The sequence below is a fragment of the Herpailurus yagouaroundi genome, unplaced genomic scaffold (genome assembly GCF_014898765.1).
Source record: "Herpailurus yagouaroundi ecotype Mexico unplaced genomic scaffold, PumYag 162, whole genome shotgun sequence".
Classification (NCBI taxonomy): Eukaryota; Metazoa; Chordata; class Mammalia; order Carnivora; family Felidae; genus Herpailurus; species Herpailurus yagouaroundi.
The window spans coordinates 60,450,844-60,522,932 of NW_024412403.1; the positions used below are offsets into that span (position 1 = coordinate 60,450,844).

The 72,089-nt window shown below is 42.0% G+C and overlaps 1 long non-coding RNA gene across 1 annotated transcript; it reads right to left on the reverse strand.

Moving 5' to 3' along the window:
- Positions 1-14,670: 14,670 nt before the first annotated feature.
- Positions 14,671-43,350, reverse strand: LOC121036242 (uncharacterized). Its single transcript, XR_005793287.1, has 3 exons — positions 42,623-43,350; positions 29,209-31,455; positions 14,671-14,903 (listed from the first exon to the last, which is right to left on the reverse strand). It is a non-coding gene; the product is annotated as an uncharacterized LOC121036242 (long non-coding RNA).
- Positions 43,351-72,089: the final 28,739 nt, after the last annotated feature.

A 72,089-nucleotide genomic window follows, 5' to 3' on the forward strand; every position in this document is an offset into this window, starting at 1 on the left:
GTGGATTCTCTTCCCTTTTATCAGCAGGGCATAGATGTAGTTAGTGGCACCAATGCCTGGACCATGCCGAGACACCATAGGTGAACCATGTGAATTCTTAATCTGTATTTCTTCCATCATTTAAGAATGTTCCTTAGCCTCTCTTGGCATCTGTGTTCTCGTTCCTTAATGTGAGTAGTATTTGATGATGTCTAGGGCTCTTTCCAAAGCTATAATTCTCCAACTGTGAATACTTATCATTAGCAATTGCCCCTGATGGCATCTAAATGCCAAGATGCTGGAAATGGGCTATTCTTTGTACCTTTTCATCTCAGTGACCAGAGAACCTAATGAATAACCAAGGAACCACACTCAATGTTGTCTTCTTTCATACGAACCACCTCTCCCAGTCTCCTCCCACCCTCACATGAGACAATGCCCAGAAATAAGAGATAGGGTACTCAGTATACTTTTGCAAAGCCCAAGAGTGTGATAGGTTAAGTTCTGTTCCATCCTGAAACTGTTATCTTCCCTGTTCTGATGAGGGATATATCTTCATCTTCATCAAGGTGAAGTCAATTCACAGAAATGACATCACTCCAACAGGGAGAAGCCAAAGGTCTCTCCTCAGCCATTTCTTGAATAAGGCTGGAGAAGTGTGAGATGAAGTTGGGAGTTGCTCTGAGAGCTTTTATGGCTAAATGCTCACTCCCCACTTATTTTTCTCTCCACTGGATGAGCTTCTGCAGACGTGCTGGCTTACAGCCACTGTCTGAAAGGGTCATTAGTGCATGTCCATCTATAGCAGCCTCACAGGGATTCACTTCTGACAGCTCCCTAAGGAAGACCAGCCCTTCTTGGGCCTCACAGATGACAGTTTGGCAGTAGGTTTCCACCAGCAGTCTCCACATTGACACCTATCCGCTTCTTCCCATGTCACATCCGTGTCAGGTTTCCCAATCTTAGAGACCTTGGAGAGACTATATTTTTGGTTGAGTTCCAGCTCCCTCTTATCAAGAGATGAAGGACACCACTTACTGCAGAGGGAAGTTCCGGGGACCAAGTATCTCAGGTCCTAGGCTCAAGTCCTCAGAGCTGGTATCTCTTCTGTGTGTCCTCTTTTGCCCAAACAGCTCCACTTTGAACACCCAGTATACCCATGTATCCCTGTGCTTTAAAGGGCAAGGTAGGAATTGTTTACTGAGGGCTGCTCAACTAGGCATTCACGCATGTGCCGTCTCATGTAATTTGAACATCTTGTTCTCCTAAACAAAGGACACTCAACTGGCTGTTTTGCCCTTGCCTTTTGCATGAGCTGTCCCGTGGGCCCCTTTGCAAGCAGCAGGATTCAATCTTCTCCCCTGGATAGCCAAGTTGGGAGATTTATTTTGCTATGCTATGGCCCAAGTTTGCTTATTGGGAAGAGCTGCTTAGCCATTTGCCTCAGCTCTGCTGGGACCTGAATGGGAAATCTAGTATCAGCCCACATGGAATATTGCTTTGGCTTAGCTGCAGGATTATGGTTCAGAGTTCCAACACTCTTGTCTTCACTTACTCCACAGGGTCACTGCTGGGACACAAGGGGCCCTGCACCACTCAGGCTGGTAGGGGAATACTCTGGTCTGGGGCTTACTGCTTCTCCTTTAAACGGTAAGTGATAACATGGTTAGCAGAAAAAGCAGTGCTATTGTTGATCACACCAACTGACATAAATGAATATTATAACCAGCCTCACAGCAGTCCATCCCAGGGTTTTTTTTTTTTTTTCTTAACCAGAAGAGTTTTAAGAAAAAAACAATTTATGATGTTTAGAGATCTTTTTTTTAGATGCAAAAAATGGCATATGAGAGATTGTGGACTTAATTCATGAAAAAAACAAAACAAAACATACTAGGCCTTTGGCACCAGAAGGCTATAGATTCAAATCCCATCAGGCTGATTTGGGGGAGTTGCCTAACTGCTCTAAGGTTCAGTCTCCTCATCTGTAAAAATGAAGATTACCATGACTACCTTGCAGCTTTATCTGGAAGATTAAATGAGACATGGCATGTGTAGCACCTGGCTGGCACAGGAGAAGTAGAAAGGCAAGAAAAGGATATGTGGAGACATGTAGGGATGAAGTGGAAACATGAAATATTGGGAGAAACAAGAAACTTAGATTTGGGGAGGGCGTAGAGCTAGAGTGGAAAGCCTTACCCTGGGAGCAGGAAGTAGTGAGAGAAAGAAGAGTGTGAAAGATGGACTCTTGATGGTAGGCTGTGATTTTTCAAGGTCCCAGGGAAGGCTGGAGCCTCTAAAGCAGTTGTCTTGAGCTATAGCAAGAAGCTTGCTCTCTGGAGCTAAAGGATGGTACAAGGTTCAGCCAGAAAAGTTGTGAACCAGCCTGGGGATACTGTTTATTGGGTATCAGGATGTCTCAAGCATCAAGTGAGTTTTCCCACTAAGAACACCAGACTATCACTCACCTGCATACGTGTCCATCCCATGATTTAATTTCACTTGAAGCCAAGTAACTAAATTCCCCCCAAGAGAACTGAGAAATTACAACAGCCGTTACGTGGTGCCTGCTTACTCAGAGTGCCAGGCTCCGGGCTGGGGCATCTTACCTCTGTCACTTCCTTAAATGTTCACAATGCTGTGAGGGCAGTATTATTTTCCATATACTAAAATGGGGACACTGAGGCCCAGAGGGGATAAATGATTGCCCAAGTTCACAGAGCTAGTAAGTGGTGGAACTGGAATTCACTTCCAAGTCTGACTGAATGCAAGAGCCACTACAATATCTTACTTCCTGCTGGTAACGAAAATTGTCAGTCATAGCTTTTGTATGAGAAATCCTTAATCCCTTGGATATATTTTTTAAGTTTATTTATTTATTTTGAGAGAGACAGTGTGAGTACCAGCAGGGGAGGGGCAGAGAGAGTGAGAGAGAGAGACTTCCAAGCAGGCTCTATGCCATCAGCACAGAGCCCTATGCAGGGCTCAAACTTATAAACCATGAGATCATGACCTGAGGAGAAACCAAGAGTCAGAAGCTTAACTGACTGAGCCACCAGGAGCCCCACCCCTCAGATATTTTTATGGGAGGCGACAGCAATGGAGCTTTTGTGGGAAGGACCTTGGGTCCCCTTTGCTGCAGTCCCTCCTTTAGCCATGTCCCAGACTCATGCCAACACCCCCTAGGTAGGGCAGGCCCAGAGCCAGGAACCCGCAACCCTGTGAAATGTGAAATCTGTGAAAATGTTTTAATGTATTTTAAAACCACAAGAAAAAAATGAACATAATGTATACTAATGGGGTTATAAAGGGTAACTTGTGATAATTTCATATGGAAGAAGGGGCACATGTAGGCAAAAGTACCTGGGGCCCATGAAAATTACATGTGGCCCTGCCGGCTTTCTTAAATAATCTGGAAAGCTTAGGGTGTATAATTGCGATCCTTGCATAGCATCGCCTCCTGTCTCATTCATTTGGAGAGTTATATCATTCTAGAAATCCTTAAGTAGGAAACATATGCTTCTCTTGGCAGGCTGTTCTCTTTGGCTGACATAAAAGTTGATACAAATATGTCCTAATACTCTGATATACAAATGTGAACAGATACTTAAACTCCAGATACACAAGCTATATCCAAGAACTGTGTACCCCTACTTGTCCCTGGGTGTAAATTCACAACCACCAGGGCAGCCCTAGGAACTTCACAGTACACATATTCACCAACACACACACACACACACACGCACGCACGCACGCGCGCGCGCACACACACACACACACACACACACACACACACACTTCAACAATAAGACAAATAGACAAAGAGCCAAGAAGATCTAATTACCATCCCATGAACAGCTAAAAAGAGGAAAATCCCAGATTTGGAGCCAATCTGCGGTAGGTAAATAAAGGGGCAAGAAGGGGTGGGAAGAAGGATAAAGCTGTGCAAATTGAGTCAATGCATTGGTTTTTTTTTTTTTTTTTCAAGGTCCAAGACCAGAGTGCTCATTAATGATGGCTCTCAGGGCTTCCTCAATTAAGCATCCCCTGCTCTTTGAGGGGTTCCAGATCTACACAACCCAGCAATAACATCAGATTTGAGAACGAAGTCGGGGGTTGAGAGGAGGGGAGCAGGTCAAAGCTTTGTGAGTGGCTCCATGGTTAAATGCAAGTTCAGCTGAAAAGCCTTAGAAGAAGCTATCTCATTAATTGGACCCTTTCACCTCTGTCCTTTCCATTCTGCCCAGTTATCCCTCCACAGAATGTACCCAGGCAGAACAGTTGAAAGAAAAGGGATTATCTGCCCTATTCTCCAAAGCCAAGTTATTTTTGGTTAATTGGGGGTAAAAATGTGAGGCAACCCCTGGGCAAAGATACCTTCAAGTCCTGCCTGTTTGGAATCAAATCCCAAACCCATACTAATAAGAAGATGTGTACTCGTAAGGGGACCTGGGGCCTCAGTGTGTTTTCCTGTAATATTTATTTAACTACAGTGTTGGGAGATTCAGGTCCACTGATTCTTTCCATGAAGATATAATGCCACCTATTGAAATAATAATAATAGAAGTAATTGACAACAATGATCTCCTTTAATCCTCAGGGCTCAATGAACTAGGTATTGTTAATACAAAGAAGGAATTTTACAGACAAGGAGACTGGACCTTAGAGATGTTACATAATATACCCAAGTTCTTATGAGTAGTACATTGCTCAGATGCAGTGTTAAGTCAGATCTGTTACTGTGGTGTAATTTACATTATGGTTTCTTCCTCATTGTTATTCATCACTTAGGGTTTTTGTTTTTGTTTTTGTTTTGCTTCCAAATTTTAACTACTGGAAATAATTTGACAATGTACGTTTTGTGCATAAAGCTTTTCTCTTTTTTAAAAAAATTTTAATGTTTTATTTATTTTAGAGAAAGAGAGACGAGCAGACAGAGTGTGAGCAGGTGAAGGGCAGAGAGAGGGAAACGTAGAATCCGAAGCAGGCTCCAAGCTCTGAGCTGTCAGCATAGAGCCCAGCGCGGGGTCGAACTCACTGACGGTGAGATCATGACCGAAGCCAAAGTGGGACGCTCAACCGACTGAGCTACCCAGACACCTATCTCTTATTTTTGATTATGTTCCTAAAATAAATTCACAAGTAAGATGTCTGCATCAAATGGTTTAAATATTTTTTGTTCTCACTCTGTATTACCAAATTACATTTTTAAAAGTTTTGCTAATTTACGCAGAGACGTCACCATACAAATGCCCTACTTTTCTCAGATTCTTTCCAACAGAGTGAATTTGCTGATGAGATTTGGCTGCACTCTGGCTACTATTCCATGTTCAGTGTTAAATATTTTCTGGAATTTCATTTCACTGGCTAGAAGCATGGCAGGCTGTGCGTGTGCTGGGTTATAAGGAGCCTCACGAAGGTCCATTATGTCTTACCCCTTTCCCACCTATTGGCCAATATCTATAATTCTACCACTAAGGATGCATCCTTTTGGCTTAAGTCTTAGAGTTTTTCTAAATGACCTTGAAAGGTGTTACTTTTAAATGGCTATCAGCTATTTTTATTCTGTTGTGAAGATGAGGAACCACATTATTTTGAGGAGGAGAAGGAGAGGGAGGCAGGAGACAGTGATTGGAGTTGGGGATGGGAAGGGTGGGGAGGGACTACAAGCCAAGAAGAAAGAAGATGCATGTCCTTTCCCTCCCCATCCGTTTTTCTTCTTCAGTGCTGGTGCCTGGGGATGTAATTTTCATTGATTCATTCATTCATACTACAAAATGATTTTTTCGAGCGCTTACTATGATGTAGACAGCATTATTGGCGCTGGAGAGGGGTACATCACTGAACAAAACAGTCACAGGAGACAGTCAAACAAATAAATGTGTAACATGATATCAGAAAGTAATAAATGCTATGAAGTGTTGTCTCTAATGAGGAGATTTGTCAGGAGCCAGAGTCTTTTCTTGGGCTGGGAATAGTTGATGTATAGTCCCAAGGGTTTGGGGCATGTGTGTGAGACTGAGGGAGATGGCAGGAAAATAAAAATCACAGGTAAATCACTAGCAAACAAGGCAGCTTTCTGACTCTTACTAGGAAGTACTCTGAACCCCTTTCTTTCTCCTAATAAAGATTCATGATCTTAGTAACCAGTTCCTTCACCTGGCTGTTGGCTGGGGAAAGATGTGGGGTTACTGTTCCACAGTGAGAGCCGCAGAGCCCTCTCAGAAGTGTCTGTGGTGGGAAGAGTAGATGGCCCCGGAAGTTAAGGCTCACCTGACCTGCTGCTGCTAGGCTTGGGCCAGGCCCTAACTGCTCCACACTGGGCCTCAGTTAAGCAAAATTAGGGGGTTTGATGCTAGGAAGAAGGTCTCTGTGGTCCCTTCCAATCCCAGCCCTCTTTTTCCACCTTACCTTGCATTTCTGCCAGTGAGCCCTCCAAGTACACAGCAGGATTAATCCATCAGCCTAGCCAGGCTGGGAGAGGAAGTATCAATGATATTGCACTCCAGTGAGCACTGAAGAGGCTCCATTCATGGGCCGACAAAACCTGGGAGAAGCCTCCGACTTAATCAGCCAAGGAGGCTCCAGCAGTAGGAACAAAAGAAATCAAAGCTTTACTTGGCAACCGAGACATAGCTTCTGCAATCTTCCTGATACCTGAGCCCCCTGGCTCCAGCAAGGCACGCAGGCCTACACACACACACACACACACACACACACACACACACACACCCCAAATAGACTGAGGGGTTACAGGGTTCCAGAAGGAAGGGGAGAACAAAGAAGCAAAACACCTGAGGAATTAGGTGATAGCTGCTATGATTGAACAAGAGCCTCATTTTAATACTACGTTTTAGACCGTGCTCTAGGAATGCTAAGAGTTTAAATTAAAAAAAAAATTAAGATTCTTTTTACACATAATAATCAAGGAACACTTCAATGAGGTTTAAATGAAACTCTTGCATGGACTTCCGTGTGAAACCTTTTAGGGTTCTGGAGTTAAGCTTCTACCATATTATAGCAGTTGTGATGCTTTGTACCATACCTTTCCATAGAGTATCTAGCTAGGCTTTTTTTTTTTTTTTTTTTTTTTTTTTTAATATTCTGTCATCCTTCTAGTAAAGTAGGTTGAGATTATGCACAGCCCCATTTTATAAGTGGGAAAACTGAGGTTGTGTTTCTTATGGCTGCTATTATGTCTATGGTATGCTGCTGTAATCACCTGGGCCACCTTCATCAACAGGCGTGATCATTGTCCCTGAGCTGACGGCGGTACAAATGAGCAGACTGTCCTTGCCCTTCAGAAGGTAAGTGCCAGTGCCAGAATGAGGACGGGCAGTCAGGATACCACACACGCAGCAACCAGTAACTCCCCTGGAAATAGAGGCGTGATGCTACTCCCCTCCACACTAGTCTCAATGCCACACTCAGCATTGTCAGACGCTGAAAGTATCTGGGAGATCATCTGATTAGGATGACTCACAGAATTAATTAATTACTTGTTTTTGTTTTGTTTTGTATGCACATGCTTGTTTGTTTTTGGACCTTCTGCTGCCCTGTACTATCATAAATTGCATCTTTCTGAAGGCAAGTCTGAGGAAGTTTGCATACATGAGTATGTATTAGTAGTGAATGGGCATTGTCTTTGAAAGCTTGCTGACACTGTCAGCAGTGTTTTGTGGGTCTTCAACAAAGATGTTTACTAAATAGCTTTAGGGCAAATATTTTTGGCTGAAAAGTCTAACATTCAAATGAACAGAAGAAGTTTGCAAGCAAAGAATACAGTTTATTATGTTCAGTTATTCTCCATAAGGAAAGGGTAAGAGACGTGGGGTTAAAAATCACTCTTGAGGGGCGCCTGGGTGGCGCAGTCGGTTAAGCGTCCGACTTCAGCCAGGTCACGATCTCGCGGTCCGTGAGTTCGAGCCCCGCGTCGGGCTCTGGGCTGATGGCTCAGAGCCTGGAGCCTGTTTCCAGTTCTGTGTCTCCCTCTCTCTCTGCCCCTCCCCCGTTCATGCTCTGTCTCTCTCTGTCCCAAAAATAAATAAATGTTGAAAAAAAAATTTTTAAAAAAAAATCACTCTTGAGTGGCCACGACCAGTGGATGATGGGCATGGTTTCTTCTTTAAAATATGATAGCTGTGGCCACAACAGGGTAGGAAAAACTATGGAAAAGGTGTATCTTTCTCTTGGGTTCAGCTACTTTTCTGCTGTGTGCGTCTCTCCCTGCTAGTGATTTGTTCTTACCTATGAATTAGGGGGCCCTTGTCATTACATCAGGATGTTCTTGTATAGCTCTACCCTTTGATATTTCCCCTAAGCAGTGTCCCTGACTTAGGACCAAACCCATTTCCCTGCCTTCATCATTATTTTCCAGCTCAAGGTCCTGATTTTCTAGTCCAGATATGACTTCCTGATAATTGGATAATTTCAGGTATTGTCTCCAGAACAGAGAACTTTGGGGGTCAAAGAGCCTTCACACAGCAGTCCTCTCAAACTCCTCATGAAGGGTCTGATCATGAATTGAGTCTGGCATCTTAAGACCTCCATTCTCCACATCACAGAGGGGACCAGAGCTCTTGGTTGTGAGCAAAGCAGAGGAAGCTGCTGCAGTTGTAAAGTATTCTGAAGGTTTTTTTGTGGAGAAAGACCTTCTGGCAGCCCTGTTGTTTCCTAATAGTTCCCCTTCCACTCTCAGTGGTGTGCGTGCAATTATCCAGAAACCTCCAGGCCCCTTCTTCAACACACGTCTGGCCTTCCTGCTCAATGCTTTTCCCAAGTGAAAACGCAGCCTCTGCAGACCGGCCAGTCCCTCAAGCTGATTCCCCCCCGTTTCCAAAGTTACTTCCTGCCTTGGTGGCATCTTTCATGAGAAGGGGCTGGAGGTGTTTTGCACCACTGGCACGCAGTGGGCACAGTATATATGGGGGCAGAGTTGAACAGATTGCCAAGAAAGGGATGGCATCCTTCTGCTGAAAAACTCCTCTAGAGCTTGGCCTGCATCTGGGATGGCATTCTTCAGAGGGTGGTCTAAGGCTCACAGTGGGCTATGAGGACCTGCCTTGTGAATCCTTGAAAGGATTAAAATGTCTGTGTGGAGGAGGGATCTTCTTACAATAGAAGATGGAGTAAATGAGCCATAGTGCCTTTGGCCAATTAAAAAACTTTGAGAGCACTGGAGAAAAGTATAGTCTTGCCAGGAAGTAAGATAAGAGTGCTGGTGGTTCACTTTGGCCTGCTCAGGACACTGTCTCAGAATGGAGGGAGGGAGTGGAGTTTCAGAAATTCCTCTCTGGTGAAAAAGCTTTGGTGCTCTCTCATCATTCAGGGTCCCAGATAACTTCTGTCCGGGAGAGTACCTGAGTGGGTGTACCAGTGTTTGCCTTTGCAAACCCCCCTTTTCTTTACTCTTATAGCTGATAGCTTCCTCCATCCACCCCACTGCCAGACAGACATATTCAGAAGCATTCTTCAAACAGTGTGCTTCCACTGGTTGGGTTCTCTGCACTGTCCCTCCTGCTTCCCTGAGATTTCTCCTAGTTCATCTTCACTGGACATTATGTATTCATTCCCAAGCCTTTGACTCACACATTTAAAATGATTTCCTGGCATACTTCCACAGGTGGCTAATCACATCCACTGTGTATGGATTTTGGTAATTTAACTCTTATAGTGAACTGTATTTCCAAAGTCTTAGAATACATCTCATTGTGGCCTCTAGGCCCTACTGTGTCTCCTAAGCCTGTGATTGCTTGGTAGGAGCAAACTGTCCCCAAATCATAGCTTGTAGGTGGCAGAGATAGACAATGAATTGGTGTATCCTGTTTATTATCCCTCCTCTGAATTCAGGAGCAGCCTTCAGCTCTTCAGTGAAGCCAGCTCTAGACATCCTTCCCACACTGCACATAGAGAGCTGGAATGATATTTGGCTGAGTCCCCTAACAGCAACTTCGTGAACAGCAGAGGAAGCAAGCAAGAGATAAAAGGCAGCAGCTGCCAACGAATGCTCACACAAACTGAAAAGTTAGCAACCCATGCCCCAGAATAGGGCAGAGGCAGCATGTCTCCTCTCTCTGAGTCAAGCTATTAGTTGTAGCTTTCAGAACAGTCCCAGGTCCTGAAGAATCACTTGCTCAGCAAACACCTGCTGGTAGCCTTCAAAGTGCCAGGCAGGCAGTATGGGCATAGGATGAGTAAAGGATGCGTGAGACACAGTGCATGCACTCAGGAACTCACAGTCTAATGATGGCAGAACACTGGCTTACTGGCAAGTGGCTCCTGGAATAAGTTACGGGATAATGACTGGCAAGAAGGAGAAGGAACCTTTGGAATTACCTGGAGACGCATTCAACCTTGCAGTTCTTCCAGCCAGCACAAGGCTGTTTTTCAGTGCCAGCAGCACTGCTCCGCTTCTTCTTCCTTCTCCTTGCCCTCCCACTCTTTCCTCTTGGCCTGTGGAGTCTGGCTGTTGGCCCGTCTGAGGGCTGTGGCCACTGCTTTACAGGCTGAGTCATTCCCACCCACCACCCCACACACAGCAGGGCCCCCTCCATGAAAGGAACGGGGATCTTTAGATCAAGTTGAAGTTTGGACTGATTGATTTCTTTATTTTAAAGAGGTTAAGGAATGACAACTTTTATTTGAATGTGAATGAGCTTCGACACTCTTTTTTAAAGCACAAGGATATTGCTAATTTTTAAAAATACATCTACCCCCATCCTACAGGACTTTGGTTAGAGACCTTGGACTAGTGAGTGAGAAAAAGCAAGTAAACTAGCCTGGTTTAAAATGCTAGCCAGGAGAGTTGCATTCGTTTTAGTTAAAGAAAATTCCAAAACCAAGTGAAGTGCTCCATGAGCAGTCATCCCTACCTACTCTATTGTTTATAAAATGATAATCCAACATATTATGCATTTGACAAATATTTGGTGTTAGCCATCTTACTGAGCCCTGGAAATAGTGCACAAGACACAGTCTCAACCCTCATGGTTCCTTGAGGATGTTTCTTCAAAGTAAAAAATATAGCTTCCTAGAGGTTCCGCCAGAATTAAAATGCTCTTTCTCTCCCTCTCTCTCTCATTCTGTGTGCATGTGTGTGTGTGTGTGTGTGTGTGTGTGTTCCCCCCTCCTGTTTTTCTAAACTTCACCCCCCCTTTCTGTTTTTAAGTTTTATTTATTTATTTTTGAGAGAGAGACAGAGAGAGTGAGTGCGGGAGGGGCAGAGAGAGAGGGAGAGAGAGAATCCCAAGCAGGCTCCAGCTGTCAGGATGGAACCCAATGCGGGGCTCAAACTCACACACCATGAGATCATGACCTGAGCCAAAACTAAGAGTTGGACTCTCAACCGACTGAGCCACCCAGGCGCCCCTCACCCCCACTTTCTTTCTCTCCTCACACTGGTGTTAGTCATGGCAGAGTGTGTTAGCAGCTATGACACTGACAGCCAGGCACTGCTTTGTATGATCCATAATTTGCTACATGGCTGTATCAGTCAGGATAAACTAGGTTCTGCTGTAGTAACGAACAACTCTGAAATCTTAGTGGCTTAGTGGCTTAAAACAAGAAAGATTTATTTTCCACTCAAGAAATATAGTCATCATAAATTGGCAGGGTCCTTTGCTTTTTTGTATTTACTTAGAGACACAACTGATGGAGCAGCTACCATCTTGAATGTTGCTGGTTATTATACCAAAAGGGAAAGAAGGCTCTGGAAAATCTCAAAAACAGGCCCCATGCTCTAGCCTGGAAGTGTCACATGTCACTCCCACACAAAATTTAAAGGCTGCACCTAGTTACAAAGCTCCATCCAATTCCAAAGGAGCCAGGAGATTCAACCCTGAGGAAAATGGAATATTTGTCAAATAGCACTAGTGACCACCAGAATAGTGAGTAGTGGATTTGATCGATGCTTATCCAAGCCCTAAGATGCTAGGCCACTGGGCAATTTCAGCCTCACTATAGCGAATTCTGTTTCCTCAGCCTCAAAGAAAAATAGGAAAATCGCAACTACTGCTAAGTTTCCAGAATGGTCTGATCCCAGGGTTACACTTCATGCCATTCTCCAGCCATATAGATAGACATCCCAAAAACATGGAGATAAAGGTGGCAGTGGGGCTCCAGTCATGAGACCATTAGATAAAGAGGCTTCAAAACCAGGCAAATTGGGATTTGAGTCCTGGGTTCGCCATTTACTATCCATGTCAACTCAGGCAAGTTTCTTAACTTTTCTAATTCACTGTTTCCTCACCTGTAAAAGAGACTCAGAATTTTATTGTTGGGATACACTGAGATAAATCACGTAAATCCCTTGGTATTCAATAAGTAGTCACCATTATTTTTGGTGTTAGGATTGGAATAATAAGTAAATTATCACTGCAATGTCTGAGAGAAATCATGTAGCAAATCTGAAGGATACTTTAAAGTTACCTTTCCTTGAGATGCTCTACTACCTGTCAAGAAAAAGAATGTAGGAGAGAGATATGCGTGAGTAGCAACAATGATGCACACAAGAGAAGCCAGTGGTATGATACATGCTATGTATGAAATTCCTCTACATGCACTCCCAAATACCTTTTAGGATTAGAATGCCTTCTCTAATTCCAGACCTTGATTGAATGCCTACTATGCCCAGACACCTCACATGTAATATTCCATTTAATCGTTGTGATGAGCCCATCAGCTCATATTTGCATGCCCATTTAATGCATGGGAGACTTTACAGCAGAGTGGGTAAGAGCATAGGCTCTGGTGTCAGACTGCCTGGATTAAAATTTTAACTCTCGTGTAGCACCTGGGTGGCTCAGTTGGTTAAGCATCTGGGTCTTCATTTCAGCTCAAGTCATGGTCTCACAGTTCGTGGGTTCGATCCCCATATTAGGCTCTGTGCTGACAGCATGGAGCCTGCTTCAGGTTCTCTCTCTCCTCTCTCTGTCCCCTTCCCCCTCCCCCCAAATAAATAAATAAAATTAAAATGTTTGAACTCTAGCAATAATCAGCTATCTGACCTCAGGCAACTTACTTTACCACTTGTTCATCTGTAAAATGGGAATGATAGTTACATGTCACACGGTTGGTGGGTTAATTAGATGAGATGATATATGTAAAATGCTTAGCCCACTGTTTGGTATGTAATAAGGGTTCAATGGATGTTATTTAGAATCAAGACTCCAAAAACTTAAGTCCCTCGCCCGAGATCACACAGTTAGTAATTAGTAAAATTTAAACTCTGGTCTTTTCAAATCCAAAGCACATGTGCCTGTGTGTTACCACATCGTTCCATTATTTACACTCATGCAATTACCCTTAGGACTGCATTACTCTTCTGAAATTTGGGTTAGGCCGTTCTCAGGCATAGCTGGAGAATAGCCAGAAATCATGCAGAGGGCAGACTGTGACGGTGGCAGTAAGTAAGTGGACTCATTCCATTTTCAATACTGATCCAAATAGGACCCTAATGTTGTTTGACTCTATGGAGGGGAGGTACTGCTTCACAGGTCTTGATGCCCTACTATTAGGGACCTGTAGGTCATCAGGCTGTGTGTGAGGTGACTGCCCTATGTTTTCTTGCCTGATCTTTAGACAGACTTTTGAAGGAAGTGCTTCTTTTCACCAACTGTTTAGGAGGAGACTAAGATCCAAAGGGTTAGTGAAGTAATGTACCCAGGGTCATGCAGGTGGAAAGTGGCAAAGCCTCTGAGAAATAAATTCGGTTGAAAACAACCTTTACATACTGAACATCTAGTAATCTTATTTCTAAAATGTAGTACAGCCCCAGGTCTTCGAAATAGTAAATGTTCATTGTAGAAAGGTTGGAAAGTAATGCAAAGTATAAAAAAGCAGGAAAAATCATCCATAATTCTGCCACCCAGAGTCAATCATATTAAGTCCTTTAGTATATTTCCTTCAGGTCTTTTTTCTTTCTTTTTCATTATGGAGTTAATATCATACTAAACAGTATCTAATGCTACATTTTAGAAGACCAAGAATGAATTCAGTGGGCATTTCTAATATAACAAAAGTCTTTGGTTATAAGAATTCAGGAGTTGATAATAATAGCTGCCGTCTATTTACTATTTCTATATGCTTGGCACGGTGCAAAATACTTTAAAAAAATTTTTAATGTTTATTTACTTAAAGAGAGAGAGAGAGAGAAAGAGAGAGAGAATGAGTGGGGGAAGGGCAGAGAGAGAAGGAGACACAGAATCCGAAGTAGGCTTCAGCCTCCGAGCTGTCAGCACAGACCCTGACACAGGGCTTGAACCCATGAACCATGAGATCATGACCTGAGCCACAGTCGGATGTTTAACTGACTGAGCCACCCAGGCACCCCCCAAATGGTTTTAATTAAACTGTCTCTTTCTTTATCTATCTAAAGTAGGCATTACCTAATCAAATAATGAGAATATTTATGCAACCAGTATTTTAATTCACTCCATTTTTTTAAGAGAAAGAAATAAAAGACAACAAATATGCTGATAGATCTGATCTATTTTAAAAACCCAAACAAAACACTGCCAGGCTGTAGCCTGTGGTCACCATGAATTCTCTTCTGTTTTCCACCCTTTCCATGTGCTTGGACAGTGAGGACTGGTGTCCATGATGATGACCACAGTGATGATTCACAAGCATCACAGATGAAGGGAGTTAACTACACTTCCATCCCTTGGCTTGTGTCTGCATAGGCCAGTGTGTGAGTAGCCCGGATTATGGGACCACTTAGCAGACTACAGAGACAAGAAATGAGCCACATCTCCCCACTGTGACCTGGACCGTGTTCTGATTTCCTCCTTTGGTCATTTTCGCCAGCTCTGCAGTAGCCCTCTTGTCCCTGGGATCTGGACTTCAGGACTGCCCTCTCTGCAGCCCCAAGACCAGCCACAGACCGAATGCAAAATGGTAGCTGGTTTGCTATGCGGACGGTCCATGTCCTGTGGGATAAGAAGAAAAGGGAAGGAGAGAAAAGTCTCTTTGAGATTAATGCAAGTCCTCTCAGTCAAGTGAAATCTAAAAATAGCCTCCATGTGGTAAGAATACACGACCCCTAACGGTCCAAAAGGGAGATGCTAGGGGAGGCTCTGGCTGCAGAGATGCTAAAGGTCAGAACTGGACTTTGGGGCTTGATTATTTTATATGTTTAAATACTAGGTCTGTGTTTTGATAACTGAACTTGCTAATAGCCAGCCACTTGAATTGCTGCTTCTAGCTCTTTGTTTGTTTTAAATAAGAAGATTCAGCCAGTAATAATGGGAGGAGCTGCAAATGACTTCCCCAGTGGGGAGTGTCTGCTTGTTTTTCCTTCTGCCTGGGCATGCTGATGTGCAGGCCACACTCACAGACTCATGCATCTGAGGATATCGCCCAAGGGAGCCCTCGAACTGTGTATTTATGTAGGAGGTGTGTACATGAGGGCCCTCAAGTACCAAAATGCACAGATAACTGTGGGTAAGAAGAGGACTCCTGTTGCAAGAATTTAAATATACTATTTCCATTACATTCAATTCTTTCTTCTTTCATTTGGCAAACCTTAATTGAGCACCTAGCGTAAAAAGTACTGTGCTCTTTGCTGTGAGACCCTGAGATTTCTTTTAAAACAGGCCATTACTCCTCCCCTTCGAAAGCTTCCTGTCTGATGGAAGTCCCTCTGATCGTCCATTAAAGCATACACAAGTCACCCACACTGAAAGATACTGTAGGAAATATGCTTTAGGAGTGATACTGAAGATAGGTAGTGTAGGAATTCAGAAAAGTCAATGTTCACTTCTGGCCCAGAAGACACTGAGGAAGATAGGCATAAGGGAAGATATGGGCTAGGAATGGAACAGCGAGTATCCAGAGGGCAAAAAGAGGCATGACAAACCAGGAGACTGGTTTACCCTGGAGAAGAATCACATAGGAAGGCGTATTGAAATGAAGCTGAAAGCTAGGGGTCAGATTGTACAGAATCTTTAATGTCAGATTCAGTTGACGTAGGCACATACAGATGGGCAGGGGCAGGGAGGTACCTCCTAGGGCCTCAGAAATGTAGGAGATGAGGGTAACATTAGAGCAGAGAACACTTTCAGAACATCTGCTAGGCCAACAAGCCATAGCTATTCCCTAGAGAAAAACATTAATGCAGAATTTGTCAAAGTCGTAGAAAGAAGATAACTTCTGAATAAAAGATAGTCCTTTAAATTGTGCCAAATAAGAAAAATTAATTAAATTATGCTCATTTTTTTCATCGTGGCCCAGTGAAAAGTTAATCACCACCATTGATGTGCCCAAGTCCCTTAGTCCAAGTCCAAACTCACTAAGGAAGCTCCTATCATATGAATCTATAGGAGAAGAAGGCACCTGAGGCTACATTGCTGCACTAGCTGCCCCCTTGGCCTTGCACATTGGTCTCTTTAGAGCTTACTGGCATGAATAAGTGTTCTCTGGTGGGACACTGGCCAAATCACATTTCTAAACCTTCAAAGCCTAAGGCTACACTCTCGATTTTGGTGAATCCACCAAGGAGAATGAACCTGTCTAGAATCTGATCAGGGCAGCTCACCAGCTTTCTCTCTGGGCCTCCTTAGAGAGCTCATCATTCAAAATACCCACAGTTGTAGTTATAAAAATGTTTGTAGTTTATAGACTCAACTCTATTGCATATGTGAATCACTAAAAAGTAAATAGAATAAATTTGCACTGAAAGACCCTAAATGTTTACACTTGTTGATGATTCAAAAAATTATTTCACCAAAAGACACATCTAGAATATATTAGAACTCTCAAAACATCACAGAAAACAAACAACCTAATGCAAAACAAAATAAGGGGTGGGTAAAATAATTGAACAGGCACTTCATCCAAGAAGGTATCTGGCTGACAAGTGAGCACATAAAAAGTTGTTCAACAACATTAGTTATTGAGGAATGACAATTAAAACCAGACAGATAACCATTGTACACAGTTTTTTTTTAACATAGGCTTCATGTCCAGCATGGAGCCCAATGCAAGGCTTGAAGTCACGACCCTGAGATTAAGACCTGAGCTGAGATCAAGAGTTGGACCCTTAATGGCGTGAGCCACCCAGGCACCCACTCCCCTGTCGTGCACTTAGAATGGCTAAAAGTAAAAGTACTGACAGTGTCAAGTGCTGACAAGGATGCAGAGGAACTGGAACTCTCATGCATCACAGGTGTGAATGCAAAATGGCCAAGCTACTGTGGACAAGGGTTTGCCAGTTTCTTTTAAACATGTACAAGCCATGTGACCCAGAAATCCTAACCCTGGATATTTATCATAGAGAAATGAAAACATATATTCACATAAAAACTTGTACATGCATGTTTATAGTGACTCTAGTTATAATTACCAAAAACTTGAAACACCAGAAACATCCTTCACCAGGTAAATGGGTGCACAGAAGCTACTTCAGAATCTGACAATACTTTGGGGGAACTTTCCAATCAATTAGTATCATGAGGTGGGATCAAAGAAGGAAAATTGCCATATGTTTTCTTCTACTTATTAAGATTCCAGATAGTGTAAGGATTTGATGCTACTACAAACATGAAGAAAATGTGTCGATTGTTCATTGATGCTTGTATTAGCTATACAGTGTGTGTATGAGTATGTTAGATCTAAGTGTGTAAGCTCTGAGTATGAAGTCTAGGTTTTGACGGAGCAGGGGGTCAAGTATGTGCGCGAGAGAAGTAAGAGACAGTCTGCATGTAGAATAAATGAAAGTTGGGGCACCTGGGTGGCTCAGTCGGTTAAGCATCCGACTTCAGCTCAGGTCATGATCTCGCGGTCCGTGAGTTCAAGCCCCGCATCAGGCTCTGTGCTGACAGCTCAGAGCCTGGAGCCTGTTTCAAATTCTGTGTCTCCCTCTCTCTTTGACCCTCCCCCATTCATGCTGTCTCTCCCTGTCTCAAAAATAAATAAATGTTAAAAAAAAATTAAAAAAAAAAAAGAATAAACGAAAGTCTCTGTCAGTGTTGGCTTCAACTCCAGAACCAAGAGAGGCAACTGCCTGCGTGTATGTGTACATGTTTGATTAAACTTTTAAAAAATTAATACTCGGGGCACCTGGGTGGCGCAGTCGGTTAAGCGTCCGACTTCAGCCAGGTCACGATCTCGCGGTCCGTGAGTTCGAGCCCCGCGTCGGACTCTGGGCTGGTGGCTCGGAGCCTGGAGCCTGTTTCCGATTCTGTGTCTCCCTCTCTCTCTGCCCCTCCCCCGTTCATGCTCTGTCTCTCTCTGTCCCAAAAATAAATAAAAACGTTGAAAAAAAAATTAAAAAAAAAATTAATACTCAAAATCACTGAGTTTTAAAAAAAAATGATCTTTTTTGTGTGAGAGGTAGAGAGCCTTATATTTTCATTAGCTCAAGAGAGTAGACAAACTTGGGGCGCCTGGGTAGCTCAGTCGGTTCAGCGTCCAACTTCAGCTCACGTCATGATCTCGTGGTTCGTGGGTTCAAGCCCCACATCAGGCTCTGTGCTGACAGCTCAGAGCCTGGAGCCAGTTTCAGATTCTGTGTCTCCCTCTCTCTCTGCCCCTCCCCTACTTGTGCTCTGTCTCTGTCTCTCTCTCTCTCAAAAATGAAAACAAATATTAAAAAAAAAAAAAAAAGTAGACAAACTTAAAAACTTGGTAGGGTGCGTGGCACAGCCAGAGGAAACCATCCATCTCCTCTATTGGTTCAGCCTTGTCATTCACTGTCCTGCATGCTGAGGGGACATGACTCAGTGTGATTCACCCTCCCGTTGCATCAGCTGCTGCATCTGTAAACTAGTGACCAATCCTGAAGCAGCAGAAGTTCTTTTGATATAAATCTATCTCTGTGTTCCAAAATGTGTTTTATCAGCAGTGGCAAAGCCATTCACTGAAGTAAATGACACATAAGTTTACCAGCAGGTGGCAATAGAGGTAATTGTGTATCCCAAAAGATTAAATTTGTATTATTTTATAAACCAGAGCTGGGAACCATCAGAACTTGATTGAGCCCCAGCTTCAGCTCCCACTGCATTACACTAGCATTTTATGAGATGGAATTGTTCAAGCCTTAGATGCTTTAGGGAGACACATAACCTTTTCCTGACTGAGCTGCTGTTGTGTTCAGATTTCCAAGGGAGGGTCCTCTAAGAGTCTGATGGTTTTAGTTGAAAAAAAAAAAATGGATATAGTGGCAAAATCATTTATAGTCCCATAAATTAGATTTATTTGTGGTGATGGGAGGCACAAAACAGTGAAGTAAACGCTACGTTCAAATATAACCTCCTGGCAGTATTAAATGAGTCTTACCCTAACTGTCAAACAACAAAGATAAAGCAATTAGACTGCTTTTGAATGTCAAAGGGACACTCCTTGGTTAATTCCATCCACAGGGGAGAAAACCCATAGATATCAATGGGAAAATAAACTTTTTGTTTACACACAATAATTTCAAAGGCCAGTGGAACAGGGAAATTTGCTCCCAAACTCATGTCCTCAGTGGGTCACAAAGTATTGCAAGAAAGTCTCACTTGACTTTGTTCTCAAAGTCTTTGTCCTCACCCTAAAACTTACAGATTGCCCATTCACCTCCCTGCTTCGCCACTTTCCCTGATTCTCTGGCTCTCTCCCCCTCTGATGGCTCCCAGACTCCTGACTCTCAGTCTCATCCCCATGGGCTCCCTGTTCTCCCTTCTGTTTCCCACAATCTCTCCTAAATGAAAGGGAATTTGGAATACATTAATTTAGAACAATTCAAATTACTATTGCTCTTTAATGGTCTTCAATTTAAAGGTTCATTCAAGGGGTGCCTAGGTGACTCAATCGGTTAAGCTTCCCACTCTCGGTTTCCACTCCAGTCATGATCTCGAGGTTTGTGAGATCAAGCCTTGCTTTAGGCTCTCTGCTGACAGCATGGAGCCTGCTTGGGATTATCTTTCCTCTCTCTCTCTGTCCCTCCCCTGCTCATGCTCTCTCTCTCTCAAATAAATAAACTTAAAAAAAAAAAGCTTATTCAATTCCATGATATTGCTAAAAATCAGAAATAAATTGCTTTTTTAATTATTTAACTTACTTTTTAAGATAAATACATTCATGTGAATCAAAATTCCAAAGATGCAAAAGAGTAAAAATGTTCTTCTTACCCTTTCTCCTACAGAGCTCTCCCTGGAAACAACTGATGCTACTATTTTCTGATAAATACTTCCAGAGATATTATATGCATATATACGTAAACATATATATTTATATGTGTGTGTATGCAGAGGTATATGAATGTACATATATGTGTGTGTATATATGTGTGTGTGTGTGTATATATATATGTATACTTTCTTTATTTTTCCTTATTCTTACACAAATCATAGCATACTTTATACAAAAGCACCCCGCTTTCTTTTTTTTAGTTAGCTATATATCTTGATGATCATTCTATATAAATCCGGAAAGAACTTTGTCTTTCTTTTTCACAGACTTAGAGTATTATGTTGTATGGAGGGTCCATCATTTATTTATCCAAACCATTATAGTGAGGATGTTTCCAGTTGCATGCTATTTACAAAAAATTCTGCCACAAATTATCTTGTTCGTATGTTATTTTGTACATATGGGTGTATGTCTGAAGGATAAATTTCAAGAATTTCTGGATTAAAAGGCATGTGCATTTGTAAGTTTTTTGAATGTTTATTTATTTATTTTTGAGAGAGAGACAGAGCGTGAGCGGGGGAGGGGCAGACAGAGAGGGAGACACAGAATCTGAAGCAGGCTCCAGGCTCTGAGTTGTCAGCACAGAGCCTGATGCGGTGCTAACCCATGAACCATGAGATCATGATCTGAGCCGAAGTTGGACGCTTAACCGACTGAGCCACCCAGGTGCCTTTGTAAGTTTTTTTTTTTTTAAATGTTTATTTATTAATATTTGAGAAAGAAAGAGCACAGGCAGGGAAGAGGCAGAGAGAGAGGGAATCACAGAATCCGAAGCAGAGTCCAGGCTCCGAGCTGTCAGCACAGAGCCTGATGCAGCCTGTGAGATCATGACCTGAGCTGAAGTCGGATGCTGAATGGACTGACCCACTTCGGCACCCCATTTGTAAGTTTAATAAATATTGTAAAACTGTCTTTAGAAGTCATACCCCAGAGGTATGAGAGTGCCTGTCTCTCTGCACCCTCACCAGGCAGCCCTTTTCATTGCTCTATTTTTCAGAATTCTTCTGACAATTCTTGTTTTCTGTTCCTTATGAGCTTTAGAGTCAGTTTTTGTCCCCCCCCCAAAAAAATCTTTAGGAATTTTTATTGGAATTGCATTAAATAAATAGATTAATTTAGGGAGAATAGATATCTATCTTTATGATGTTGGATCTCTTTACAGATGCTTTTCAGTTGATAAAGGGTTCATTTCTTTCCTTAAGAGCAATTGGATATTTTCTTCATACAGAGTTCACACATCTCTTCTTAAGTTTATACCTTAACATCTGTATAATCATTGCTGCTTTTGTCAGCAGATCTTTCCTTCTATCTCTTCTAAGTGGTTGCTCTTATATATACATACATATGAATGCTTGGATTTCTGTGCCCAGTTTGTATCTCACCACCTTACTGAATTCTCATATTATTTGTGATAGAGTCACTTAGGTTTGGGGGATACACAATAATATCATGACTCAATAATGATAATTTCATCTCCTTCTTTCCATTTTGCATGCCTGTTGTGGACTGAATATTTTTATCCTCTAAAAATTCATATGTTGAATCCGAATCCCTAACCCCCAATGTGGCTGTATTGGGACATGGGGCCTCTAACAAAGTAATTCAGGTTAACTGAAGTCAGAAGTGTTGGGAGCCCTGATTCAACAGGATTAATATCCTTGTGAGAAGAAATACCAGATGATCTCACAGTTTGTGAGTTTGAGCCCCACATCAGGCTCTGCTCTGAGAGCATGGATCCTTCTCTCTCTCTCCTTCTCTATCTGCCCTTCCCATGCTCATTCTCTCTCTCTCTCTCTCTCTCTCTCTCTCTCTCTCTCTCTCAAAAATTAATAAATAAACTTTTTTAAAAAATAAGAAAAAAAATACCAGAGAACTCTTGTGTTCTCTCTCTCACTCTCTCTTTTTCTCTTTCTCTCTTCACCATGTGAGAACACAATGAGAATGAAGAGGGTGCGAGAATGAAATCTTGCCATTTGCAATGATGTGGATGGAGCCAGAGACTGTTATACTAAGTGAAATAAGTCATTCAGAGAAAGATGAAGATCTGGGTTGTTAATGGCTAACAGTCTAAGTTCGAACTACTGTTACCCAGTGCGTGAAAAATTCCTTGAGGACAGGCTCCTTGTTAATATATGGGCCTGACACATATTAGTGCTTAATAAATACTTCAGTCAAATGAAGATCATAGGAAGTAAGAATCTCAACTCCAAACCATTTGTGAAGTGGAACATACCCAATTCTGAGGAGCAACTTTAAAAGAGATATCAACAAAGTCAAATGTCCAGAGAAAAAAAGGGAATCAAGCATAGTAGGGTCTTGAAACCATATCATATGGGGAGCATTAGGGAATGTAAATGTCCAGTCTAGAGTAAGAGGTGCGTGTGTGTGCATGTGTGTGTGTGTGTGGGGGGGGGGGGTGAATAGAGAAGGAGGGAAGGGGGTAGTAAGAACCACAAATTCCTTTCAGTAATTTGAAGAGTTGGCATGGGGAAGAGGAGCTGTATTCCACATCCCTTAAAAGGTGAAACTGGAAATTTATGCTTTATATAAAAAGAGCTTTCCAACAAGTATAATTGGGCAATGGGACAGTGCCTTAGAAAAAACTAAACTTCCTGTCAGAAGAAGTATTTAATCTAAAGCTGGCTGCTGCCAACTGTAGACATTGTAGAAGGCTATCCTGTGCTGGGTATAAGATTAGAGAGTGAAGGTCCCTTTCAAAGATTCCAGGAACCTCTGAAAGATAATCCTTAAGAAATTTGCATTAATAAGACATTCAGGAGATACTTTGTTTTGGGATGACCTGTGTTTCCCAGTAGTCTCTGTGCCAACTCTTAGTCTTCCCCACAAGAGTGATTCTTTGGCCCATTGCAAGAGAAAGGGACAGAGGAGGTCCAGGAGAAAGGAAGCCACATGTTAAGTCAGAGAATCCATGATCAAGGTAGTTTATTCAAATTCTAGTTTGGGGAAGGGGAGGGCAGCTGATAGAGATAGACAAAGCCATTAGCCCCTCAATATCTACCTTACCAAATTACACCAGTTTAGTCCAGAATACCCCTGGGAAAAATAAAGCTAATTGATTAGCCACATCTGGTTTTAAGAGATCAGTACCTGTTGAGAAGGAGGAAAGGCTAACTTTATCATATAGGTTCCTTATGATGATCAGGGCCATTAGAGACCAGAAATGGAAGGCCCAAAGAAAGCAGTATGAGGGCGGAGGGTAGCCAGGGTGTTGGGGAACTGTGGGTGTGAAGGAGGGGTAGGGAAGAGTTTTGCCTACTTTGCAGTTTAGCCTGGGGCCTTGATGTATCTCTGAGGATTTTCTCTAGGCTGATGACATTGTTTGCCAACACCCAAGTTGGGATGTCAGGACTTGTTTATAAACGGCAAACACCTTACTGTAGATCAGTCCAGTCTTCCTTATCTAGGCCAGTCTTGTCTCCTTGAATTCAAGTCTGGGTATCCTTATTCCTCCCTCTGGGAGAAAGAAGGAAGAAGGGAAAGAAGGATGCTATCTGTGCTAAATATCTTGCCCCAAAGAAGAGCATATCAGCTGTCCATTTGCATTGTTAGTCCTCTCCTTCCCTGCCCTACAATTTATCTCTTCCATGTCTAACACCATTACTCCACAGTTTTACCCTGTCAGGGTAGTTCTGGAACCCATCCACGAGGAATCCTAGGTCAGTGGCCCTCGAACACCCAGAAACCTAATAAAAAAAAGTACTGGACAAGGGCACCTGGGCGGCTCAGTCAGTTGAGTGTCCAACTTTGGCTCAGGTCATGATCTCGCAGTTCATGTGTTTGAGCCCCACCTCGGGCTCTGTGCTGACAGCTCAGAGCCTGGAGCCTGCTTCAGATTCTGTGTCACCCTAGCTCTCACTTACCCCTCCTCTACTCACACTCTGTCTCTCTGTCTCTCTCTTTCTCTCAAACATAAACATTAAAAAAAATTTTTTTTAAGTACTGGACAGTAGAGAAACCTAACAAAAGTTATGTATGGAAACCTAAGGAGGAAGACAGGATAGGTACTACAAGCTATTGGAGGGGAAATTATGGTGAACTTCATAGTCAAGGAAGCCTTCACAGAGGAAGAGGAAATGAACTTGAGTCTTAAAGAATGAACAGATCTCAGTTACACAAAGAGAAGGTGAGAGAATTTCAAGATGAAGAGACTACCCAGGGAGAAGAGAACGTGAGAGCATGTTAGGAACCGAAGTGAGGAAGAGTCAGACTGGATGAATCTGAACGTAAGGAAACTGAACGTTCAGTGCAACAGTTCCCACAAACCTCTGGCTTTCATGCACCATCTCAGCTCCACTCATGATTGTTTGGGAGTCTGTAGACAGGAGTGAGCATTCCATGTTTGAGGCTGGTAGATTAGGGGATGCTTGTAAAAGATTAATCTGCAAAGAATCTGGAAAAACCTCTATGAAATTGTTAAACTCAATGGAGAAAATTTGTCTAGATAAAAGTATAGTTAAATAAACTTAGAGCTGTTCAATTACTGGACCAAAACTATATTCATTTCTTACCCCCAAATCTGCCACTGCTAATGTTTTCTCCCATTGCTATGGCTGGTCACTTACCCAGTAGAAGTGGCAGTGAATTCTTTTTTTTTAAAGTCACCTCATACCAGGGTGCCTGGATGGCTCAGTCAATTAAACATAGAACTCTTGGTTTTGGCTCTGGTCATGATCTCATGGTTCATGATATGAGCCCTGCATTGAGAATCACCTGGGATTCATTCTCTCTCTCTCTCTCTCTCTCTCTCTCTCTCTCTCTCTCTCTCTCTCTGTGTGTGTGTGTGTGTGTGTGTCTCAGTCTCCACTCCCTCCCCCAGTCACTCTTAAAATAAATAACTAAACTTAATTTTTTTTTATTGTCACATACGAAAATCAAAGTACCCCTGGAGTTTCCCATGGTATGAGTTGTCACAGTTAGAGGTACTTGTTGGCCTTAAAGGCAATCCATTTTCCACAGGACCTAAATGTAGGCCATGAAAAACCATGGTCCTATACATTTCACATAGATGTGAGACACTTAGGTTTTCTAGTTGTGGAGTAGTGACACCTATTATTCAAAATGACATTTGGGTGTGCTAGACCATTTAAATGGATTCATTTTTCCATTGAGACCAATTCATGTGATAAGAATAAGAAGTTCAAATGCCAGTGCCCCACATAATGTTCTTACCATTGAAAAATATGTATTATACTTTCCTACTAACACTCACTGATCAACACAATCATAGTGATTGACCCACATCTAGCATTCTTTGTAAAATACATGCAAATGAGAAGACAACAGTAGAAAGAGAGCAGAGAGAGCAGAGTACTGGTTGTAGGATGGTAGGAGTGCTGGGAGACTGTCTTTTATAATTCATCAGAACAAAATAGAGATGGCTCATTGTTTTTGGTTTTGTTTTAAGGCACTGGATCCATAGAGAAATAAATAAAAATTGAAAAGAATATATAATCTAAAACAAACAAACAAACAAACAAACAAACAAACAAACAAACAAGAATACATAATCTAAAGAATGACCTGGAAATGTGGAACCTCATGGATCAAAAAAGTACCAAACCAGCAGCAGAGTCCAGGGCATGAAACTGTAATGTGATGAAGCATCTTTTCTCTGGCATTACTTTGAAAGTTTAATAGTTGCTTTCCTGATGGGTCTTGAGGACTAAGGACCCAGCAGTAGTCTGACCTAGAAGCCAAAGTAGGGAAATTTAAATGTCTTGAAATCCCTTCTCTGCCCAGTGTCTTGGGATTTCTGGTTGAGTTAATGGGATAGAAGTTTTCACAAGTCACAGGAGCATGTGGACTGCTGATGCACAAGGAAAAGTCTTCATTCCCTTAAAAGAGGGATGTTTCCAGGGGCAAGATGAGGCTGCCACAGAGCTGTAACCTGTCAGTCTGATGAGATTATCTGTGACAGAACCCATCTGACAATTTGATCAAGAGTTTCTTCCCAAAGGGGACAATATCCTTGCCTTTTTTTTGGGGGGGGGGGGTGGCAGAGGGTCTGTTTTTTTCCCCTGAAGTTCTTGAAGCAGTAGTAATAATGATTTCCTAAAAGACAGTTGACATTTTTGTTAGCATGATCTTTGAACTGACTTTCTCTCTAATCCTTCTGACACAGAGACTTGTTTCTGAGTTAATGAAGAAGGTCAATATTTGAATGAGATAGAAAAGCTTAAGAGTAAACGGCCTTGAGATAATTAGGGGATGAGAGACTTGTCTTTGTCAGTGAGATGTTGCTTATGGTGCACAGGACCCACTATAACATATAAGATGGTTCCGGAGAATAGTGAGGCAACCACTTCTTTTTAATTTAGAGGAATGAGTGAATACACTAAAACAAGAGGGAAGGACACAGTTGAAGGAGGGAATTTCTACCACATCAGTCATACTCGCACCCTCTTGTGGCTCTGCTGGAGTTTAAGGGTCTATGAACCTTTCTGAACTTATTATATGCCTGTGGACTTCCTGGATACTCAGGAGAGAGCAGTCAATTCATGAACCATAAGTCCAAATACTCAACATTTTCACACACACACCAACCTCAACTTCAACGGACAATGAAGTCTCAAGGCTGCATTTTAAAATTAAAAATAGTCCAATTAAAATGACTTTTGAAAGCCCTTAAATTGCCTGTTTCACCATCTTTCACTCTTACACCATCTTTCAACAAACAACATAGTGTGTTGGGTATTTTCCTTCAGTTGGTTAACAGATAAAGTACTAGACTTTTATTTAAAGGATCATTTCATATAAACTCCTGTTTCTTTACATGCAATTCAGCTTATATCATGAGATCTGTCTGGGACCAAGACCAAAAGGGACCAATGGAAGAATAGATTCACATCTCTCACCTCAGCATATCTAATACTGCTCATTTAGTTGAAAGATGGACAGATTATCCTCACTAGTTAAATGGCTCCCTGTTCGTTCTTTCTTTCTTTCTTTCTTTCCCTTTTCCCCTTTTCCTGACACATATCATTGAATTCATGTCAATTAAATATACTGGGGCTCAGGGTACCTGGGTGGCTCAGCCGGTTAAGCCTCTGACTTTGGCTCAGATCATGATCTCATGGTTCATGAATTCAAGTCCTGCATCAGGCTCTCTGCTGTCAGCACAGAGCCCACTTCAGATCCTCTGCCCCCCTCCCTCACTTGTGCTCTCTCTTACTCTTTCTTTCAAAATAAACTTAAAAAATATATACTAGGGCTTGACTCCTGGACATATTCTCACGTAAGAACCTAAGTGAGAGCTAGAAATAAAAGGTAGAGTCCGAGGCTTAAGGCTTTAGCTTCAGGACAAATTGCCTTCTGGAAAGTGCCTTGTTGTTGACTGCTGTCTCTCACAATGTGTGCCCCAGAGTCTGGGCCTTGATTATCATACTTTTTCGCATTGATGATACATCCTCCTATCTTTAAGTGTGCTTCACACAATTCTTGGATGACACTTTTGGTCCAGAAGACCTTGGTTAAGAAGAAACACAGATTTATGGGAGAGGGACCTGGAAAATTTCAAACAGACACATACATCTTTATTGGAACCCTCCAGATCTGTGGGAAAGAAAACGGGGCCCACAAGGATCAGCTCTGAATTTGCTCCAGCTCCAAACTTACAGTCACACCCTTCTCTCTGGGCTCCCCATGTGGGCCAGCATTTTAATCTTTCCATCTCTCTCCCTCCTTCATCGTCGCCTGTTTATTCACCTTTTCCATTCCCTTGTCTCATTTTCTCATTCTTTCTGATTGCCCCACTCTCTCACATTCATATCCCCTGGTGTATCATCTTTCTGTTGGAGCCTGTACTGATGGCCTCTTTCCAAGAGCAGCAGGTTTGAATCAGTTCCAGTTTAAATTGAAGGAAGGGGGTGGGGGTGGAGCAAGGCCAGGAGAGGATATCAGCTCACTCCTGTCCAATGTACTGAGTGCACAGTCCTCCCCCAAGCCTCCAGGCTGGCGCTCATGCTCCCAATCTCCCTCCCAACCTACCCTCCCTTCTCTCTGCCCAGACATCTCTCCACACACAGGTATGTGTAAGAAAAGGCCTAATAATCCCTTGCAGGCAAGATTAGAGACCCCCACCCTCAATCCAGCAGCTGGTTTCCATTAGATGTTCCAAGCCCTATAAATATTCTCTTTTTTTCACTTATCTCTAATAATTTTTCCTTTCCCTTTCTCATATTCCCCACTTCTGGGCTCCCTCCTGGGAGGAGGCCTAAATTAAGTAGGGAAGGCATGCCAAGCTTTGCATTAACCATCTTGTCATGCCCCAGGCCTCTGGCAGAGCAGAACCCAGAAATGATGGCTTCTTGTTTGTCTAGTTTGCTGCTCCACACACCGAAGGTGGGAATCCTCCCAGAAGAGCAGAAGGGTTGGGCTTAGCCAACCTTAGCAGCCAGAGGATGCTGCTAGGGTCACCCCATCTCTGTGCTCTCAATTGCGCTCCTGGCTGAGCCCCTTGAGCCCTCTGTCAAGGTTACCTTGTGCTTATCACTAGCTGCTATATGGTGTCTTGGGTACAGCCCTGGAGAGCAGCATTCTGGGGTTAAGATGCCAGCCTCTTTGTGCACAGGCAACGTGACTTCAGGCAAGTTACATAACCTTTCTCATTTGTAAAGTCATGCTGATAACACCTACTTCAAAGGACTGCTAGGAGGGTGAAATGAAGTAAGTAACTAATGGGAAAACATTTAGCTCAAGTCTGCACTCAGCAGGTACTGGTTCTCTCCTCTTGCCCCTTCCAGTATGGTCCCCTGTGGAAAATCCTGCCCTCCTCCTCTACTGCCTCCTACACCTTCCAAGTAATTAACTGAGCAATTAGAGAAGAATTAACCCTTAAATATCTGAGGTCTGAGTTGGGGAGTGTAAAATGTTTGCTTCTCGATGAATGTTTTCTCCTTAAGATAAAGAAGCAGAGAAAGAATGAATGTAAAATCCCTCAATTAGAACAATGTTTACAATTGTTAGTACTTTTGATAAACCAGGCAGCACGAAGCTATGTCATTGTTGAGTCAGTGACCCAAGAGCAGAAGTTCCTGCAAGTACCTCATCCGAGTCATGGCAGTTAAGAATGCAGCCTCCGGGGTCAGACGGTCTTTTAGGTCTGGATTCGAGTTCTAACTCCTCCTTGCTGTGGAGCGTTGACCAGTGTTTTACTTCTCTGTGCTGGTTCCCTTCTGTAAATGACGATAGTAAGAGTACTGACGTCACAGTGTTGTTGCAGAGATCAAACGACCTCACGTAGTCCGTCACGCTTCACCAGTGGCTGGCAGAGTAAGTGTGCAGTAGATGTTCGCTCTCCTTCCCACCCACGAAATCTTTCTTACAGCCTTGCTCCTCCTTCGTGGCCATTTCCAAACTGACCCATGTGCAGGGCAATAATCCAGCCGGGCTTTGCTTCTCCCACTTCTGCATGCTTCTCAGGAGTCCAGCCACTTTGGTGGTTCTGGATCAATCCCAATCCTCACAGTGAAACACACTCCAGACACTCCTTAACTGGCCTTTCCATGGTGGGAGGGACTTTGAGGAGACATGCACAGTGGGCAGGAGGGGTGCCTTTCTTGAGCCTCAACCATCCACACCCACCAACTCCATAGCCTTCCTGAGACCAAAGCCTTTGCCTGGGAGTATGGCCCATGACAAGTGACAACAATGACCAGCCCAGAGCCCAGTCTTCAGACTGCTTCAGAGGGTGCTGGTGCTGGGTCTGCCCACTCTGCCTGTCTCTTAGGCTGAAGGTGAGGGAAGAAGACTGCCTTCCCAGCTCAGAACCAAGTGGAGCACAGAATCCCAAGGTCTTAAGTCCACAGAATTGAATCCCCTGTTCTCTGAACATAAATCAATCTAGACTATTGGGAACTTTATAATATGATTTTATTTTTTTATTTATTTTTATTTAAAAAAATATACATATATTTGCTATTTCTTTGACTTTTTTATACACTCTATACACTGTGGAATTAGTTAGACCCAGTTCTGTCACTGCCTCACTTTGTGACCTTCAGCAATTACTTAACCTCTCTGAGCCTCTGTTTGTTATTCTTTAAAATGGGGTAACAGCGTTACAACTTTACAGATATATCTCATCTTTTTCTCAATAGACTTTAGCCATAGCTACTCACCTTATGACTATTCTGTAATTTTGCTACAATTTAATTCTACTTCCTCTGATTCTATCTTTAGTGCAGTCAGAAAACAGTTAGTCACCATCATTCCTACATAAAACTACCTCCCAGAGACCTGAAAACAGTTAATAAATCATTCTTCAGCCTTTGAACCTCAGGCTAAACCATGCCAATTTCTTTAATCTTCCTCCAGAGAGCCTATCTGAAAATCTTGAATAATTTCACTTTTGCCTTGTGACCTCCCTCTAAATTATTAGCATCTCAGGTTTTAGTGCCCAAACACGAGTGTATTATTTTAATAAGGACCTGACAAAATAGTTGACCGTAGTGCACATAACGTTGAGTTCGCCTACTTCATGCTCAGCTTGGGTGTCCACTAATAACCCTCCATAAATACACATATAAATGTTAGGCTATTCAAATGTGAAATAGAGAAAACAGATCCGTGTCTGTTCCTTTAAGAAGCAACCCCACAACTTATTTGTTAAACTTGTCTCATTTGCTGAGGGAGGAGAGAAGGAACTACCAAAAGGGACTCTGAAGAAAATCATTAAAGTAAGGAGAAAGCTCTTAAGGAAAGAGACGTTTTCTGCCCTCTGTACCTTCCTTGCTTGATTCCGTTCTCCCATGGTGACAGTGCAGCTAATATAAGTCTGTGCTCCACCAGGCCCCTGCTGAGCAGGGCTGGGGTAGGACAGGAAATCACCACTCAGAAAATAAATGACCTGTCCCAGAGTCTTTTGTTAATGAGTCCAGGGCATAATAAATCAAGGTGACCCAGTCTCAAGAAACACTAGCCTGTTTAAAACAAAACAAAACAAAAAACCACGAAACCCCCAAGCACCAGAGGTGAGGAGGAGGAGAAGGGAGAGAGGGGACCATGGGGAGTCCTTATAAATCACACCCAGATGAAACTAGTGCAGATGTTTTCCAGTTTCGGACCCACTCAAGAGGCAGAAAACAGACACATGTGGACGTGAATGGAAGGGGCTGTTTGTGAGACAAGGCAGTGGCCCGATGGACACAGCCCCTCCTGTCACATGGTGTCCATGGGACTTTGAGTGGCACGGTTTCTTCCAGCTATTTCATCCCAGGTCTCCCTCTCCTCAGCATGGCCGGAGTGTCCTCTTGTGTCAAATGTGGGTCCCAGCTTCCCAGTGGCAGGCTCCTGTAAAAAGAGAGGGTGGTCAGGTCAACCATGGGAGGGTCTTAGCTTCCCAGGTAAACTGCAGGCTCTCTGAGGGTGAACTTGGACACAGACATAGAAAGAATGTCAGATTGGAAATAGATATTCCAGTATGTGGTAGAGAAACAGGAGTCTATAAATCTGGGGTAAGCTGTAATATAAGATTTACATACAGAGGGCCCTCACAGAGAGCCACAGTAACCTGGTGAGACATGGCAACTATTTTACAAATGTGGAAACTGAGGCAAAAAGAGACTAAGGAATTTGCAGTTTGTGCAAATTTGCAGTTTTCGAGAATGTTATTTCATCTGGGCACACCCTATATGTAGGTTGAACAGGTGTCCTTCCTATATTACAGATGAGAGTGGGAACGAGAGCACGAGAAAACCTTCTCCAGGTCACACAGCTAACATGTGGGATAACTCAGGTCCACACTCAATTTCTGGAATCTGTTATCCTTTCTGTTCAGCATCAGCTGTTTGCCAGGGTCCCAGATAAGAAGTGTGCTGACAAGGAAAGGGTGCTGAAAGAGGGCGGATAAACCTTGGTCAGTGTCCACAACTGTTTGGTGTTTAGTGGTGGCTGGAAGGGAGATGAGGGGACAAGAGGAAATTGGTCCCAAATGTTTCTCACTCTCTCTGTCATATAAAACCTGCCATGTAGTCACCTCCATCATTCCCTAGGATCATGGCCTCCTCTGATCACTCACTCCTACTTGCTGTCATTTCAAAAGAAATTACATCACGCCAACTGCTTTTGTTTTTAAATTCTTGCTCATGCTGAATTCAATCTCAACCACCATCATCATGACTGCTAGTTTGTATACACTTTATGTTTCAAAATCCTTTCTTTGTTACCCTCTCTGAACCTCTTAATCAGAATTGTCATTTACCCTTGGAGAAACTGAGGCCAGAGTGGCTTGCCCATGATCACCTCTTAGAACAGAGATCTTTCCCCCTTGCCTGGACTGCCTCCAAAGTAAACACAAGCGGCCAGATACTCTTTGCCATCTTAGTTTTTTCTGTATTGCCCCAGTTCTGCAGTGAGAGATAGACTTCTATCTATAGACTTCCTATACTAGCTCTGCTTCCTTTTGAAATAAAATAATGAGCATTGTGCTCTAGTTCAAATTGGAGTCCAAGTAGAGGCACCTGGGTGGCTCAGTCGGTTAAGCGTCCGACTTCAGCTCAGGTCACCATCTCACGGTCCGTGAGTTCGAGCGCCACGTTGGGCTCTGTGCTGATGGCTCAGAGCCTGGACCCTGTTTCCGATTCTGTGTCTCCCTCTCTCTCTGCCCCTCCCCCATTCATGCTCTGTCTCTCTCTGTCTCAAAAATAAATAAACATTTAAAAAAAAATTGGAGTCCAAGCATTTACCCAACCACACAATGTCATCAACCACAACAGGAAGATGCCACAGCGGGCTGCCTAAAATAAACCAAAATAAACTCAGAGCTTTAAATTGGTCCAGGACCTAGATCTGCAAAACAGCAGGCACACCCATGAAAATTAGGGCTGTTCCAAGTATTTTAGGTTGAACAGCAGCCTTCCACCAACGCAGAACACTGCTTTAGGTTTCCTTTCTTTTTCTTTTTTCTTTTTTTTTGTTTGGTTTTTGGTTTTGTTTTCTTGTTTTGTTTCATTTTGTTTTGTTTTTTGGTCCTGCTCTATGAGTCCAAATTTTTCATACTCAGATGCTGACTCTCAGCTGGGAACCCAGAAGAAACACCCCGGGATGTGGGCATGTCAGTTTTCTATTATAAAAGAAACTAGTAAGGGGAGCCTGGTGGGCTCAGTTGGTAGAGCATGCAACTCTAGATCTCAGGTTTGTGAGTTCAAGCCCCACATTGTGTGTGGAGCCTACTGAAGAAGAAGAAGAAGAAGAAGAAGAAGAAGAAGAAGAAGAAGAAGAAGGAAGAGGAGGAGGAGGAGGAGGAGGAAGAAGAAGAAGAAGAAGAAGAAGAAGAAGAAGAAGAAGAAGAAACTCTTATTTCATTCAACAAATATTCTTAAATTCCTACTATATACTGGAGACTATGTCAGTTGGTGAAAGTGATTGAGACTTACATTTTATGCCATCCTTGCACTAAACAGCTGGGGGAACTTGAGCAAAACGTTCCCCCTTTATGGTTGTCAATTCTTGCCTCTCTAAAGTGAGAGGATGGATAATTAACTTCCAGGTCCGTCCTTCCTTCCTTCCTTCCTTCCTTCCTTCCTTCCTTCCTTCCTTTTTCTTCTTTCTTTCTTTCTTTCTTTCTTTCTTTCTTTCTTTCTTTCTATGTTTATTTACTTTTGAGAGAGAAAGAGACACAGAGTGTGAGCCAGGGAGGGGCAGAGAGAGAGACACACACAGAATTCGAAGCAGGCTCCAGGCTCTGAGCTGTCAGCACAGAGCCCCAAGCAGGGCTCAAACCCATTAGCTGTGAGATCATGACCTGAGCTGAAGTCAGACGCTTAACTGACAGCCACCCAGGTGCCCCTAGATCCTTTCTAACCCTGCTGCTCTACAGCTCATGGGAATCTGTACTGATGGACTAGTCATGGGTGCAGCACCTAAGAATAGTATCCCTTTCATTTTACTGACACAAAGAACTGGAAAAGGCAGAGGCAGGGGTGAAGACTGTGTTTTGCAAGGAAACAAGACTTTTTGGTGGATGGGTAGTGTGGGTGGAGGAGTGGCTACTGATTTTAAAGAATCATTATACATGTCACAAAAAAATGGTCAAATACAAATATATGTATCACTTTATGCTCTTTTCTGATAGTTTACATAGCTATAATCAGTTCATCCATAATATTTTTCGTTCTTTGTTTTAACTAATGCTGTTTGATGTATACATTCTGTATATCACAAAGTGTATAGTCTTCTAATTCTTTTAGTGGGTAAGAGCACTCCATCTTATTATGCTAAATTTATTTTTTTATCTACTCATTTACTTTCAAATAGTGGAATATTGGAGTATGTCCACTCTTTTTCCTTTTATTAATAGCTCTGGTATAATATTTTCCCTAATGAATTCCTTTGGACATTCATAAAATAAGTAATTTCTAGATCAGTGATTTTTTAATAATTTTTTAAAATTGATTTGTTTATTTTGAGAGAGAGAGAGAGAGAGCATGAATGGGGTAGGAGCAGAGAGAGAGAGAGAGAGAGAGAGAGAGAGAATTCCAAGCAGGCTTCATGCTGATAGTGCAAAGCCTGACAAGGGGATTGAGCTGACGAACTGTGAGATCATGACCTGAGCCAAAATCAAGGGTCAGATGCTTAATTGACTGAGCCCCTCTAAATCAGTATTTCTGAAAGTGATTCTAAATCAGATTCTAAAAGACCCAATAAGTTCATAATGGCACCAGCAGTTGATGGGCATTTCTGTTTTCCTTAACCCATCTACCTTGCATATAATAATTTTTTTCCTTTTTGATGATTTAAAAACTGTATAATGTTTCTAGTAACTTCAGTGAAGTTGTTTATATTTTCATTTCTTCCATTTTTTATTGAGACTGATCTGTTTATGTGCTGTGTATTCCATATTTCCTCCTTTGTGGATAGTTTATTCATGTCTTTTGACCTCAAGTCTAATGATTTTTGAAAAACATATTAAGGCTTTCGTGGACCAAATTCTTAACACACCACTGATATAGTGGATTCCCAAATGTGAATACATTTGTCATCAGGAAGGAAGGTGGAGATTTTTGTCTTTTTTGTTCACTCAAGTATTTTAAGCACCTAAAATGATGCCAGGCAAACAGTAGGTGCTCAATACTGTTGAGTGAACTGAATGAGTGAATAAATCATCACTTAATATGTATGAGGTGCCTCCTTGTGTTGGGACAAATATGAGCATTCAGTTTTGACATGAAGGAGATGAAAGTAAGGTCAAAACAGCTGGGGGTAGAAGGGAGGGGTGTTTCTCACTTCAGAATTTTAAACAGCCACATAAAGTGGCAAGGTAAGAAGCTACTGAGGAGTCTCTTCAGGTAAGGACTTGACATTGCCAAAACACGTCACGGGTATTTGCGTGTTCTTGTCTGTTGTTACTGCGTGCAGTAATATTGTCAGACTGTAATATTATCACAGTGTGAACTTAATTCAAGCAACATTTTCTCAACTTTCACTGTAATGTGCAGGCACTGAACTAGTGCACAGAACACCGTCTCTGTGTATCTACGTGTTAGGATACTATACCTCAAGAAAAAGCAACAAACTGCAATTCACACATGCCTCAAAGGCTTCATGCTAAGTGAAAGGGAGGTGCAAAAAAATACATGTTGTATGATTCCATTTATATGAAATGTCCAGCAAAGACAAATCTAACCACACAGACAGTGGTTGCCTGGGGTTGGGGAATGGGTGACTACAAATGGGCACAAGGGATCTCTTTGGGGTGATGGAATTATTCTAATACTAGATTGTGGTGATAATCGCACAACTCTGTAAAATTACTGAAAACCCATTGAATTGTATACTGATTATGAGTTGATTTTACAGTTTTTAAATTATACCTCAATTGAGTGTTTTAAAAAAGAGTGGCTACCATGACCCTTGCACTGTCAAAACAAAGCAAAACCTGGTTCCCGGAACAGGCAAACATTGAGAACACTGTCAGTAGAGGTGAGCCCAGGGGGCTGTGCGAGCAGTCAGGTGCCTAACCCCATCCTGACACTCAATGGAAGTTGCACTGAGATGATGTCTGGCTGGGAGAAATTTTTCTAGCAAGAGTAAATGGGAGGATGTGGGGTAGGTCAGGTACGCACCAAGTCAATGACAACACGATTCATGTCATGGGAGATGGTGCTAAGGCCAATGTCCACCTTGGTTTCAGGGAGGTTAAACACTGCAAAATGCTTTGTATATTGATTATAACTACCATCCGTCATGAGTCAAGAGCTTTGCATTCGGTAACAACAATCTTGCAAGGCAAGATTACAGACGAAGAAACTGGGCAAAGAGGGCTGATGTGACTTGCTAGGGATCACTTCCCCAGTATGAACAGCAGAGCCGGAATCCAAACACAGGCCCAAATCTGAAAGCCATGCTTTTTCCATTCCATTCTCTCCCTTTACCTCTACATAGACACGTGACTATCACTGGTGGGGAATTAATGAGAAAAATGTCGGTTCTGCGGATCTATTCTAAAGAATTCATAAAACTCATCTGCAAAGAATTTTGCAAATGCAGTTTGATGGGGTCTCAGAGCCGCAGCCTTTGCAATTTATCACTGTCCCTAGCGTGCTGTATACAGCAGGCAGGCATTTGAAATGTGCCGTTCTCTATTTAGCTTCGGATGTGCAAGCAAAATTCAATAATCTTGGTTCAAGATAAATTAAAGGCCAGTGACTCTGAAGAGCTAGAAAATTCTTAAATACCACAAAAATCCAGTCTGTAATAATGCATAGCTCCCATTAAATGCCTTTCTTAAATGCCTCTTAATAATTTTACATGATCATACAAAATACTTAAGATTATATGACCAAAGCAGAAACATGATTTCTTTTAAAAATGTGTTTAGTCTCTCTTTCAGAGTTTTTGATAACTGTTCCTTGCCCTCACCTTTGGCTTAAGTGTGTCTACTCCTTACGGGAAATTGTGAGTCAGATTGGGTGAGGCAAAGACACACATTCTTCTCTAGAAAGAACGCACTTGCATTCCTATGAGGAAAATAAATTAGGCCCAGTTTCTCTGTCCATTAATTATGAGGAACAAACAACCTTTCCCTGCTTGGAGAGAAGTACAGGAGACCAGCACAAATTTCCTCCTCAGACTCAGGGGAAAGATCATTTGACTATCCAGCAGAACGCCTGTGGTCTGAGAGGACTCAGAGGATTGGAACAGGCGAGGCTCTGCCGCCAGATGTTTGTAAGAAATCCACTGATACAGACAATCCTATGATACAATCCACAGAGGACTTCTGGGTTGTAGGGAGAGGCTAGAAATGCAGCAGAGCAAGAGGGAGAAGGAATTTGCATCCAATTCTGGCCCTGGGGAATATCCCAACCCTGAAGACCGCCTGTGGAATCTAGGGACTGTACCGCGCCTCGGGTAATTATGTTATTTTAGTTAGAGTCTTAGAATATGCCAAGAACATCACCCCGGAAGGAGCAGGGTGGTAGGAGGAAGGTAATGCGTGGTCTCTGGTGGTCTATCATCTAATTGAACCAGGTGGGATTTGCAAGAGAATGGACGTTCACCACGGCCACTCTACAGACAGGACAAATACAGGAATGAGAGAGAAGTTTCAGAGTTGGAAATGTGTTTGCGTCTTTGGCTTTTACACACTTGTGACCGATACTGCTACTCCTTTCCCTTGCTTCCTTACTAAGAGAACCTTAATTTTATTATGGGATGCAGCGGTGCTCTCAGGTTAAAACACTCAGCTTCCCAGATGCCACTGCAGCTAGGGGAGGCCTGGTGATCCACTTCTGGCCAACGAGATGGGAGAGGAACCAGTTGGGTCGGGCTTGGGGCAATTGCACCGCTCTGGCCTCTTGCCTTTTGCTCTTCCCCTTCCCTTCCAGACACCAGTGCACACGTTTGGCCACCAACCTTCTCCATGAGAAGCATCACTGAACGTCAGGCGTGCAAGCAGAGGTACCCAAGCTTCCCAGATCCTTGGTGATTCTCAGCAAACACTGCGGCAACCCTGGCCTGCTACCTGTGTGCTTTGTATTATGTGAGTCATATCTTGTTTAAGCTCCTGTGTGTTGGGTCTTTGTTACTTGCAGCCAAACATAACCCCTAACTGATGGCAATATGAATTCAGTTCAATTCAGCAGTGATTACTTATTACGTGCTAGGTGTGGGAGTACAAAGATGAGAAACCCCCTTCCTTCAAAAAGTTCACAAACTAGTGCATGAGTGATGATACATAGGCAAACCATTAGAGCGTAGTCAATGTTTTCGAAAATGGAGGTTTGTTTACAGTATTATGGGAACAACGTCATCGATACTAACAAGCAAAATGTACTGGGATAAATTGTGTGGAATTCTAAATTATTCTCATACTGTATATACATGTGCAGTTATAGGTAAATCTGATACCCACTGAATATCCACCATTCATATTATTGATAGAATCTGCCAAATCATGAAGTCACAGCTATTTTACCCTCCCTTAAGTACCACTTTACACTTGTTTATTTTCTCTGGTGGGGTCAGAGGACCTCCATGTTTCCTAAGTAAATTTTTCAAACCTTTGTCAATTCCTTATACACAGGAGAAACCCCAAGAAGTCAATGGAAAAATAAACTCCGTCTCAAAGAGCAGTAGTAACAAAGGGCAGTCTGGTCTGAAGCACATTGCAAGGTGAATGGCCAAAGTACAGTAGCTAAATTTTACCACCACCCCCCTGCCCCCGCTTCAGCAAATGCTGTCTCTGTCTCCTTGCTTTGTGATTCTCTCTCCCTCTGCAGCCTCCTCGTTCGCTCGTCCTGCCCTACTCCCCATCACACCTCGCGAGTCTCCTGGATGGCATCTATTCTCCCACTGCCTCACATGCCATCTCTCTCTCCTTTATCCAATCATCCATTAAGAGTAATGAATTTTTAAAAGGTTATTTGCTGCAATTATCGAGAGGATTTTTATCAAGGATTTTAATTCTTGAAGGTGATGATTGAATTAATTGATATCTTACAAAAACAAAATAACTTGCTTTAAATTTTTTGTTGAAGAGAGAATACATGAACCCGGTAAAAAAAAAAAAAATTGGGGAGGATTGAAAGAACATACATGAAGTATCTCCCTCACATCTGCCACCTAGCTCCTTTGCTCAGGGCAACCAACATTACCAGCTTTTTCTGTATCCTTGCAGAGCTATTTTATACACAAGTAAATACCCACACCTGTTTCCCCGCTTCACTCCGCAAAATGATGGTCATACTTTTTTGTACCTCTATTTTTTTCACTTAATATGTCTTAAAAATCTTTCATATCAGCACATGAAAAAGCATTCTCATTATTTTTAAAGCTGAAAAATGTTCCTTTGCAAAAATGTATCATATTTAACCCTCTATTAATGGACAATTTGTGTCTGACCTTTATTATTTTAAATAGTGGTGTGATAAATAGCATTGTATATGAATCATTCACAGAAGAAGAGTGTATTTTAAGATAAATTCATAGAAGGGAGCCAAATGGTGGAACCACTTGTGATTATGATGAGTATTGCCGAATTCCTCTTCATAAAAGATACTGTTTCCCACTCCCACCTACAGTGTATGGCCATGCCTATTTCTCTAAACCCTCACGAACTCAGTTTATCAAACTTTTTGGACTTTGTCAATTTGATCAGTGAAAAATGGCCTGTCAGTATATTTTTAATTAGTTCCTCTTATGAATAAGATTTTTCATCTTTTACACATTTCAGAGCTATTTGTCGATTCCTTTCTGTTAAATATCTATTGATATACTTTTTTTTTTTTATTTTTTATGTACGCTTCACACCCAGCATGGAGCCCATATGGGGCTTTGAACTCATGACCCTGAGATCAAGACCTGAGCTGAGATCAAGAGTTTAAGACGCTTAACCAACTGAACTACCCAGGTGCCCCAGTCCTTTATTGTTTCTTCTGTTAGGTTGGTAGTTTTTTTAATTGATATTTTCCAAGTTATTTATTTGTTAGAGAAATTAAACATTCATCTGTGATAAAAGATGCACATTTTCCCCCAGTATTGTCTTGTGTCTTTTGATTCTGCTTATCAGGTATTTTTACCTTGGGAGGTTGTTTAGTTTATATGTAGTCAAACATGTTAATCTTTTCATTTCTGGGTTTTAGGTTTTGTTTCGTATTTAGAAAGGCCTTCTGATAACAGGGGAGGTTTTTTTTTTATTACCTTCTTAATCATACATTATATTGAATGTCAGTGAGTTGTTTCTTATGTCACTGGTACAAGTTAGTGATCAGGAATCAAAGCATTGGTGGGAGGAAGTGAGTGAGAACCGGAATTCATATTTTCTCTACTTCTGGTTGTATTGCTAGGCATAAGGGCTTGGACTGACTCTGACATCCACCCCACCTACTTAATCTGCTGTAGGCGAGTGAACGTGCCCACAGCTCTGCAGGCTAAGTGTATGTGAAAGGAGGGTGTTAAAATGTTTTCGTGACATGTGTGCATAAACATGTGAATTTCTTCATCTCAGCATATCACAGTGTCATATCTTGCCGGACATCTATATGCTGGGTGTCTGCATATGTTAATGTTATTCTTTGTCCTCAGAGAAGAAGATTCTGGCATGGGAAGTACAGCAAACCTCATTAGAGCTTTAAAAAATGTATCATTGAAAGTGCAGAAGGAACAGAGTCAGTCAGTATGTGCACTTCTTGATTGAGCGGCGCCTGAGAGAGAGCCAAACTCAGGCATGTGTGTAATGAGGCCTCTATTAACAAGTTGGGCCATCCTGCCTCTTCCATCCCCCATCTTCCCCAGGCACAGCCTCCCAGCCTTAAGGGCCCCAGCTCCTTCCTTCAGATGAGGCCACAGTCCCAGACAGGCACCTGAAGGAGGAAAAGCCACCCTCCTGCAGGATTGGAAAACCTCCACCAGCCAGGCAGGGCAGTTCTCTAGATGGCAGCATCCAAATTTTTAGAAGCAACAGCCCCTTTCTCAGTGTCTTTACAGCACCAGAAGAGCAGAGAGGCTGGCCACATATGAACCTAAACTTCACATATGAGCCAAAGTATCTTGACTTACTTGCAGGGAGCACCACTCAGGCTTTTAAGATTTATCTTTGATCTTGTTTTAAGTGCATTCTGAAACAATGCCCTTGCTGCACAAGGTTCTAAACTGAGAGTAGTGGCCAGAAGCTCTGCTGCCATTGGGTCATACACAGTAGGCCACTCTAAGGATATTAGCCTCGGCCATCAGGTGCTCCCGGGACTTGGGCTGGAGGAACATGAATGATAGAGCTACCTGGGTCCAAAAGAGCAGAGTGATGGGAAGCCACAGAAATCAGAACTAGGAGATTTGGGTGCCAGGAGGCCACATCAATTCAAGTCAGTGTCACAGACTGTTTCTGTGTCATAGACATAGAATCTTGGGGCAGAGTTAGAAGTGAGGGCTGAGGGGTAGAGTAGGTTTATTATACTCTTAGTGACAATTCTGTGTAAGAGCCAAGATGGGTACAGGCCTAGAGGTGCCCATCTGCTGCTCTGAACTGTCACCAGTTGGATATGTGATAAAGTCCTTTAGTACTTGGGGTGGGGCATCTGGCTGGCTCAGTTGGTGGAGCATGCAACCCTTGATGTTGGGTTGTGAATTCTACATCCACGCTGGATGGAGAAATTACTTACAAATAAAATATGTAGGGACACCTGGGTGGCTCAGTCAGTTAAGCGTCTGACTCTTGGTTTCGGCTCAGGTCACAATCTCATGATTTGTGAGACCAAGCCCTACCTTTGGGCTCAGTACTGACAGCATGGAGCCTGCTTGGGATTCTCTCTCTCCCTCTCTCTCTCTCTGCCCCTCTCCTTCCCTCTCTCTCTGTCTATCTCTCAAAATAAATAAAAAATAAATAAATAAAAATATGTAACCCCCCCAAAAAAACCCAAACATTTGGGGCATAAGTTACCACACAGATGAGACATGGCTAGCCTTACTGGTTTTAAGAGAGTCCCACCTCTCTTAAATTTGGGTAGGGACAAGAGAGGATTCATTTGAGTCAGGGACTCAGGATTGATGAGGACAATGCTGAGCCCAAATGGAGAAGCAAGCAGCTATATCCAAAGGAATTCCAAAGACAGTTCCTTCCATTGTTCCATGAATTGGGATTTAAGTGGTTTGAGGATATTTTTTATCTGAAATTATGGCAGTGACTTGAGACTTAAGTGCAGAAGAGATCAAGCTTCTGAAAAGAAGTGGCTCTAAGTTGTAGACTCAAGGGTAAAGGTAATCAATATGAAAGGAAAAGAGTGGCCATTCGTTCATTCAACCATTGTTCCCTGCACCCTGGGTGCCCGATACTATTTAGGTGACAGGGATATATAGTAGTGAAAATAACAAAGTCCCTGCTCTCATGGTACCTGTCCCATATTCTAGTGATGGTGACAGATGATAAATAAGATCTATATGTATTTTTTAAATACATATTTCTATATTTCTATGTTCCCTCCCTCCATCCCTATCTGTCTCTGTTGCTGGCTCTGTTAGTACTTACCCCTACTGCCAACAGATGAATAACGGAGGGAGGATGCTATTCTGGGTAGGGTGGCCACAGAATGCGTCAGTGGTTATGGTGTGACATTTGAGCAGAACTAGAATGAAGTGAGGGAGGGGGCCAGGTAAACACAGAGGGAAAGGTGTCCAAGGTAAAGGGCATAGTGAGCCCAGGGACAGGCAGGAATATGCGGGGGGGCTGGAAACAAGGGAGTGAGTGTGGCATCATCAAGGAGTAGATCACAGGCTGGAAGAAGCGTCATGGTGCAGGCTACATAGGGCCTTGAAGAGCATGATAAAGATTTAGGAATTTATTTTGAGTGCAGTGAGATGCCACTGAAAGAGCATATATTCCTCAAGTTCCGGACGGCCTGAATGGCACTCTGCCATCATGATTGCCCAGTGCTGTACTTACCTGTGAAAGATTGTGTCTCCCAAACCCCAATTTTGGGGAAAATGGTTGTGCCCTTTAGCCACCAATTGTGTACTTCTGGGCCTCAGTGGGGCCTAAAGAGGGGGAAAGACATAAAGGCTGCAAATCTCAGGCTGCTTGGGCAAAGCCTTCCTATCTGGATGGTGGTAGCTACAGGTGCGGCCTTGTGGATGGGGGTTGCCTTGACCTCCTACTTGAGTTGCATCTTGCACAAGGAAGTGGCCAGCACTCCAGTGTTCAGAACACAGTTTCTGCTTCCTCATCCCTGAATTCTTCCTCCTAACTTCTCCATAGACCAGCCCTCTGCTTAACAGAGCCTTGGACACCTGCTATGTCCATTTTCTTCTGCCCGAAGCAAGGTACAGTAGGCCTTCCCAGGCTTCTTCCTTATGTAGGAAGTGAGGCATCCCCTTAATTCCCCACACACTTAAAGAATAAGCTTTGTCTGCAGAGTTTATAGGCTCATTTGGGAAAACTCTGCACCCCACATATGATTCAAATATATTAGCAGATATACACAACAAAGGAGCCCAGATTCCAGAAGCTTATTTCTTTCACAGGTGCCCTTCCTTGTAGCCTTAGGAAATGTAGGCGGTCTTGCCATTTGTATGTTTCCGTGTGTGTGTGTGTGTGTGTGTGTGTGTGTCTTACAAAATAAAGATTTATTTCTTGCTCATGCTACATGTCCATTGCGGATGGTTGTAGGTCCATGCTGTATTCATTCCAGGACTGAGGCTGGAAGGCATAATCCCTGTGTGCAACATACTTCTCCTCCTCATCAGAATTACTTCCCACTGATGGTTTTTGCAAAACAGGATGGAACTCTGTGCTTTCTTTTGCAGAATAAACCCATACTGCCTGCCTCAAATCACCATCTTGCTCCCATCCCCCTGTTTTGTTTTTATCAGAAAGTTCTTGAACACACACACGTCATTAAAATATTGTCAAAGGTTATTTAATGACCTAAGAGAGATACATACACAAAACAGTATGTTCAGTGTAGTCGTGTGTGTGTTCTAAGTAGAGCTAAACATGCATAAATATGTCCATCAAAGTGGTTGGTGGCATTGTGACTGATTTTTATTTCTATCTTTTTCATGTCCATTTTCAAATTAAAATAAATATTTTTTTAAAAATTTGTACGTGCCAACTACCTGGAAATAATGTCAGAAAGTCACAGTCTCAACCTTTTTTCATCTAACAGCTCTCCAGAAGGCAGGGCCTTCTGAGGCCTGCCAGCAAATCCTTTTTAAATAGAGCACATGTGTGTAGCAAACATTCATGGACTGATCCTCTGACCCACTGACCAACCTCCTTTTGTTAGGCACCTGCACGTGGCTTAGAATCATGCATACACAAGAGCACAGAACCAGGAAAGATTTTAGAAATGATCTTGCCTGATTGCCCTCTCAGTGCATGACTCTCTCTCTTGCGTCCCTGACTGGGATTCATCCAGTCTCCGCTTGGTCACGTCTGGGATGGGGGCCACGGGGCAGGAATGGTGGACAATGGCCTTCATTAAAGGAGGTCCACCCTATAGACAGGAAGGATCTAACCCCCAAAACTCCTACCTTCAGATTCTAGCCCCCAGATCTATGGTACTCCACATCTTTAAGTGCTCATGGGAAATAAAAGGGGATGTGAGATAAAGAATAGAAGTTCATGTCACTTTTTCTGTTGTTTTAAGAATCTCTTGGGGCGCCTGGGTGGCGCAGTCGGTTGAGCGTCCGACTTCAGCCAGGTCACGATCTCGCGGTCCGTGAGTTCGAGCCCCGCGTCGGGCTCTGGGCTGATGGCTCAGAGCCTGGAGCCTGTTTCCGATTCTGTGTCTCCCTCTCTCTCTGCCCCTCGCCCGTTCATGCTCTGTCTCTCTCTGTCCCAAAAATAAATAAACGTTGAAAAAAAAAAAAAAGAATCTCTTTTTGTTCATCTTAGTTTCTCTTCCATGCTGTCTGGCACCACTCAAAGATTTGCCTGCTTCTCTGTTTCTCCCTTTTCATGTCTGTGGTTTCTTTCTCTCTTAGGTGAAACATCATCAGCCTATTTCTCCCCACTTCATCCTGGCCACTTTTCTTCAGCCATCCCTGTGCTTTTATTTCCTACCCTGTATGTAACTGGCTTTCTTTGACACATCCTATTCTATTTTCATCACCCTTTTTCCTTTCTTCATTAAAATTTCTTATTCTCTCTGGCTACCTGAGTGGCTCAGTTGGTTAAGCATCAGAGTCTTCATTTCAGCTCAGGTCATGATCTCGCAGTTCTTGAGATCAAGACCCACTTGGGATTCTCTCTCTCCCTCCCTCCCTCCCTCCCTCCCTCCCGCTCTCTCTCTCTGCCCCTCCCCTGCTCTCCCTCCCGCTCTCTCTCTCTCTGCCCCTCCCCTGCTCTCTCTCTCTCTGTCTCTCTCAAAATAAAGAAATAAGCATTTTTTAAAACCAACTTCTTATTCTCTTTCTCTTTCATAGTCATAGTAAAATAGACATTATAGTAATGCCCCTCCAAATGGGACTCAAAAGCAGTTCCTAACTATAAAACAAGTTTATGGAAAAACAAATTGTTTTGTTTTGTTTTGTTTTGTTTCAGATTTGCACAGTGATGATTATTTTAGTGCTTCTTTTTTTTTTTTGCATTTTTATTGTAAAGCACATACAACATTAAATTTACCATTTTAAAGTGCATAATTCCGTGACATTAAGTATATTCACAATATTGTGCAATTGTCACCATTCTCTAGTTCCAGAACTAGAACTTTTGCATCACCCCAGATGGAAACCCTATGCCCATTAAGAAGTCACACCAGTTCTCCCCTCTCCCAGCCTCTGGCAATAACTGAATTGCGTCCTGTCACTATGGGTTTGCCATTTCCGGATATTTCATGTAAATAAAGTATAATATGTGGCCTTTTGTGTCTAGCTTCTTTAATTCTGCATGTTTTCAAGCATGTTTTGTTAAAGTTGTAGCATGCATCAGCACTTTTGATGCATTCATTCGGCATGCATGCATTTCTTTACATGACTGTTTAATATCCTGCTATATGAATATACCACATTTTGTTTATCCGTTCATCAGTTGATGGATATTTGGGTTGTTTCCATCTTTTAGCAGTTGTGAATAGTGCTGCTGTGAACATTTGTGTACTACAGGTTTTTGAACTTGAACATTTGAATACAAATGTTCCTTTTTTCTTTCTTTCTTTTTTTTTTTTTTGAAGTATTAATTATTTTCTCCAAACACTGGCTTGTTTATTTGTTTCTTGCTGTGGGCAGGGATGGGTGTGCCACTCTTTTTCTGATGCCCTAAGCAAAGCTCAGCCTATCCACTGGCTGTTCCCTGTTCTTGTGCCTCTTGATAATCTGTTCCCCTGTCTCCCATCCTCTCTCTTCCCTGCACGAATTTGCATTTGTATCTGGGTGATACCCCACTCAAACAATTTGGCATTCCTATTGGCAAGTGGATTCCCTCCCTCTTATAGAGGTGATTTTTGTTTAAATAAGTACAATGAATATGTCTAATTCAGAAAGGCCTTCAGCCTCAGTTCTCAGCTTCCCCTAACAAGGCCCCTTTCCAACTCAATTCCAGGAAAGCAGGCTCCAAGAACTCAAGCCAGGAGAGGCCCTTTCCTCAGGCCTCAGCTCATAAAGCCAAGGTGTGTCTGGGCCCCTCGCCTCTGTCAGACTTGGAACTTGAGCCTTCACTTGCCGGCTGCTGTCAGAGTTCAGTGCTCCCTGCCAAGCCCTCGGAAAGCTGGGGGCTGCAGAGAAGAGCCAGGCATCGGATTACTGCCTACAGAAATGCGGGGGCTACCCCATGTGACACTCCCCATGTACAGTGTCAGTGTGAGCAACCACAGGCATCATCAGTGTTTGGGATCTCATCACAAAAAGCAGTGTGATTATCTTGCCACCTCTCAGAGATACAGATGCCACTGTCCCTTTCCCCTCTGCCTCCCCACTTTTTCCCTGGGGTTGCCTCTCTCCCCTCTTCCACATTCCCCTGCTTTCCCAGGTCTGTTTTTCTGCCGACTTGCCCCAAAGGCTCTCTAGTTCTCTCCTGCCCCTTTGATTTCCTCCCCTCCTTTCATCCTCCAAACTTTTCCTATCCACTCCCTGTCTCTTTGCCTTTCTCGGTGTGTCTTTCGGATCTGTTTCCTTTGACACTGGTCCCAGGCCCACTGCCAAGTTTCAGACCCATTAGTGAGGTGCCTCGCTGACTGAAACGCAAATCAAGACTGATCCGGGTACAATTAGCAGCTGCTCACACCTCATCTGGAAAGCATTAGCCAGCACTGAGAGTGGAAGGAGGGAACTATTGATGCCAAACAGAATAGATCTCCTATTTGGGAGCAGGAAAGCATCCTGACCCAGTAGAAGTATAACTGGAAATAAGCTACAGAGAGACAAAGAGGCCCACGTGAGAAACAAAGATGAGTGGCCCGTTAACTGACCTTGGGGATCCTTCAGCATCTATGCAAGAGATACAGACTGCTCCACCTCGACTCAGGTATACATCTGTCACCTGGGTAAAAGGGGTACCTATTCCATTTAATCCAGATGTTTAAACCAGGAGTTTTCTGAAGATACCATCTTCACACTGGTATCTTGGTCCTGCCGGAGATCTAATGTGCTATAAGAATCACCTGGCATTGAGTTAAAAATGCAGATTCTGATGCGCTAGGACTGGGGAGGGCCCTGAGACTCTCCCTTTACAGCAAACGGGTGGGTAAACCACACTTTAACGAAAGGTCTAGGACAGTTCAGCTCTTGTAGCTTTGGTCAAAAGCCTTTGCTAGAGGTCCCTCCCAGTATTGTGCTGCTCCTTTTTAGGATTCACAATGATAATTAACGATAAGTGATGTAATTAGCCGTTGGATGCCCATCTTCCCAATTCAAATGCTAGCTGCGCAGGGGAAGGGACCAGGCCGGTCTGGCTCACCTCTGCATCCCCTGTACTAGCTCAGTGTGTTGCATATAGTAGGTGTTCAGTAAACATTTCACAAGTGAACGAACCAGCTCAGTCCTCAAGGTCCACCAAGGGCTCTCTTCTTTCAAAGGGCCTTCCTAGATCAGCATTCCTTATCTGTATCTGCCCGGTGGCATTTGGCAATTTCCCATGTGTTTTAGCCCCTCAGCTGCTTGAAGCTGAAACTTTGCCTTCTCAGTTTCTGAACTTTTTTAATGCCCTTCCTCCTCCATCCCCCCACTCCCACCCCATCTTAGTACTGGCTTTCTCTAGTAGGCATTTAATGTTAGTTGATTGAGAGACCCTAGGATGATGCCAAGTTCTATTTAGACCTCAATTATAATGCCCAAGGGGTGGCTGAATTTTGGCTGGGCCCGAAGCCAAGGTTTTACATGCCCCAGTGGAAAAACCTTTAATACTACCTAACACATTCATGGGGTGGGAAGGCTGAGACATTATGTGTACACGAAATCAAGAGATGTAATATTGTAAGGCTCCCAAAGCAGTTATAAATCAAGCCACTCCAGAGGGTTGACTGCACAGCTGTGGCCATTACCTCACTCCTCTTTTCTCCACTGAAAACGATGGCTCACATTGCAAGACTTTACTTACAGGGGTGAGGGCTGTTCTTTTCTAGGATTAGGCAGACCATTTATCTGGGAAATGTAGAAAATGTAGCATTCTGCCATAGATAGGAAAATCTGATTTTGTTCAGAATTCATCGAATGTCCTAACTATTTTTCAAACATTCAGGGCTTCATGACACCCAGTATGTCTTTGTCAAGTACTTTCCCCTCATAATCTTAAAATGTGTGTATTTTAAGGGACATTTAATGCATGTGTTTTTTATTTATTTACACTCCGATCATCAAAATATTGTTATGAAAGACCTGTTTGATGTCTAAGAAGCTTTATGAGCATTATTTGGAAGTTTAAAAAGCTTGCTTCCAGGGTAAAAAACAGGAAGTTGTGTTTTTCCGAAAACACATTGCCTTTAACACAAAAAGGCTTGAAGGCTTTTCCAGAATCCTAATTTTGCAGGGCTTGAGGGGTTTAGAGCCAGTAGAGCCCTAGCTCACATCCCTGTCTCTTCAGTGAATCAAAGCATAGCTGGAAGTCCCAGGCTTGGCAGAGACAGGCTGCCACACTTGACTGGAGTTTGTGACCCTTCCAATACCCAACGGTGACAAAGCTTAATCTGTCTGGAGACTTCCAAGCATTTTTTTACAATCAGTACCCTAGATGCATGTTCAATGTGTATTCCTGCAAAACTCCTGGCTGTGGCTTGATTATCTTCTTAAGCAGATAAGGCATAAATCTCAGGGTGTTAGAGACAACTTTTGAAGTTTGAAAGTATTTGGCAAGGAAATCCACCAGAATGCAGCTCAAAGATGTGATTCTGTGGGGTGGATTTTCAATGATCTGACTGATCTCTGGGTGGGACATGAGGCAGGAAATGTAGGATGCTCCATGTGGTCTGTTAAGGCCCTGTCCAAAATCGGCCCTAAAAACTGAGAGCTACAACTTTGGTTTCTGAGTTCTGGTTCGCTTATAGGTGAAATGGATGGGGTGGGTTAGTTTCAAAGTGATGCTGAAGTACAAACACACACACACACACACACACACACACACACACAGTGTTTGTATGTAATGTAGAAACATAATGAGTGAGGAATAGAAAATAGAAGAGATTCTGGTGGAAGAAAAATTGCAGTGTGTGTAACACCAAGAAGAAACTCAATGAATAGTTACTGAATGAGGAGTGACTGCATATTGCTGAGAACGCATAAGGGGAAATCTGTGTTCACGGCTGCCAACTCAAATAATCTTCTCATCTGTTCCAGTGCAGGGTCATGGAAGTTTGGGGTGACAGGAGAACAGGAAACCACTGCTAGGCAGGTAGCAGTCGCCTATGCAAGTGGCAAAGGCAGAGGGAGGCCCGTGTTCCCCAGGCCACGTGGCCTACCTCCTCATTATCCTCCCTCCTCTGAAGCCTTGGAGCTCAGCCTAAAAGAAGCAGAGCCCTGCCTGGAGAATGAGTCTCCCAGGAATGATACTCAGTATCTGAGTTAACCCCTCAGCAGATATCACGGAAGGGCCTGCCATCTGTCAGGCGTGGCATAGCCATCTCAGAGCCACAATGGTGGCTAAGATGCAATCCCCCCACTCAGAGTGCACAGTCTAGCAAAGGCGAGCTGCCAGCTTCTTCCTGCCTGCCCAAAATTCGAGTGAGTGTGAATGGAAACAGCAGGTCAGAGGGAGAGATGAGCAAGAGATGGAACTGACAGTGCTATAGCCTGAACAGATGTAAGGGGCAAAGGAAAAGGCCGCGTTAAGGACATCACTAGAGTTTCAGGTCTCAGTCTCTCAGAGGGTAGTGGTGATTCTAGCAAAAACGGAGACTGTAGAGGGGAAAAGCAGTTGAGAGTGAAGAGACCAGGGTCAGTTTGAAACCTACTGGCTAAGTCTAGTGAGACATCTCTCTAAAATGACACTAGGGAGGCCTTTCTTTCTTCATTTTGGAAGAAAAAAAATGGCTGCCTAGAAGGTTCATACACCAGCACCAAAAAGGAGAGGAGAATGAACATGAAAGCCGTTGTCGAAGGGACTCCATTCTTGACTGTTCTGCCACCTAAAGACCAGTAGAAACAGTTGGTTCTCTTGGCCTGGGCATGCCTAGATCAGAATTAACACACCAGTCTGTCTCAGGATGAAAGTGTTCTAAGTGTTCTCAGGATGAAAGAAGAGTAATCTCACACCCCATTAAATGGATCAGATGTGTGTGCTTTCAGTGGGTAGTGGTGAATCTACATGTGGAAAATTATATTCAGAAATGCCTGACTCCAGCACTTAAATTCCATGGCACACATGGAAGGAATTGAGGAGATAGCCAAATTCACAAATATTCCACCCACACTGTGCAATATGGCGTCCTGATGCATTTTGGAAACCGAATTGCAACATGACATGGTGGGAAAACCTCTTCACAGTTAAATATGGATGCCCTGAACAAGGACTACATTCTTTACAAGATTTTTGCATCACTAAGGACTTGACCGATTCCATCATTTTCTGAAGAGTAATCATGGACTATCACCTCTGGCTATCTAGAATGCTTTGGCAAATTCATCGTTTTGAAGAGCTTAATGTTCCAGAGAGCAAAGTGCCAAAACTTTAAGTGCCGAAACTTTATTTCAGTGATCTTGAGTGAAATCTTTCCCTAAGGCATAGACATTTTCTTCTTACATGGGAACTTAATTTCACTTAAAGAAGGCCATTCACAAACTAGGCTATAATAAGAGATGTGCTAGACTACACATTTCTTGAGAAGTGCATGCAAAAACTGGTGACATCCAAAGGTCTGTAGTCTATTTAATGATATTGTTACTGATGTTAATTTCCTCACTTTGATAATGGATTCTGCTTATGTGAGATGATACTGTTGGGGAAGCTTGGAGAAGGATACCTGGGAACTATTTTGGCAGCTTTTTGTGAGTCTAAAATCATTCAAAATAAGTTTTTGGTTTTTTTTTAAGTACCCTGAGATGAGGGATTCTGTTTCAGTTATCAAGTGGATGGATAGAAGAAGGAAAAAAGGAAGGCAGAAGGGAAAGAAGAAGGAAGGAAAGAAAGACAGAGGGATTCAGGACCTTTAGAGATCTAAACAGCTGTATGGGAGCGAGTGGGGAGTATCAGAAATGTGGAAGCTTTAAAGGCAGGCAGGCTCTGAGGTCATACCTCCTTCCTAACTTTGTGACAGATTTCTTAAACTGGGAACCTCCATGTTTACCTTTGTAATATTAGGGATAAAAATACATGCTGCAGAAGATTGCTGTGAGGATTAAATTAAAAAGTATTTCCAATACACCCAATAGATTATTCATCACCCAGTGGGTTCTCAATAAATTACCCTATTCTAAATACCCCTTAATAACGAGTGGTTGGGGCACCTGGGTGGGTCAGTCGGTTAAGCATCTGACTTGATTTCGGCTCAGGTCATGATCTCATGGTTGTGAGATCAAGCCCTGCATTGGGCTCCTCGCACAGTGTGGAACCTGCTTGGGATTCTCTCTCACCCTCTTTGCCTCTCCCCCACTTGTATGTGTGTTTGCACTCTTTCTCAAAAATAAATAAATGACATTAACAAAAATGTGTGATTCTAATTCTTCTGTCTTCTTTCTGTAGCTCTGGTTACTAATCATCAGAATTCAGCTCTCACACTTCACCGCTCTCCGCATGCTTCCCTCTTTAGTTTGCTGCTCCTTATATGTTGTGACCTCGATATAGTTCTATATACAGTATTAAACAGGCTCAACATGAGAATCTCATCTGTGAATAACATATTTTTGTTTCAGCCCAAAGACATTAATTTTAGCTGTTCAGAAACCTTTTTCTTTTGACTTTCTGGTTTGGGGCTGAGTTCTAGATGAATGAGGTCATGATATTAATAATAATAGCCATCACTTATTAATCATTAGAATGGTAACTATGCTAAGCATTTTACATACATTATCTCGTTTAATTCTCACCACTACTCTATGAGGTAACTATTTTGGTCACTACACTGGACATTGAGAATTTCACCCCTTGTCCAAGGTGCCAGAACTAATTATCTGCAGAGCTGACATAAGACCTGGTCACAAGACCTGGCTGACTCCAGAGCCCAAGCTCCTATCACAGAGGATACTGTAGCAGCTTTCTATTCCTTCATTGCCATTGAGAGTACATTTTTTAAAAAGATTATTCTTAAGCAATCTGTACACCCAGTGTGGGGCTTGAACTCATAACCCCGAGTCGCATACTCTTCCGACTGAGTAAGCCAGGCACTCCTGCCATCAAAAGTACTTTTAAATGGTCCAGTCCTTAGAGTGTAATCTGGGTCCCTTTGATGAAGAAAGTAAAGGGGAGGTAAGAAGAAGGGAATAAGTTAGCAACCAAGAATCTAGTTCTTTAAAAACCTCAAGAAGACAACAGTACTGGAAACAGCACTATTTTATACTGTAGACTCTTAATAAGTGTGTGTTGAGTGTTTCACTAAGAAACAGGGTTTCTCCAAACTGCCTATAGAAGGAAAGCTTTCTCAGAGAAGGTTTCTTCTTTCTATATCCTGCAACCCCTCATCTTTTATGCTGAATCTACCCCCTCACGCACAGCAGAGGCAGCCAGAAAACCTCTCTCACAGAACATGAAGCTGTAGGATTTGAATTACATAATTTCTTTCTATAGGTAATCTCTTAGGAATCGTCTACTTTGCATTTTGAAAAATTCTTGTGTTTGATGACCAGACATCTGAAGAAATGCTAATGATCTCTCCAGACATCTGTAGGTGTTCATTGCTCATGAGCTTAAGCCCACAATGGGAGTCATGCTGGTAGACACAAAAGAAGGAATAGAAGGCAGAGAATTTGGGCTAAGAGGCATGGCATGGAGAAAATGTGCCTATTCTATTCTATAAGGGAGCAGAGGCCAGAATCCAGCAATGTCACAGACCTAACCAGCTGTAAAGTCAGAGGAGCCTTTAAACAGAAAAGGTTGTTGGGCCTTGGCATGTATTTTGCAATGGGTTGTGGTGTGAGGGATGTTTGGAACAGCTGTAAACAGGAACCGCTGTGTCCTTATTAGGAATAATCACTTCTCCAGGCAGAGAAGTGGCTGTTGACGCTGTCCTCGTGACCTCCTTCCTCTCTCCAGGCCCCAGCATAGCCTCACTATCACTCCTGTAAGAACCCATTGAGGCTGTCCTCTATGGTTGCTCTTGGAGATTGCTGCATGGCAGGGCCTGAGAAAAGAAAAAGCCAGAGATTCCATCTGGCTGGGTCCACCTTGATCCCAGCTGCTCACAAGAGCTGTTTATTCCGACCAACACTGAGCCTAGTGTAGCCCTCCTCCCTACAGGGTGGCCTTAAGAGCTGTCCAGCAGGCCTGGCAAATTTTGTCAAAGCCAGAACACTGGGCAGGACTTCAGGGGGTGGGTCTGGGTGCTCAGCAGCCTGAATTTGGAGAGGCAAGAGCTCAACAGAAGGTAGTGGCTATGAAAAGAGCAGATTGGTGCCTCAGCTTCCTTGCTGGAAAGGGCACATGAATCGTCAGGCCTCAATGCCAGAGGTCATTGCCCCAGGGCACTTTAATCCAGTATCACCTATACAGAGGTAGTTAAAAGTGCAGGCTGTGACAACAGATAATATGGGTCAAAATTCTGGCTCTGCCTCTTCTTAGATTCGTGTTACTGGGGATTAAAGTAAGACTTGGCAAGTAGCTGAATAAGGGGACACAAAGAGCCTTTTAGAAGTCTAGGCATAGGCCAAACTGCCTTGGAGGAGGTGATGGTCGTTTATAAAAATTTGAGATTGGGGTGCCTGGGTGTTTCAGTCGGTTAAGCTTCCGACTTTGGCTCGGGTCACTATCTCGTGGTTGGCAGGTTTGAGCTCCACATCGGGCTCTGTGCTGCACAGAGCCCAGAGCCTGCTTTGGATTCTGTGTCTCCCTCTCTCTCCGCCCCTCCCCTGCTCATGCTCGCTCTCTCTCTTTCTCTCTCTTCAAAAATAAAGATTAAAATTTTTTCTTAAAAAATTGAGATTAAGGAGGCAGCAAATTTAAAGATGAATATCAAGTCAGTTTTTCACATTTTGAGTTCCGAGAGCCAATGAAATAATCAAATGAAAATGCCAAATAGGCAGGATGAAAAAATGAAATGCAGTTTAGGAGAGAGGTTAGAACTAGATTTTTTCATCATTGATCCATGCATGATCCTACCTTATTATATTTTGCCTTTAACGACATGATGAACACTAGGGGCCTTTAACCCAACTAACCGTCACCAATAACCCACAGCTGCTGAGGCGCGAATCCACGTCCCATTCTTCCATCTCACAGGAAACCGTGATCCTGAGTCCTTGTCTATAATTCCCTTGCATTGATTTCTGTATTATTACATATACATTCTTGTCTACAAAATAAGTTGGTTTTGCTTGTTTTTGTACTTTATAAAGAGGCAATACTATAAGGTCTGTTGGAACTTGCTTTTGTCTCTCAACCTCATGTCACTAAGATTTATATATGTATAGCTGAATATCATTGGGTTTCATTACTATATAACATTCTGTTGTGTGAAAATTCAGTTTATGTATCTATTGTCATTGGGCATATGAGTGGTTTCCAGTGTTTTTGCTCTTCTGAACAGTGAACTATGAACATTTCCTTTTCCTTGTGTCTCCTGGTGCATATATGTAAGAGTTACTCTTGGGCCTAAACTAGGAGTAGAATTGCTGCGTCATACAGCATACAAATGTTCAACTCTTCAAGATAATGCCTAAGCGGTTTTCAAAGTTGTTGTATTAATGAGATGAAGATTTGAGAGGTATCATCAGGACAACTGTTAGTCATAGAAGCAAATGAGTTTGTCCAGGGAGATAATGTAAAGCAAGAAAAAAAAAAAAAAAGGAGGATTGATGCCCTATTCTTAGAAGCATATATGTTCAAGTATGTACTGGAGGAAGAGGAGCCAGACAAGGAAACAGAAATGGGTGGTCAGAGGGGAGGGAGCAGATCACAACTGGGAAAGAAGAGAGTCAAGCACTCCAAAAGAGAAGAGTTCCTTAAAGACTGGGTAGCCAGCATCAAAGGATGCTGCAGAGATGAGAAGGCTAAAGGTAAAGAAAAGGTCAGTGATCTTTAAGAAAGCTATTTGTGGCTTCATTGACTGCTGAGGGTGGATGCCAGATTTTAAGAGATTTATGGGTGAGTGTGGGTGGGTGGTAGAGAGAAATACTGTGCTCTGAATTATTATACACAAGCTGAGAATTAGGAAAGTGGGACAAGCTTATGTGAGATGGCAAACGCTTAGGGCTGAAGGAAATCGGAGGTGTAAGAAGAGTGGAAGAAGCTTGGACTCGGCACCAGTGGTAATGGGATGAGGAATTGGGGGAAGAGGAAAGAGAAGTGAACATATGGGGCTCCTGTGTTTCAGCCTAAGTGCTAGACCCTCTACATGCATTGACTTCAGAGAAATAAATAAAGGGGCACCTGAGTGGCTCAGTCGATTAAGCATCCAACATCAGCTCAGGTCATAATTGCATGGTTTGTGTGTTTGAGCCCTGTGTCGGGCTCTGTGCTGATAGCTCAGAGCCTGGAGCCTGCTTCAGATTCTGTGTCTCCCTCGCTCTCTGCCCTTCCCCTCCTCATGCTCTGTCTCTGTCTCCGTCTCTCTCAAAAATAAATAAACATTAAAAAAAATTAAAAAGGGTGCCTGGGTGCCTTAGTCAGTTAAGCTTCTGACTTAGGTTCAGGTCATAATTTCATGGTTTGTGAGTTCAAGCCCCACATCGGGCTCTGTGCTGACAGCTCAGAGCCTGGAGCTTGCTTTGGATTCTGTGTCTCCCTCTCTCTCTGCCCCTGCCCTGCTTTTTGTATGTCTCTCTCTTTCTCTCTCTCAAAAATAAACATAATTTCTTTTTCTAATAAAAAAAAAAAAGAAATAAAAAGATAGCTAAGAAGTAGCAAGGACTCAGTGGAGATTAGAAAGCTTCCAAATGTAATGGAACTACACAGTCTGGATTTTCTCCAGTATGCTGAAATGCCAGGAGCAAGAATCTGAAGACAGTGCAGTTGAGCAAGGGTTTCAGATATACAGGGTGGAAGCCAAAAGGCAATAGGGTGGATGAAGCCAAAAAGAATCACTTCTTGGCTAATGTGAGGACCTTGTGGGGAGAAAAACCAATAAGGTCATGGGGGCAGATTAAACTGAAAAAGCGGGGGTGGTGGGGAGATCAAGGGACTGAAGTTCACAAAGGGAGACAGAGCCAGTTCAGCATTGGCATGATGGGGTGAGATTGGAAGGTGAGAGCTTTGGGCACAGGGACTTTCCTGGTTTGGGATCTTAGAGATTGGGGAGCTGAGTGCTAAGAAGTTTGTAGTGTAGCCACTGGGATGGGTGCTGACAGAGAAGAGAATGTAGATGAAGGCCACTGGGACTGAGAAACCAGAAGGTTGGGCTCTACATAGCACTGATTAGCTTATGTTATTTTATAATCTTCATAACCACCAATGGAGTAGATGTTACTAGAGACATAACACTGATGACCAACCTGAGGCTCCTCTAACTGGGAAGAAATGCTGGGATTTTTTTATTTTTATTTTTAAAAATTCTTTTCTAATGTTTATTTATTTTCAATAGAGAGACAGAGAACAAGCAGGGATGGGGGGGCAGTGCAGAGAGAGACAGAGACACAGAATCCAAAGCAGGCTTCAGGCTCTGAGCTGTCAGCACAGAGCCCAACACAAGGCTCAAACTCACATGCTGTGAGATCATGATCTGAGCTGAAGTTAGGTGCTTAACCCACTGAGCCACCCAGGCGCCCCATGAAATGCTGGGATTTGAAGTGAGTCTTCTGTGCCTGCAACTCCCACGCACCATTCAAGGCTCAGTTCAGATGTCATCTGTTAAGACTGAGCCATGGGCCCTTCTGAGATTTCATGAATCTTTCTACTACCTTGTATTCCAATTGCTCATTTACCTGTCTCTCATTAGTATATAGGAAGATGACCATGTCTTTCCTATTTCCTATGCCTGGCACCATTTGTGGTCCAGAATGGGCTCAGTAAAAGTTTATGAAACTAATGTGTTTGAAAACAATAGACTGGGCCCAGAGCCATACCAAGCCAGGAGTCTCCATTTCCAACATTTGGACTTAAAGCCCCCATAAGCTTGGTTTGAGAAAAAAAATGACTATAATATAAGATCAGTGTGGCAGAGGCTAACAGAAGGGCAGCCAAGAGAAGCAATGGGGAGGGGGTCTGGGAAGGGGTGGGCTTATCTGGATAGGAAAGCATTGAAAAGACAGTAGGAGATAAAAGTAGAGCAATACCAAGTATCTATCTGTTGAATTACTTAAGTAGTTAATTAACCAAAGGTCCCAGTTGTCTTTCTTTTTTTTTAATTTGAGAGAGAGAGAGAGAGCATAGGGGACAAGGGCAGAGGGAGAGAGAGAGAGAAGGGGGGGAGAGAATGAGAGAGAGAGAATATCTTAAGCAGGCTCCATGCTCTGCACAGAGCCTGATGCAAGGCTCAATCCCATGACCCTGGGATCATGACCTGAGCTGAAACCAAGAGTTGAGCACTCAACCAACTGAGCCACACAGGTGTCCCAAAAGCCCCAGTGCCACCAGGTGCAACTCTAGTTTATCTGACCTCCATCACTCCCCTCATGACCCAACTCCAAAAGAAAGTAGAAAGGGTATTCCCCCTTCTTGAAACCCCCTCCTCTATTCAACCACCCACACAGCCTTGTTTCATTCCATATTCTTCACACCAGCCTTTCCTCTCACCACCCTCCCAGCTCCTCCCCTCACATGCCTCCCCCTCTTCACACGCGGGCACACACACACACACACACACACACACAGCCGCCCGTGTCATTCCATCCCCATCTCTTCCTGGCTGAAGCTCCCTGGTTTCCCAGACTGAGAGAAGAGAAAGCCTGTTTTCAGTTAAGCTTTGGTCACACACAGATGCCTTTTCCATTACTCTTGTTTTTCCTCTTGAAGTGTAACATTTCTAATTAACTCCCCACAGGGGAGGCCCTGCATTAATCACCCCCACATGAGGGGGGCAGGGGCCTTCGAGGCCAGCCCTGTGTTGCCTGCAGCTGACCCTTGAGCAGGCTACAACAGGAGCTTCCTTTGCTTTGGGGTAGGAATGGTGACCCCGCGGACAGTTTGAGGGCATGTCACTGGTTTGCCCACCTCTGGGGCCAAAGTCTGTGAAATGGACACTCTTCCAAGCCCCTTCACTGGTCTTCTGACAGCCTGAAGACACTAATTAACCTTCTCTGTGTAAGGACATGGAGTTTATCTTGCTTTACCTTAGAACCTAGGGAAGAGTTAGAAAACAAGGCCCATAACAGCCTTGTGAAAATCAGAAGGATCACCTCATGGATCGGTACTTTTGTACATACCTCTAAAGCACAACTTGCCCCACACATTATAAGAGTATAACTGAAAATGGTAGAGTCCCTCTGTCCCCTACAGAGAATTTCTATCACTGCAAATGTGATACAAGAAAATACACAAAGTTGCTTTGAAATCTGAATGCTGAGCCTTTGACTTAGCTCCATCGTTAGATCCCATGGATTAGCCACACACATAAGAAATTCAAATTTGGGCCTCAGGAAAATGAGACACATTTCTTAGGTTCCATAGGTTCCAAAGGTTCCAATACCAGAACTGTAAAAACTGCAAGTGTTTAACTTGTGAACATCCAGCGTTGGCTGTGATAAGTCCTTGGTACGATTTTGATGAACTACAGTAGGCCTGGAGTTGTGCTAGGAGCTTAGCAGTCACTGTGAAGTCTGCCGGGGGGCAGGGGGGAAGTCACCATGATTTTGTGTTGTACTGGGACTGACTGCCATGGGGAAACCCCATCTGTGTAGCAGGCCTGGGTCCTGCCTCTATGTCTATTTGGAGCCGTACTTCAGGAATCCTTGCTACTAGGTTTCATGGGCTGGAGATTGACCTGGTTGATTCTGGGGCTGGGAAAAGGAGTTGAAGCAGTACCCTGTCAGCAGCAGGAAGACAAAAGCCATGGGAACTGGGTTGTGGCAAGCAGCAGGGGGATAGGAGGAATTAGTTTGACTGGAGGGACTGGAGACTCTTGTCAGATTTGAGGCCCAGAGAACTCTGACAAGTGAAGGACACATGCTGTTTATAATCGCTCGTTAAGTAGACTTGATTACACCTTGAAAGCTCTGGGGCCCCTCTCCCAGGCACCTGCATCCAATTATCTATGGGCCCATCTACCTAGAAGAGGAACCGCATCTGGCTCCGATTCCCAGCCTGACTTCACTCTTTCCAGACACTCATCCTCTTTCTGACATGAATTTAAAGGAATACAGGTGGCAGAGGAGGCCCTGGCTATTGATCTACCCCTTCTAGAAACCTATCACTGTTTTGTATTTTACATCTGCCTTAAGTTTGATCACCAGCAACTTACTTCTCTGTACAGTTCATCCTGGTAACAATGTCCACACAAGCTGCTAATTTTCCCCCAACTTTACTGAGATATAATTGACATATAATGTTGCGTAAGTTTAAAGTATACAATGTAGTAGTTTGATATATGTATATATTGTGAAATAGTTACCATGGTGAGGTTAGTTAAGGCGTTCATCACCTCACATAGTTACATTTGTGTGTGTTTGTGTGTATTGTGAGAACTTGTAAGACTTACTCTCTTAGCAATTTTCAAGTATATGTTACAACATTGTTTTTTGTTTTTGTTTTTGTTTTGTTTTTGTTAGAACATCATTAACTGTAGTCACCATGCTGTACATTAGATCCCCAGGACTAAATCATCCTATAAATGGAAGTGTGGACCCTTTGACCATATTCCCACATTCCCCCTCCATGACCCTCACCCTCACGCCCAGACAACCATCAATCTACTCTCTGTTTCTGTGAGTTCAGTTTCTTTAGATTTCCATGTAAGTGAAATTATACACTATTTGTCTTTCTCTGACATTTCATTAAGCATAATGCCTTCAAGGTTCAACATCCATGTTGTCTTACGTGGCAGGATTTCCTTCTTTTTATGGCTGGATAATATTCCAGCGTGCATGTGTGTGTATCACCTTTTCTCCATTCATCTTTCGACAGACACTTAGGTTGTTTCGTGTCTTGGCTGTTGTGCACAAAACAGGGGTGCAAATATCTCTTCCAGATAATGATTTCACTTCCTTCAGATATATACCCAGAAATAGGATTGCTGGATCATTTGGTAGCTTTATTTTTAATTTTTTAAGGAACTTCCATACTCGTTTCCAGAGTAGCTGCACCAATTTATATTCCCACCAAAAAGGTTCCTTTTTCTCCACATCCTCACCAACACGTTATCTCTTGTGTTTTTGACTTTAGCCATTCTGACAGATGTGAGGTGATTTCTCATTGTGGTTTTGGTTTGTATTTCCCTGATGATCAGTGATGTTGAGTATCTTTTCATGGACCTATTGGTCATTTGTATGTCTTCTTTAGAAAAATGTTCAGGTTCTTTGCCCATTTTAACAATCAGATTATTTGTGTGGTTTTTGATTTTTGGTTTTTCAGTTATTGAATTGTATGACTTATGTATTTTGTACGTTAACCCATTATCAGATATGTGATTCGTAAATATTTTCTTCCTTTTGTTGACAGTTTTCTTTCCTGTGCAGAAGCTCTTTTGACTGATGTGGTCCTACTTATTTTTGCTTTTGGTACTTGTGCTTTTAGTGTCATATCCAAAAACTCATTGCCAAGATCAATGTCAAGGAACTTTTTCCCTGTGTTCTAGGAGTTTTTTGGTTTCAGGTCTTACATTTAAGTCTTTAATCCATTTCAAGTTAATTTTTGTGAGTGGTGTAAAATAAGGGTCCAGTTTCATTCTTTTTTATGTGGGTTATTTTAAGGGTATAAAAGTGATTTAAAATCCTTGGGAATTGGAAAAGTGGATGGACAATAGTCAGCGAGTAATCATTGTGTTCAGATCACAGGAATGGGCAACTTAGAGACAGAACAGAAAAATATAATCTTGGATGTTGGGGTGCAGACCTTCCAAATGAAAAGACAGAATTCACCCATATGGAAAGGATAATTAGATACTTCAACATGGGGACTAGTTGGGGAGGGGATATGATCTTTTGGCATGCTAGTTAGAGAAAGCTTCTCTGAAATGATACATGTAAGCAAAGATGTAAAGAATAAAAAAGAGCCAGCCTTAGAGAGACCAGGTAGAAATTCTTTCCAGAAGAGAAATCAGAATGTGAAACGTTCCCGAGGCCTGAAAGAGTTTGTTCAAGGAAGTGGAAGACCCTGTGACTAAAGCTTGTTTTCCAAAACAATGAGATAATATTACATAAAAGATTTTGTTTACTGTATTTGCACTTAATATAAAAATGCATTTCCTGTGTTTTTTGTCAAAAACATAGTTTTAATGGCTTATAATATTCCATCCTATAACTGTAATATGCATGACTATACCCTTCAAAAAATAATGTCTCCATATTTTTGCTTTTATAAATAATGGTAGACTAGGCAGCTTTATACATAGATACATAAATATACATACATACATAAATATTTGCCTGAACTTTTTACTTGTCTTTAGGAGAAATTGCCAGGAGTGGAAAAAGTATTTGGTGGATGAACATTTCCAAACGAAATTTCTCTCTAGAAAGTTGGCCTATACTACTCTTTCATCATATGGAGTCCGTTCCAGAGGCAGTAATTATTTGAGCAGGATTTCAAAATGTTAACTATTATAATTTTTTTGTTTATTTATTTATTGTGTGTGTGTGTGTGTGTGTGTGAGAGAGAGAGAGAGAGAGAGAGAGAGAGAGAGAAATCAATCCCAAGCAGGCCCTGCACTGTTAGTGCAGAGTCTGATGCAGGGGTCGAACCCATGCACTGTGAGATCATGACCTGAGCCACAACCAAGAGTTGGATGCCCAACAAGCTGAGCCACCCAGGTGCCCCAAAATGTTAATTATTAAATAGAAATCCTCTGTTTTTAACTTTAAATTATTGAGAAATGTTAGGATAGAAGTGGCTTCAAAATATGTAAATTCAGTATAGAAGTGTTAAATCAATACATGGCGTTGGGGAAATTGTTTATTAGGAAACAAAATGATCTCCTTACCTCATCCCATATAGTGAAATACATTCCAGGTGGATTAAAGAGGCACACATAAAAAAGATAAACCATAAAAAGACTCTAAGAAAATACAGTACATATTTATATAATAGAAGAGGAAAAGCAAAAAAGCCAAGAAAGAAAACAGAAAGGAAAAAATTAGTGGATCGAACTGCATACAGATTCAAAACTCTTCTATTTTAAAAGTTCCATCAACATTAAGTTCATCCTCTGAGCATAAAATAGGTGCACTAGGAGGTTTCTTAACAGGAACAGTTCACATACAGTAAGTGTTTACCAGGCACTGGCTAAGTACTTAATTTGCCTTTTATCATTTAGTGCTGCAAGGTGGATATTCTTACTGTCCACACTGGCTCAGAGGTACTGGAGTCACTAGCAGTCAGTTGAGCTGAATGAGGTGGTGGGTCAGTCAAATACCAGTCAGCTTAGCTAGGACATTTACAGACCCCCAGACTCCGCTCCTCTGCCCCTCACTCTATCTTTGCAAAGCTTCTTTGTACATAAGCCTGGCCGGCTTGGCAGTCACCTGCCCAGCAGTAGCAGTGGAATAGCACATTGTGATCTCACTTGCCCCGAGGCCAAAGGCTGCTGTTTTTTGGTCACTGGTCCCCTCTGACTTTCTCCTCTATGGTCTAAGCCAATCCAGGAGAAGTCACCATAGAAAAAGAAAATATTATTAGAGTTTGTATCCCAGACCTAGGGATTGTCTCCACTGAGCTGAGACAGAAAACTAATATGTTTATCAAGAAAGATTACACTTGTCTGCAAAGAGTCTCTTTCAGACTGTAGGATAAACAGAGGGAGTCGCTGGCTGCCCTCTGGGCTGGTCCCTGCACAGGGCGTCTGCACGGAGCTGGTAGTGTGTGCTCTGTCCACCTCTGGAGAAAACAGGCTGCTGACTTCATCCAGCTTCCAGTCCTGCTCCAGAGAGGGTCAGACTCTCAGCCACAGGCATGTTCTTCCACATTGTTTTATTATAAGATGATATTCAAGGATGATTAAGGGGATAGAATGAAATGATTTCTCAGAAAAGATTTAAAAGGCTAAATATGTATAGTATAGTTAAACAATGACTAACACTGGCCCCTCTGCTCCCTGGGAACTCTGTTGGGCCAAGGCATTGTTTAGGCTGGTCTATGGGCCAGTGATCAGATGGCTCACCCCCAGGTGGCCTCCATCCATCAGCCGGCTCATCCTCATTTACTTGTGGAAAGAGCATGACCCCAGACCTGGGTTCAAATCCTGATGCCACTTACTAGCTGTGTGGTCTTTAGCAAAATCTGTGCCTAAAACTTGATTCTAAATCTCAGTGTCATTATCTATAAAATGGGGATATTTTCTACCTCTTGGAGATGTTTCAAGGATTAGTGATAATAAGATGTATAAGTCTTATTATTTTCAGAATTAAGCTTATCTCCCCAATCCTATTTTTCCTGACTTCTCTTTATGTCCCTCTTTCTGTTTCTTAATAATAAAAGAAAATTGCCAAAGTAGTAAATGCACATGGTTGAAAAAACAAATGGTGCTAAAGAGAGATCATAAAAAGCACCAATCACTCCTTCCACCCTTCCCAAACCTAACCTTGCTCTACAGAAGTAACTATTGAATGTTTTCTTCTGGTGGTTATTCCCATATCAATGATAATATGCTTATATCACCTTTATCTTCTTTTTTTAAATAAAATGTGCACATGGTAAAAAAAAAAAATCCCAAAGTGAAAAAATAACCATCTGTGGCTTTCATGAAAACATATTTTTCAGATGTCTGATTTATTGACCAAGGGTCCTAGGTGCCATGCTCTGAAACCCATAAGCATGGAAGAGGCCACAACTTAAGCATAGGAGGGATACGAAGACAGGCCTGCTCTTGGGAGGAGTGGGAATTCCCCAAAAGGCAGCTCTCATCCAAGAACTGCCCATCAGCTTTGCTGAAACTTCCTTATCTAAGACTTTTCCTGCTCAACCTTCCTTCCTTCACAGACCTGCATCATATCTGCCAGCCTCCTGTGTCTCCCCCCACATAGCTCACAGATGTCCCCTAATAAATCTCTTGCACATCTAACCCTATCTTTCCTCAGAAGACCTAAATTAACATAGTGACAAAGTATATCAGCAGCCAGTAAGGATGTTGCTTAATGCCTATAATTAAAATTAAAAAAAAAAAAAGTCAAGAATGGAGGAAAAGGAGGCTGGGGCATTCGCCCTAATAAAAAGTCATGATCTCTTGCTCAGTTCCTGAACTGAGCAAGTTTTAAGATCTAGAACCCACTGAGTCATAAGATGTGATATTGAAAGTATGTACTGTGAACATTTCCTTTATCCTTCTCCAAAGGGATCTGTGGCCATTTACTCTGGTGATTGTATACTGTGGAAAGGAGGATACCCAGATATTTTGAGGACTAATGGATACAGCATCTGAGTAGACATTGATACCTGGAGACCCAAAGCGTTATCATGCCTCCTACCCCCATTAGAATGGTGGACTATGGAAAACAAGTAATAAAGGAGTCTTGGCTAAAGTCTGGCTCAGGGTATACCCAGTGGGTCTCTGGATACACCATGGAGTCATTTCCTCATGTCCAAATGTACAGTTGTAAATGATATGCTTGCATTTGGAGTCACCCCCTCATGGAGTCCTTAGCCTGTTGAGTTAGAGTTATTATAGTAGAGAAAGCCAAATGCAAACCTCTGAAACTTCCCCCAACCACCTCCAATGCCAAGCCAAGATAGTAAATCAATACCAATATTGCATCCCAAGGAGAGTAGCAGAGATTACTGCCAGTTTTAAAGATCAAAGGACACAGAAGTGGTAGCCCTCATCGTATCTCCATTTAATTCACCATTCTGACCCCTGCAGAAACTGGTGGATCCTGAAGAATGACTATGGACTACTGAAAGGGCAACCAAGTTGTAGCCCCAACTGCAACTGTTTTGCTAGGCCTGGTATCTTTCCTAGAATAGATTAACATGGGCACAACATAAGTACATGGCATGTGGCCATTGACCTGGCAAATGCATTCTTTCCAATCCCAACGAGAAAAGAGAATCAGGAACTATTTGCATTCATGTGAAATAAACAGCAATATTCATTTACAGTTTGCCTTAGGGCTATGTTAACTCTCCTGCTTCTATCATAACATAGTCAAAGAGGTCTATGCTACTAGACCATCTCAAAGAATATCATCCCTTCCATGGATGACCATGCTGACTGAGCAGAAAGAACAATGTAGTTAGTTCACAGGAAGTCTTGGTAAATTGTGCTCTAGAAAATGGAAGATCAATCTTATAAAGATTCAGGGACCTACTATTTCTGGAAAGTTTTTAGGATTGCAGTGATGAAGTATGTGTTGGGAAAAGCCTTCCAGAGTAAAAGACTAATTGCTGCACCTACATCCCCTAGCATAAAGGGCCCTCCTCATTGGAAAATCTTGCCAAATGCCTAATGGGCCTCTCTGGGGTCTGCGTAAAACTCAGAGCAGAAAAAGGGCTTTGCAGCAGGTCCATGCTGTAGGGCAAGCAGCCTCTTTGCCATATGATCCAGAAGACTTTACAGTGTTGGTGGTGGGAAAACTTCCTGTTATGGCAAATAAGAAGTTAGATCACTTATGTCATCCACCACTTCTATTTTTAGTTCTCCTGCTTATTTCCATTATAAAAAAATTTTTTTTAATATTTCTTTAATTTCTGAGAGAGAGCTAGAGAGACAGAGCACAAATGGGGGTGGGAGGGGACAAAAAGAGAGACAGAGAGAGACAGAGACACAGAATCCGAAACAGGCTCCAGGCTTTGAGCTGTCCGCACAGAGCCTGACACGGGACTCGAACTCATAAACCAGAAGATCATGCCCTGAGCCGAAGTCGGGAGCTCAACAGACTGAACCACCCAGATGCCCCTGTTTCCATTATAAATAACACCTGTAAGTATAGTTCTGTCACCTGCAGACTGCCTTTCTGACTTCTTGCTTTGAAAATAAGGATATTAGCATGCTTACCTTTTTCCATTTTCCATCTCTCAGCTTTTGTCATCTGTCCTTTTACTTTTACATTGTCAAAATTGGTAACATTTATATTCTGTCTTCAGCCAAAATTGTCTTCCTTTATATGTAGACTGACCCTGAAAGTTTAAAATGAGTAAACTATATTAACTGTATTATGGCTATGTAATAATTATTTACTGCAGTACTAAGTGCCTCGCAGTAATTACAATCCTTACTTTTTTAGTTGTTTGATTTTTTTTCTGGACTTTCTAATTGCTGGCATGGGGGTTCCCCTCTTTTTTTTATTTGCCTTTGTTAGAGTTGCATTTAACAAAACCTCTTCATTATAGCATTACTTCTTTGATACCACTTACTTTGTTTTTCTGGAAGATATTTCATCTAGATATGCCCTCCTGCTCTGATTTAGGCAGGCTGCTTACATAGCTGTTGTACGGCACTCCACTGATCTGGTTTGGATCCATTGTTTTCGGGGCACCTTATATTCCTTTCTCTCTCATCAAATAACATCTTATGGAAAAGATGGGAGTTACAGGAGTTAAACTTTTTGGTTTCTTATATCGGAAAATGTCTTTTCAACCTTCATACTTAGTTGATAGTTTGGCAGGGTATACAGCAAGTTAAAAAACATTTTTCTATTCATAATCTGAAGGCATTGCTGTATTCTATATATTCAGTGATTTCTTTTAAGAGATCTGATGCCGATTCTAGTCTGATTCTCATTTTTTTTGCATAGTTGACATACAATGTTATATTAGTTTCATATATACAACATAGTGATTCAACAATTTTATATGTTATGCTCACCAAAAGTGTAACCACCATCTATCACCATACAACACTAATACAACACCATTGACTATATTCCCTATGCTGTACCTTTTATTCCCATGGCTTACTCATTCCATAACTGGAAGCCTGTATCTCTCACTCCCCTTCATCCATTTTGCCCATCCCCTCACGCCTTTCCTCTTGGGAAGCCACCATTTTGTTCTTTGTAGTTATAGATCTGATTCTGCTTTTTGTTTGTTTGTTTTGTTTTTTAGATTCCACATGTACGTGAAATCAAATGGTATTTGCCCTTTTCTGTCTTATTTCACTTAACATAATAATATTCTCTAGGTCCATCCATATTGTTGGAAATGCCGAAATCTCATTCTTTTTTATGGCTAATATTCCATTGTGTAAATATACCACATCTTTATTCATCTATTGATGGACACTTGGGTTGCTTCCATATATTGGCTATTATAAATAACGCTACAATAAACATGGAGGTATAAATATCTTTTCAAATTATTGTTTTTGTTTTCTTTGGGTAAATACCCTGTAGTGGAATTACTGGATCATATGATAGTTCTATTTTTAATTCTTTAGGAATGCCCATACTGTTTTCCACAGTGGCTGCACCAACAATGCAAGAGGGTTACTTTCTCTCCACATCCTCACCAACACTTTTAACTTTTGTCTTTTTGATTCTAGCCATTCTGACAAATGTAAGGTGATATCTAATTTGCAGTTTTGATGATGAGTGATGTTGAGCATCTTTTCCCATGTCTGTTGGCCATTTGTATGTCTTCTTTGTCAGGTCCTCTGGCCATTTTAATCATAGTATTTGTTGTTTTGGTGTTGAGTTGCATAAGTTCTTTATATATATTGGATATTAACCCATTATCTGATATATCATTTGCAAATATCTTCTTCCATCCAGCAGGTGCCCTTTCTGTTTTATTGATAGTTTCCTTCACCATGCAAAAGCCTTTTATTTTAGTGTAGTCCCAATAGTTTATTTTTGCTTTTGTTTCTCTTGCCTTAGCAGACATATCTAGAAAAAAGGTCAATGTCAAAGAAATTACCTCCAATGTTTTTTTCTAGGAGTTTTATGGCTTCAGATATCACATTTGGGTCTTTAATCCATTTTCAGTTTATTTTTGTGGATGATGTGGCCAATTTCATTCTTTGGCATGTAGCTTCCCTTTTTCCCAGCACCATTTGTTGAACAGACTATTTTATCCCCATTGTATATCCTTGCCTCTTTGCCATATATTACTTAACCATATAAGTGTGGGTTTATTTTGGGGGCCTCTATTCTATTGATCTTTATGTCTATTTTTGTGCCAGTACCACACTGTTTTGATTACTACAGCTTTGTAGTATATTTTGAAATCTGAGACTGTGATACTTACAGCTTTATTCTTCTTCCTCAAGGTTGCTTTGGCTATTCAGAGTCTTTTGTGGTTCCATGCAAATTTTAGTATTGTTTTTTCTAATTCTGTGTAAAATGCTGTTGGTATTTTGATAGGAATTGCATTAAATCTGTACATTGTTTTGGGTAATATGGACATTTTAACAATATTAATTCTTCCAGTCCATAAGCATTGAATACCTTTTTATTTGTGTTGTCTTTGGTTTCTTTCATCAGTGTTTTTTTTTTTTTTTCTTTTGTCAGTGGTTTATAGTTTTCAGAATACAGGTCTCTGGCATCCTTGGTTAAGTTTATTCCTTGGTATTTTATTATTGTTGGTGCAATTGTTCATAATATTGTTTTCTTAATTTCTCTTTATGCTACTTCAATTTTAGTGTATAAAAAGGCAACTATTTCTGGATATTAAGTTTGTATCCTGCAACTTAACTGAATTTGTTTATTACTACTAATAGTTTTTTGATGGAGTCTTTAGGGTTTTCTATGTATAATATCATGTCATCTGCAAATAGAGACAGTTAAACTTACTCCTTTTATTTCTTTTTCCTCCCTGATAGCTGTGGTTGGACTTCCAGTACTATGTTGAATAAAAATGGTGAGTGGATATCCCTGTCTTTTTCCTGACCTTAGAGGAAAAGCTCTCAGTTTTTCAACATTGAGGATGACATTAGCGATTGGTTTTTCATATATGGTTTTTATTATGTTGGGGGTATATTCCCTCTAAACCTACTTTGTTGAGATTTTTTATCATGAATAGATGTTGAATTTTGTCAAATACATTTTCTTCATCTTTTGAGATTATCATATGATTTTTATCCTTTGTTTTATTGACGTGGTATATCACATTGGTTGATTTGCAAATATTGAACCATCCTTGCATACCTAGAATAAATTTCACTGGATCACAAATAATCCTTTTAACATATTGTTGAATGTGGTTTGCTAATTTTTTGTTGAGGATTTTTGCATCTGTTTTTATCAGGGATGTTGGCCTGTAGTATTATTGCCCTGTAGTTCCTTGGTATTTTTGTATGGTTTTCGTATCAGGATAGTGCTGGTCTCATAGAAGGTATTTGGAAGTTTTCCTCTCCTTCTATTTTTTGGAATAATTTGAGGATAATATGTATTAACTCTTTTTTAAATGTTTGATAGTATTCACCCATGAAACCATCCAGTCCTGGACTTTCATTTTTTGATAATTTTTTTTATTATTATTACTGATTCAATTTTGTTACTAGTAATTGGTCTGTTCATAGTTCCTATTTCTTCCTGATTCAGTTTTGGAAGATTGTATGTTTCTAGGAATGTAGACATTTTTCTAGCTTGTCCAGTTTGTTGGTATTTTTCATAGTATTCTCTTATAAGCCTTTGTATTTCTGATGTGTCAGTTGCTACTTTTCTTTCATTACTGACATTATTTATTTGGGTCCTTACTCTTTTTTTTCTTGATGAATTGGACAAAGATTTATCAGTTTTGTTTATCTTTTCAAAGAACCAGCTCTTGGTTTCATTGATATGTTTTTCTTTTCTTTGTCTCCATGTCATTTATTTCTGTTCTGATCTATATTATTGTTTTTTCCTTCTACTCACCTTGGCCTTTGTTTGCCCTTATTTTTCTAGTTCTTTAAGTGTAACGTTAAATTTTTTATTCAAGCTTTCTCTTGTTTCTTGAGGTAAGCCTGTATCACTGTATATTTCTCTCTCTTCACTTACTGCATCCAAAAGATTTTGGACCATTGTGTTTTCTTTCTTTCTTTCTTTCTCTCTCTCTCTCTCTCTCTCTCTGTCTCTCTTTTTTATTAAAATTTTTTTGGTAATATATATTCATTTTTCGGAGAGAGAGAGAGAGGGAGATACAGAATCCAAAACAGCTCCAGTCTCTGAGCTGTCAGCGCAGAGCCTGATGTGGGGCTCAAACATATGAACCGTGAGATCATGGCCTGAGCTGAAGTCAGATGCTTAACCAACTGAGCCACCCAGGCACCCTGTATTGTGTTTTCATTTTCATTTGTCTCCATGTTTTTTTTTTAATTTCTTCTTTGTGGGGGGCCTGAGTGGCTAAGTCGGTTAAGCATCTGACTTTGGCTCAGGTCGTGATCTCGCAGGTTGGTGAGTTTGAGCCCTGCATGGGACTCTGTAATGACAGCTCAGAGCCTGGACCCTGCTTTGGATTCTGTGTCTCCTGCTCTCTGCCCCTCCCCCACTCATGCTCTGTCTCTCTCTTTCAAAAATGAATAAATGTTAAAAAAATTTTTTTTAAAAACTTTCTTCTTTGATTTCTTTATTTACCTATTGGTTGTTCAGTAACATGTTATTTAGCCTCCACATGTTTATGTTTTTTTCCAATTTTTTTCTTGTGACAGGTTTTTAGTTTCATACTGTTGTGGTCAAGAACTACACGTGATGTGCTTTTAGTCTTCTTAAATTTATTAAGACTTATTTTGTGGACTAACATGTGATCTATCCTGGAGAATGTTCCATGTACACTTGAAAAGAAATGTTTTCTGTTGTTTTTGGATGGAATGTTTTGTATATATCTGTCAACTACATCTGGTCTTATGTGTCATTAAAAATCACTGTTTCCTTACTGATTTTCTACCTGGATGATCTTTCTCCATTGTTGTAAGTGAGGTGTTGAAGTATTATTGTATTATTGTCAATTTCCCCGTTTCTGCCTGTTAATATTTCCTTTATGCATTTTGGTGCTTCAATGTTGGGTACCTAGATATTTATAATTGTTACATCCTGTTGTTGGATTACTCCCTTTATCATTATGTAATGCCTTTTTTTTGGTTTCTTGTTGCAGTCTTTGTTTTAGAGTCTATTTTTTCTGATATAAGTATTGCCTCCCCACCTTTTTTTTTTTTTTTTCACTTCCATTTACATGAACTATCTTTTTCCATCCCTTCACTTTCAGTCTGTATGTGTCTTTAGGTCTGAAGTGAGACCCTGGTAGGCAGCATAAAAATCAGTCTTGTTTTTTAATCCATTCCTTCACACTATGTCTTCTGATTGGCACATTAAGACCATTTACATTTAAATTAATTATTGATAAGTGTGTACTTATTGCCACTTTGTTTTCTGGTTGTTTTTGTAGTTCTTCTCTGTTCCTTGCTTCTTCTTCTTGCTGTCTTTTAACTGATAAAGTTTCTGTGGTGTTATGTTTGTCTTTCTTTCTCTTTATTTTTGTGAAACTATTATAG